Source organism: Apaloderma vittatum, unplaced genomic scaffold (genome assembly GCF_000703405.1).
Source record: "Apaloderma vittatum isolate BGI_N311 unplaced genomic scaffold, ASM70340v1 scaffold18201, whole genome shotgun sequence".
Classification (NCBI taxonomy): domain Eukaryota; kingdom Metazoa; phylum Chordata; class Aves; order Trogoniformes; family Trogonidae; genus Apaloderma; species Apaloderma vittatum.
Genome location: NW_009698755.1, coordinates 8,259 through 80,347, shown reverse-complemented (window position 1 = coordinate 80,347; position 72,089 = coordinate 8,259). Strand labels below are relative to the sequence as shown.

Sequence of the window (72,089 nt, the reverse complement as noted above, 5' to 3'; positions counted from 1 at the left end):
TAAGTGTATTGGAAAAGTTGTCTTGAGCAGACTGGGAGTGGGAGGGATCCTTTTTCTTTAAAACGGCAGGAAAACTCTTTTACAAAATATGGTGTGTGTTTTATCGTGGCAGTCAGAGAATCTGATAGGGCATGCCAGGTTGGCTTTAAAGTTTGTTTTTCTTGCTGCCAAAAGCCATGAGTACTTAAGACCAGCAACATAACCCTGGTCTTGGTCAGTAAGGTTTGGGAGAGCACTCTGTTCTGCATGCAAAGGATGTGCTGTTGAACAGACCCTCTTTGAGCATGGCAGTTGGCATATTTTGTGGATAAGTGAGCTTATTAGTGTTACATCAACAGTTCCTAGAACAGAATACAATGATATGTAGCTGTGAAAACTGCTTACTGAGCTGGTCTTGCTTAGTAATAGCAATGGAGCTAATAGAAATTATTTCCATTTCCAGACTTTTGGATAAGCCTATTTCTTTTTGAGATGGGGAATTAAAATGCTGCAAAAAGAAGAAAAGATAAAATGTGAATGTCACAATAAGTTATTTTATCGAAAGGAATTTGACAGTAGGAGATAACTAAAGTTTTAGAAGACTTTGAGTCTCTGTTCTTCTCCCTGGTCTCGCTGAAGGTTGGGTTTCTAGGATGGAGATTGCAGTGCAAAGCATTACAGGGATACCTACAGTCCAAGAACAACCCTTTTCCCTTCCAACTTTTCAGCCTCATGTGCTAGTATTGTACTGGGCTGCTGGGAAACAAAAAGGAGCTTGAGAGAGGCTGGGGGAAGCACAGGCCGACACGATACTGCCTCTGCGTCACGGGAGCTGAGTGGAAGGGTGTGCAATGCTCAGCCTGGGCTGTAGGATCATCTACAGCTGACTGCAAGACTGGAATAAGAGGTGCATAGTAAAGTCACGTGGCCCTTTCCCTTATACTTGTAGATTGAGATGTTTCTGCTATGTTAGTATATTGCTTAATGCATCTTTAAGATGAATCAAAGTCACTGGAATAAATGCTGACAGGACAGTGGTTCATCACATTCTCCTCTCAGGCAAGGTGTGGTTCTTTGCCTTGGCTCTAACCAATCATTCTGTATGTTTGCCTCTGCTTGCAGATGTGTATACTTTTCCTATACAGAAAATTCTAGAACAAGACGCCCTGTTGCATGTGCTTCTTCTGCATGTCTATGAAAGACATTTGTCTTATTGCTCACTACTTCACTGGGAGGCTCACATGTTGTGTTCCTGGGCAATAAATATGACTAGAGGAAACCACCAACTGATAGTGAGGGAAATGAAAGAGGAAGTTCTCTGTAGCTTCTATTTTTTGTTTTGGGGTTTTTTGGGGTTTTTTTTTTTTCCCTCACAACTGTAAAAGGATTTCTCAATTCTTGCAATTCAGTCTATGAAGGTTAATTTGATTTCAGAACACCACTACTATACCTTTTCTTTGTAGCTTGTTTGGAAAGGTGTTGTGGACAAACTGAGAACGTGTTCTTTTTAACATATTTGTAAACACCTTTGGAGGAGCGTATTTGTCCTCTTGTATTCTGAGAATGTGAAATGCTGGAATGTTTTGCAAGTCTTAAAGCTCACCTAGTTTTCTAGTAAGCAGAAGCTTCTCTTCACTTGGGGTTATTAAAGAACCTTGGTGTATGTTCCATTTATTATTTCGTAGCCCACTTACACTATGGAGTTTTTTAATATATTTTTAGTGAAGCTTTCAAAATACTATTTATATAGCAATGCAATTGCAGCTGTTAGGAGCAGTAACATAGAGGTGTAGTCAATAAACTTTTGAATTTCCTATTACATTTTTAATTTGAAAAGATACCGTAGGGTAGTATTCTTTTTCTTGTTTGACTGCCACTGCCTTTCATGTTTTGTTAATAAGACACCAAGTACCCAAACAGTGAAAGTAAAATATAATAAAATTATGCTTTTTAATGTTAAATGCCATAGTAAGTTGCCCAAAGACAAGTTGAACTCTCTACATTTTACATATAGAGTATATTTCTGTGCATTTGCCTGTCTCTGCATATGTATTAACAAACAATTTTTGTAGTCAGCAATCCTGCTTAAAATGTAATATTCTGAATGTGAGCGTTAGTCAAAGATTGTAGTTTCAGGCAAATTTTAGGCCACTGAGCCTTATACAATGAAAGGGGTTCCCTACAAGAGTGGCATGGAGTGGTCTGAAGAGTAAAACTGAGGACCCTTCCCTAAGTTGAGTGTGAGGAAGGATTGTAGAATACCAGGTTGGAAGGGACTTCAAGGATCATCTGATCCAACCTTTCTTGTCAAAAGCATGTTCTAGACAAGATGGCCTAACACCCTGTCCAGCTGAATGTTAAGTGTCCAGTGTTGGCAAATCCAATAAAAAACATAAAAGCATCCAATGCTGACAAATCCAACATCCATCAGAAGCTTGGTAACCATTGGGAGAAACATATATAATTTTCTTTTTCAAAACAGTAATGTCAACAGCTCATATAATCTAATTAAAATAAAGCTTTTAACTATGAGGTTTTAGAAGTTTGATTAACTTAAATTATTTTAATATACTGGCTCTCAGGTATTTCATTTTATATTGCTAAGGGTTATTCTGTAAAGCTGTTGCTGTACTCAGCACTAACTCAGGAAGTTTTTTTCGCTGCCAGTTGAGAATGCTGTATGTGTCTGAACCTGCTGTAGGACCCTGTTCATATTAAATTATGCTCTGGTCATTATAAAAAGTGCCTTACAAAAAGTGACAAGTTATATTGCAAGAAAGTTCCTTAATTTTTCCCTTTTTTTCATGTACACTACTACTGAGAAACTGACTACCCTGATAATATATCCTTGAAAGGTAAGAGCCATTCATGCCATTAAAACATGTGCAGAGTTCCAGTACTGTGCCCTCCAGATAAGCTCCTGTAACTTGAAGCCTCGTCTAGGAATGAACCAAACCTGGAAGCTCCTCCACATATGTGTGCATACACCTTTTTTTAATCTCGTAGTGAACCCCAAGACAGGCTCTTTGTGTAGCTGGTAGAACATATATGTTACCTTGTTGGCTGCACTGGCACTAAGCAAAAGGCCAAGAGCTTTGGTTTTTGATTGCCACTGGAAATTTGATCATTTAAATTGGCAGGGACCTCTAAAGGTCATCTGGTTGTAGTCCTTGCTTAATGTAAGACTAACTTGGATGGGAGTTTTTCCCAGTGGAGGTTTGAGTATCTCCAGGGATGGAGGGTCTACAACTTCTCTGGGTATCCATTTTAGTGTTTGATCAAAACCTTATTGAAAGTTTTATCTGAAAAGAATTATTTGGACCTGCAGCTTGTGTCCATTGCCTCTTGTCCTATCACTGTGCATCTTTGAGAAGAGTCTAGCTCTGCCTTCTTTATAAACTCCCAGCTGGTTTGTTGGTAAAGGCAGTAATAGCTTCCTCTTAAGGCTGAACAAATGCAATTGTCTCAGCTTCTGCTTGTATACCCTGTTCTCCATCCGCTTTTTGTCTTGGTAGTCACTTGCTGGACATCACTCTGTCTCATACAGGCAAGCCCAGAGCTGGACAGAATCATTCAGATGTCCCACAAATGCCAAATGAAGAGGAAGAACCACTCCCTTGGTCTGCTGGCTACACTTTTGCTGCTGAGGCCCAGTGTGTGGTCATCTTTGCTGCAAGAGGCACACTGCTGACACCTGTTCAACTTGTGCCCTAAGCCCTAAGACATTTCTGCAAAGTTGTTTTTATCTGGTTGGCTTCCAGCCTGCATGGGGTTATTCCACCCAAGTTGCAGTATTTTTGGCCTTTGTTGAACTTCATGAGATTTCTGTCGGGCCATTTCTCCAGGAAATAAGTTTTGTGGTAGATTATAGATGGGAATTATTGTGTGCCCCACTGGTTGATGAGCTCTATCTGAAAGTTTTGTCAGCAGTGGTGGTGAAATGAAACACTGGAGTTCCCAGTGGGTTGTTTCATGGAAGAAATAGCTTACCTCGTTTTATGTGCTGGAGTCTCTCAGCTGCTTCACTTTGGGACCAAAAATAGGGATATTGCTAACACACAGTGAGATTTCAGGTATGTGGTTTACTACATTCAGTTTCAAAGGAAGATAGTTCTCAATGGCAACTTTGTGTTCTATGTGGTGTTCATGAAACAGGGAAATGAGCAGAAGGTGGAGCTGGAGAAATTATAGTAAATTACCTTGATTCCTTGGCATTTTTTTTGCAGCTAGTATGCCTCCTGTCTTGCCCGACGTCAGTGATTCTGGTCTGGTTTCTGTGTGTGCTTCATTGAAGTACATCCCAAAAACGTGTCTATAAGGATGTCAGGTTGGTTTTTTTTTTTTTTAAGATTTGTGAAGAGAAGTGGGGAGAAGAAAAGGAATCTTATCTCTATTTTAAGATAACTGGCTTACGTTTCATCTCCACGTGGATTTGTGTGGCAATTGGGCATAAACATGGAGCAAAGTTGTTCGTGAGGAGCTCTGCAAGGAAGTATTTTGAAAAGCAAGGAAAAGGTGCCTGTTCCAATGGTCTCAAAAAAAGAAAACAACAGCTGTGATAATGTTTTGCTGTTTTCCATAGCTGTCATGATTATGAAGTGATGATATAATTAAGTTTCTCAAATCTTCACAAAGGAAAAGCTTTTCAATGATGTGTCTGCATTTATAATCTGAAGAAGAGCTTTTTGTTCCTTTAGTCACTGTCTATCATTTCTGCCTCTTATAGTTTATTGAAATCCCTTTTCTTAAATCTTGCTGGAAACACTTAGACCCTAAATTCTTTGCCAGTCATAAAAAATACAGATTTTCATAAATGTGTTTATGAAAATCCCTTTTTTAAAAAATTTCTTTCTTATTCTTCCTGTTGAGTAAGTTCACTTGGGATCCTCGACAGAATGACTGAAAGACAAATTGGTTGCTTCACAAAGGTAATTAAGACAGTATGTGGTGCAGGGGGTGAACAGTTAGGGGTTCTTTCCTACTAATGATCCGTTAATTAGTGAAGGGAGCTCAGCGAGTGTGTGTGCCTCTTGGGAGTTACCTTTGAATGACATTTAAAACTGCTTTGGTTAAGAACGTATCATTGCAGGGGGTAGAGGCCTTTTTTCTTTTTTTTTTCTTTTAATAGTATTTTTTCTATCAACATAGTCCTGCAGAATTTGCTAAACCATGCACTTATGTGCATATAATTAGTGGGACATAACTATTAAGCATTGTTTTAAAATAAGCTAGTACACAGATACGATACCTTGCTGAAGATTTTGATAACAGTTTTGATTGCAGGAGTCCTCTGTGTTGAGAACACCAAGCTCACTACATGGAGCTGGTTAAGTGCAGGCCCAATGTGTCTGATACTTGCTATCAGTACAAGCACTTCACTGTGTGAGTACGTTAATATTATTTTTAGGACCAGTCTGGAATACTTGCTTGAATATTTTTGTGGGAGTCAGCCTGAAGCTGGCAGGGTTAATATTTCTTGGAGGAGGTAAAGCATCTCTGGGGTATCTCTGTATCAAGTTCTTTTGTGCATTTTAGAGTATCTATGGCATGTGTTCTGTCCTCTGCATTTACTATTCTGCTTTCCAGAGTTATCCAGGATAAATTGACTGCATATGTGCAGGACCTTAGCAGCTATTTAGGGTAGGAAAAAAAAAACCAGCTCATATGTAGTCTGAAATTAGGCACTCATTCTTCAAGCTACATGCAGCTGTGGTCCCAAATGTAGATTTTTCTCTTCAGATTCAGGCAGAATTGCTTTAATCAATGTTCTTCTGTAGAAGTTAGCCAATGGATTAATTGTAAAATGTATCTTTTTTCTTTATTTATATAAATTGCGAGATTTTTCCAGTGGCAACATGTCAATTAGAATGCAGCTGTGGAGTAGTGTTTCTATTACTGCTTATTTGGAAAGATCTTATCCCTTATTCTCTCATGTGTTTTAAGGTAGCAAATAATAAATACTCACCTAGAAATTGAAGTAAAGCATTAGAGAGCGTCTGTCCGTGTTAGAGGCCGGCCCAGCCCTAACCCATGACAGCTAGAGACAAGCTAATGGATTGCTGGTGAGCTTTAACGTGCTATGATTGGTCGTTTGCACGTGTAGAATGAAAAGTTTGTGGAGTGTGCATCACAGATCTGCCAGGAATGAAGAGAAGATGATAAATTAACCTAAATTTTAAATGGATTTATTATAAAATTCAGAGTTCTGATCTTAAGGGAGTGGGAAGTTGAGGCAACAAAACCTCATTGTATTTTAGAAAGTTCATAATTTTGAATTTCTAAGGTGTTCTTCCTCCTTTTGATTCCTCAGAAAAAGGAGGAGCAGCAGCAACACAAGACTGAATCTCAAAAGGTTTTAATGTGTGGACAAACACTTGATACTCTATGAGAGGCTATGTCACAAAGTACTAAATGTGCCTTTTGATAGTTGCACAGAACTAACCTCCTGCTGATTTGGAGGTAATCTGTTGAAATGTGGCGTCTCAATCATGCTGAAAGAAGAAAATCTGTACCGTAAGTAGAGTCTTAGCAATACTGAAAGTATTATTGCTGAAAGCTCTCGATCTGAAGTTAATAAATGGGGGTGGTTACATGCATATTCATGAGTGGGCTGAGATTGCAGGGCATGGCATGACTCTGTAATGCTATAACTGGAAGAGAATAAGAATTTAACTTGAACTACTAATTGTAATTGTACATTTGCTGCTCTGCCTTGGGAGTGTTGCTCCATTGTTAAGTTCTAGTTGCCATTGCCTTCAGCATCAAATAAGGATGAGCCACATCAAGCTTACTGTGCTTTCAAACCAATTTTGTTATTCAGAAGTACAAATAGGTGGAAGAACTAATATGAACAGTAGAGTGGAAACTGTTATCAGAGACAGGTTTGTCTGCTTGTCTTAGGTTGTATTTAAAGTAGCATTTAAATCAGTATTGCTTTCCTTTGGGTGGACTGGGTGAGGAGAATGACCCTAGCTGTATTTTTCACTTAAGTATTTTATTTGTCACTTTTGCTGCCCTTTTTTTTTTTTAAAAAAAAAAACAACCACAGTGCTTCAGCTGCATAGTTGAAAGCAGTGTGGATCCTGCACCTCTGGAGCCACGGCACAGAGTTGTGGTACTTCATCTTTAACTGCAGATACTTCATCTTTAACTGCTGATAAGAATATGTGAAATGCAGATTTCTCGAAGGCTGCACTTTCTAGTTTATCTAAATTGCTTCTTAGGTATTTCTTTCATGGAGGGCTAGTTTATACGTGTTTATGATAGCCCTTATTCTTCCATTTGAGCAGTTGGGTTTTTTTTAATTCATACCTACTTTCAAAGCAAGTTCCAGCCTGAAAGATAAAACTGAACAGGCTTGGTTTTGTTAAAAGTTCCTGCCTTTCTTGATACTGCAAAGAGGTAACTTGATGTTTTGGAGCAGAAGAGTGAAAAATGTATTCAATGTTGCAAAAAGATTATATAGTTAATAAAAAGGTAAGCAGCTAAAGTGACTAAGTGTTGAAGTTGAGCATTTCTCTCGAAATGAGTTGGTTTTTGTCTTGTTGGACGGTAATCTCAATGTGTATTAAAATTTACCAAAATATAAATTCTGTATTATTTTTAAAGCAATATAATGTATGTAGACAGCAGGTATGGAAAATTGTTATCTACATATATGTTCAATCCTTCACATTATTGCAAGGTAAGAAATGTTCACATGACCTAGGAAATACTGATTTTTTTTGTTAAAACGCTAAGTTTCCTTTTTGTTTCTTCCTCTAAGACTGTCCTTTAAAGAAGTTTTGTCACTCCTTCCACAGAATACCGTAAAAGTTTTTATTTCATTTTAATATCCATTTTCATTGCTACTGCAAGAATGAACAAACCATAAATATATATATATTAGTTTAAAAAATTATTCTGATTTCTCATTTGGTTGTGTGTAAAGACTAGAAAAAAAGGCACAGGAAAGATTTTGGAAGTTAGTAATGAGTAACAGGATCGTATGTTGCTTTCTGTAAGGGTCCAGGTAGCTCTCAGAATATTTTGGAAATTATTTTTATACCTAGCAATAAAGAAGAAATTGAGTCATTTATTATAAACACTTGAGTCTAAATAGAAGGCTTATTAGGAACTGTGTTTTAAGTTCAAAAATGACTTTGACTTATCTTCAAATGCAGAAAGGCAAGTATAGAGAAATGATTTGCATTTCAAGGTTACATGTCTGATCTGTGACATGAGAAATGGAGTTAAGAGTACACAATCTCCAAGGTTTAAACTCTCTACAATGATTGCCTTTGGTACTGGGGTTTATGTTTAATAGCAGTGGCCACACATAACAATCCTACAACTCCTTTTCTTGTGTGGTAAGTTGAGCTGTAGGAACCACTAGCTGTGAGGTGTTTTTTTCCTGATTTGCAGTGTGAAATCAATATAATTTGGAATTTCAAAGATATAGTTATAAATTGTAAATGTTGGGGGGTTTGTTTCTGACATTTTCATTGGCAACAAGTTCTTCCATATTAATAGTGCATATACCTACACCAAGTATTCCTGTCAGACACTTGGAATGGGAGATGACAACATGTGTGGAGAGAAAAAAATTGCGCTACCTCTTTTTAATATGGTGGTCTCTCTGCCTGGCTTTGTGTAGCTACAGCACTGTTTGGCTAAATCGTTGCAAAGTTGAACTGTCTATCAAAGCTAAAGAAACTGGTTTACTTTTCTGATATCTATATTATCTGTATTTCAGTTTAGTCAGGCTTTCTCTCTGTTCTCATGGAAGTTACTAACTGTAGTTCTTAAATTTATTTTCAATAACTTCCTTTAAGTGTTTCAAGTTTCACTGATTAAATTTAAGATGCAGTGCTTGACAGAAAAATAATAGGAGAAGGGGTTTTGGGTACCAATTTAAAAATTGCTTCAAAAACTTAAATATAGTTCAGAATGAAAGTAGCTTACGTTAGTAATAAAAGCCACGCTTAAACATCAGGGAAGGCAGCAGTTAGTCTAAATTATGAAAATGTTCAGGCACTGTCTGGAATCAAGTGGTGACAATTAAGAGTTGAACTGTCCTCACTGAGAGGGCGAATAATGTTCTTTTTCTATTATTTTTCCCCACCATTCTCTATTTACTCTCTCCTCTCTGAACCTTGTGGTTCATTATAGGGCTTCTGGGAACGCTGCCAGTGAGATGCTCCTGATTGATGGTTCTGAAGCCAGACTTCAGGGGTGCTTACAGTGTCTGTCAGCTTCGGCGTTGCAGTCTCCTGGGATTGCTTTCAATTTGTATCATCCTACAGCAGGCTGTAAACGCTGTTGTCCAGGAGTTTAATGCAGACCTCAGAGCAGCAGCAGATTAGCAGCGTGCATAAAGAAACAGGTACTCGGGGACTGAAAGTCAGCCACAAAGTCCTGTGGGGCTAAGGACTTCGGGTAGTAACTTCGACATGTCAATCTGGATTAGATGCAGGCTAGAGCTAGCTGCCAAACATAAAATGATTTTGTGGTAGAGGAGAAAGATGGTTTCATGTGCCTGTAGGATTTCCCAGCAGGAGGAAAAGGTAACTGGGAAATTTAGCAAGTGAAAATGAGGGCTGTTCATGTTGACTGCCTTGAAGGTGTAATACTAATTAGAAATCATAATGCTCCAAAACTAGATTTTCTGTATACTTCAGATAGTTTGCTCTGGAAATGAGGACCTCTGTTTCATTATGTGAATTAAAAAATAAAGACCTGAAGAACTAACATGGAACAGATCTGTTTGGATTGTTGGTTTTTCCTTTTCTGGTAGTTTTAAGTTTGGGCACAGTTAAACCATTAAACACTTCTGCAAGGAAGTGGCGTGTAAATTATTAGAAACTTGGAAAAGAAATACCACCAAACCTATAGGCCTATTTCTCTTCTGACCAGTTAGCAGTTAGAGTACTAAGAGCACTAAATGGTACAAGTAAAATGTTAATAAAAGGTTGACCTAAATCTCCTGATACTCAATAGGCTTCATTAATTGGGTGGGTGGAGTGGCAATTGGGCAGCAACACTGTGAGCAGTGGCAGTGCCGAAATTGGGTGCACTTTCATTTTCTCTTTGGAAAAGGAATATGAAGCCTGGCAGAGGTCTGCTGTCGGGAGTGAATAGAACGGGTTTTGCCCAAGCATTTTGTTTTGTGTGAGGCTGCTTGCATAGGCTTGCGCCATGTGTCAGAGGAGGGTAATGTCTTTCAGGCAGCACTTTGAGTTCTTTCATTAGGAAAAATCACAACAAATGTCAGCTAATTTGTAGTTACTCCTCTGAAATTACTAGTACTGGCTCCTGGTAGAAGTGGCTAAATCAGTTGCTAACTTCAAGTGAGGATCAAAACTGGATCAGAAATACTAAGATTTCTGTATTGATTAAACTTCTCTGGAAAAACATGAGCAGTATTATCTTCAGAAACTTCCAGGAACCTGAGCTGATATATTCTGCTTTATTTGACAGTGTTTCTGAGGACTAGAAAAGTAAAAGTACATGTGCTGTCTCCTTCCCTCCTCCCCTATGGGCTAACTTTTATCTTTGTGAATGTCTTATTCAGTTCCTGACTTCTTCCCCTCAGCAACACATTCTGCAAGTGTATAAAGCTTTCTGGATTTATTTGTTTTAGTCTATAGTTTGTTTTGTCTTTTTCTAGTGTTAAACAATTGAATAGATTATAAACACTCTTATCTAACTTGCACAGTTTCACACTCAACTGTTCAGTATTTTGATATTCTACTATGTCTTTTTTTGAAATATTTTTCTTTTATTATCTTCATATTTTAGTCATTTAAGCATTTAAAAAATACAAATATAAAAATATGGTTAATTTTATCCAATATAAAGGCAGTGACCTAAGTCATTTTCAGGTGTGCTTATGTAGCCAACTTTTCATTTGAATTATGAATAATCATCCATGTTTCCTTACGATGTATACCGGTGGAATGCAAAGTTTGCATTTAAAAGTAAAAAATTCTGAACACTATTTTTAGACAGTATGTTCTTCAGGACATATGCTCAATACCTGTTTTATTAAATGTGTAGCTGGCATTCAGAAATTACTTCCTCAAAAATACCTTGTTTTCTGCCCGTGGGTATCAAGCACAGGCCGCATCAGAGGTCAGGAAATATTCTCAAAAGAGAGTAGCTTCTTAGCAATCTAAATAAAAACTTATATTCCTTCATACTGAACATTAATACTAGTAATATCATACACCCTCTTCTGTCTCGTGGGACAGCAAGCTTACTGGGTCAGAAGGATATGTGCTCTTCCTTAGAGGCATTATACTTTTGTGAAAGCTTCAGCTGAAGTGAGTCTTGTGTATCTATTGATATTTCTTCAAGGAGTGCTTTCTTTTTCCCCCAAGTATATCTACTTATTTGGAAGGTTTTGGCAGCCACAACTATTTAGTCAGTATAAAATGTTAAAGGACATGATTATGAATGTAGTTAGGCAACACAGAGATTTTCATTCTTCCAGTGGAAGAAGTACTTCAGATATGTCATGTGCAACTTTTGGGTGAAGTCCTTCTTAGTCTCAGTATTTTTCCACTACTGTTTTGATATAAAGGGGCAGTAAGATATACAGCTTAATTTCATTTTTACCTTCAATATATGAGGATATTTGAGATCTTTGTTTCAGTACGTACAGCTCACACCACATTTTTGCACAATGAGAGTTAAGAAAGCAATCAAAAATTTTATTCATGCTATAAAAAGCTATTAGTTTTAATTTGCTTTTCTACACATAGCACTAGTGGAGGATTTTATCAGTTACTAAGCTCTGTGCTTTAATTTTGCAGTAAAATATTTGCATTGCAAGTTAAGGTGTATTGTAGCGATCTACAAATGCAACTACAGTTCTTGATCTATTTAAGTATATCTACTGAATAACACAGCCTATTTCCTGATTGCAAACAATGTGCTTATCTATGTTATGTTTAATTTATATGTCATTTATTCTGTTATATATGATTTGTGTTGCTGCTGTAAAAATGTATTAGAAAAAACCATGTGAAGAAACTGCTATCTTACCCATTTGGTATGTTTGGACAATACAAACTGCTGGGCTCCTATGAAAATAGTTTCACCAGGATGTATTGTGGAAATTCTTTCTGAGTGTGAAGGCTGATGTAGAGCTGCATGCAGCAGCTAAAAAGTTCTTGCTTTCCAGAGCCTTGTATGGATTTTCTATGTAAACAGGCATTGCCCAAGCTTGTAAGCAGGGTAAGTCACTCTTGTGGTCTTCAAGGGTACCCTCGGAGGTTCTTGAGACCTTTCAGTGCAGCTGAAGCCTTGGAACTTAGAGTTTACAGCCACCTGTGGTAAGATTGGATGACAGCCAATTAGATTAATGTCCTTTATTGCCTAGAGCAATATTCTGACTGTTGTTCATCGTAGTTATTGCTTCAGTTGTACACAAATTATGTCTCACCTAACACTTGAAACAAAACAGCATGTGCTTACAGACAAAGATTGTGCCAGCTCATTTGCACACTTAACTGACCCATCACTACAATGTAACTTGTACTAGGAGCACCATGAAAGTTGTCATCCCATGTGTCACCAAGGGAGGGATAGGGAGGTATCTGCACTGAGGGTTGCCATCAGCTCTCACTCATGGGGGGCAATCTGACCAGTGTGGACCAGGGGTGTAGCTTCTCTCTGCAAAAACTGAGGGCAGAGTGCTCCCTTCTTGCTGCTCAGCAGTCAGCAACACCAGCAGCTTCAAAGGAACTTCCCCAATACTGGCCTGCTGCAAACTGCATTACATAGCTTGCGGAATCAGCTGGGTTTTTTGGCAGACCATGTCATTATGCTCTTAGTTTCAGCTATGGACCTTGCAGCTCAACCTTTATTTTTGTTCTCTACAGTCATTTTAAAGCCACAGTTTGGACATTTGTCACAGGAGGGCTGTGCAAACTGCATATAAGATTAGTATTAGTCTTGTCAAATTACCAAGCGAGAAACACTTGTACATATTTTGTATTGCAACAGCTGGTGCGTTTTCGGCCTGTAATGTAAGATGGGGTATATATGCTACACGATGGCCTCCATCTGAGAAATATGAAGGGATCAGTATCTTCACTGACAAATGTTCAGTGATCAATAAATCAGAGTGAAAATGATTGCTGCAGATCTCAGCCACATGCCATTTACGGGCATAGTTTGAGAGCTATTGACAGCATCTTGCTGCAGAAGTCTTCCACAATTTTCAAAGCTGATTTTAATGAAAGCAGGCATCTAGTTTGGCTGTTTATTTTGAGGCCAATATTTGATATACAGTTGCAACAAATTTTAGAAAACTTTATGTTTGACATTGAATTAGTTTTTTTGATAAATTGTAAGCAGTGTCAAAGGCAGGTGTGCCCTGGAAGCTTGCAGTTTGTAGTCGTGGTTCTAGGATAGGATCAGGGTAGGTCTCAGACTCTTCCATAAATACAGAGACCCTTGTATCACTGGATCCTTGTATCCACTTGATCTATATGGCATTATTTGGGTGCTTTTTATGCTTCCAGAGAAGTTTTTCCTTCATGTCTTTTGTCAGCTGTGTCTCTAGCCATAAGCAAATTTTATTTGCAGCTGCATGAAGTAAACTAAGTGTCCAGGAACACTGATAGCATCTATGTCATGTGCCACCACATCTCAGTGTAAGCACTAATTCTTCAGGTATCATCGTGAATCTTAAGTCTCTGCCTGGCTCCTTGACCTGTGCATTCCTGTCAGCTCTTTACTGGAAATCTTCCTCTCCTGCCATCTCTGTCAGCTGAGGAACCACAGATTAATTGAAAACATGAGTCTGGAAGGCATCCCAGCAGATAGTGCTTCTGCCTGGTGTAAGCCCTGGCTCTGCTTAGAGAAGTGCTGACTTTCTGACCAGGTTGCTCACAATGGAAACATTCGTGTCCCATACCAGGATCAAAAACTTGCACGCTTAAAGCAAAACTAAATTGTAACTCATGGATATTTCTATCACCTGGGATAGAGCAGCAACTCTACCTCCCTTTTCCCTGCTGCATTTTGGGATAAAAGCACTGGACCTGTTGCAGTGAGCGTGAGAGTGCCCATCCATAAAACTGTGTATTGCTGTGAGAGTTGCCTTAAGAGCAGTACATGTCTTGCTTTTTAATTAAATGATCTGGGTGATGTGGTCTCTCAGTATTTATAGTCTGATATGCCAGTCGCATGCTGGGGCTGAAGCAGTGTCAATAAAAAATAAAAATACAGGAGGAAATAAAAGACTGTAGCTAGTTGAGGTAGATGTACTGAAACTGTTTTAGGAAACAGCAATAAAAAGGGAGGCAATTGCAAGCTTTACCTGATGAGAAACTTTTTAGCCAGACAAGCCCCGTGACAGAAGGAATTACAGGTGCAAACATCTGTGCTAGCAGGTTTCTGGGCTGTGTGAGATTGTTAGGTGGCTAAAATGGGGTTTCATTTCTTCAGAGGGAATTTATGAATATAAGTTATTCTTAAAGGTGCAAAAATTACTTGTAACATTTCTGCCAATGTAATAGAGAATCATATGAGGAGATAGCCAATTTTGCTACAAATATGAAAGTATGTTGCATCTGCAAATGTTGTTTATATTTGTAGTAATGCTGTCATCTGAAACATGCTGACTGAATTACAATTCTTTTAGTGTTCTTTTCCAGCTTTTGAACTGCAACATTAAAATCATAGTTATGTTGCTAAAAATCATACTTTATTGCTAAAACTTTACATACCTTAATGGTTTGCTTTCTCTTTTTAGGTGTCTTGGCTTTTTAATCCAACAAGAAGTGAAATAACAAGTCTAGATAGTGGAAATATAGATGACATTTTAAGTGAGTACTTCGAAGATTATTATTTTTTTTTCTTTCTATGTCTGCAGTCACTTATTTGTGTGAATCTTGCAGTGTTATTAAATGAACATGCATACCCTAGCTTTGAATATATGAATTGCAATCAGCGTGGAAGTTTAAATTGCATGCCTGTGGTCAAGATTAGGTGTCTGAGCTATTGTATCACCTAACAAATTCCTTTGTCGTAAACTCTTCCGAGGATTTGAAGCATCTAAAAAGCCTGGTATCTTGTTTGCAGATACAGATGCTTGATTACATAACCAAAACCTGTCAGCAGAGCTTTTTAAATGGTCTCAAAAAAGTAACAGCTACTGAAACCTATGGTGATGCACCTTAAGTGTCTTCCTTGTTAAGCCATGCTTTTCCTCAGGTTAAGCATTGTCCTCATTCTGGTGGCTCATAGAAAGGAGACTCATAAACTAAACAGATGTGTATTTCTTGTCTGAAAAGTATGCAATTTGCCAGTATCTGGTTGTCTTCAGAGGAAAAAAAGTTATGACATTGTTTCAAATATATTGAGGAGGGGGGAAATCTTATATTTACATCTGTACTAAAATCTTCCTACTGTTGCAAGATTGGTTTGTGGAGGAAATGTATGATTAGGTGATATGAGATGTTTGTAAAGACCTTCTATACAATGGAAAACAAAATCCTTTTGTAAAACCTGATTCATAAAAGGAAATATATGTCAAGTGTAAGTACTTTTTAAACTTATCCAATTATTTCCAATAAAAACTTGATGCCTTGGAGGTAACTCTAAATTTCTCTGTGCTTGTTGATTTTCTGTTCGCTACTTGAATTCCTTGCCGATAATGAAAATCTTAATGCCATTATTTTAATCAAAACCGTAGATTTCTCAGCCTTCTCAAGAGCCATCTTTTCCATCTTGCTGTCTTTTCCCAGCTTCCAACATCTTAATCTTTGCTTGTAACTGCTTTGTAACTTTGTCAATAGTGCAAATTCACCTGGCAACACTTCTGCTTTTATAAAGCTGTGGCTGATATTCTGTATTTTCAGTAATTATTTCAAGGAGTTTTACATGTCTAGACAACTACTACTGACACAAATCAATTTACATCATGGTTGTTATGTAAAGATCATTATTTTGGGGCAGGAGACTTATCCTTCTAGTTTTCATACGTTTTCCTTTTTTTGGTATATGTAAAATAATGTATAGGAGCATGATTTCACTACCACGTCACATATATATCCCCATAGTATTGCTTTTTTTTTTTTGAGTGTCTCTTAGCATTTGGGGGGCGGGAGGGAGGACGAGACTGAAGATTTCTGTGCTACCTTTTGCTTTAGCATCCAGCTTCTTAGCAAATAAGGCAGGTAAGTACTGACTACAGCAAGTTGTACAGGCAGGCCACATGTTAGTCATTCTTCTAACCCAAATAATTGACATTTTAGCTTGTAACTTTTTTTTTTTACACTAAGGATTAGTCTGTATAATGCTTAAAAAATATACTAGAGCACAACTTCTGTCTCTAAGTGTCTTAATTTTAAATCCAGAATTACTACTTGTCTCACATGTCAATTAATAGATTTGTGACTTAATACCTTAAGTATTGACATTTTTAATGTCTGATATATAAAATCAATAAAATACTTGACTGAAGGCCTCTTACATCAGTTTCCCATTTGATATAGATTATATTTCAGATAAGACTTATTCTAGCAGTTTTCTAGCAATCAGACTGAGCTGTGTGCTGAATTATCTAGGAATATTACTTAGTTTTTTGTGCATGTTTTATAATCTCGGGTAAAAGCATTAAGCACTTTGCCTCACAATGTGACATTGGGTTTTCTTCTTTTTCCTCTTAGACAATGCAGATGTTGCTTTAGTTAATTTTTATGCTGATTGGTAAGTAATACACGTGATTTTTCTATACTTAAACTTCTGTCTTTTGAAAACTGTCGTGTTGGCTGTAATTTTCTAATTGAAAATACAGTGCGATGTTGCTTTCAACAGTTCTTTCTTGTTTATATGCTGATCACTTCACTTCTATTCTGCCATCTTTTGTTTCATTCAGGACGCCTATCAGAGGAAAAAGACTTCTGTAGTAGTATGTAATAACATACCATGTAATTGATTTTTAAAGTTATTTATTTTTAATTTATTTTATTTTTATTCTTAGGAAGACAAATTTCATTAACTTTTTTCTCCTTAACATAGGATAGTCCCAGATATTCTGTTTTGTTTGTTTGTTTGTTTCGCCTGTGGTGGTCCCATGCATGTGTGCTGGGAAAAAAAAGGTTTGAAATTACACTAAAAATCACTTCCTTCTCTAATCTAGAATACCTTCCAAGTGGAGAACTAGAAAAATTGTAGTTGGAGAGTATAATCTGAGCAACTGGAAAAGGAAAGAATTTGGGGCCCTATTAGTGAGACATTGTGAAAAATTTAGAGGGAACTGTTTACTTGAAATTATAATTTTTAAAAAAATACAAAAACATTATTAGAATTAATTTAAGCACCATACCCTTTTTATTGTGAAAAAAAATGATTTTAAATGCTTTTATCTGCTCCACCATTTTCAAAAAAACATTTAGCAAGAAAGAAACCAAAAAAGTGTCCAGAAGAAATAAAATTTAACATGCAAATTAATATAGAAAATGAGGTTAGAAAAGCAAATAATTTTCTTCCTCAATTAAAGTAATCTTGGATGTAAAAAGCCTTATAATGTAAAGCAATATATAAACATGTAAAAATATAAACTACACCTTAAATATTCCTCTCCCTGCTGTTTTGCTTTGTGAACATAAAGTGTTGGCCTTCGAAATCAAAGGTCATGTGGGTGATTTGGCTTCTCATTCCTTTCACCGCTTTCACATCCCATTTTATGTCTAAGTCTGTGGGCTTGTACGGTGTAGGAATAGCAAGCACACAGAGCTTTACATGAAAAATTTATGCTTTGCCTTTCCTGATAATTCATTCAACTACTAGTAGGCTAATTTTAACTGTTTTTCGAAAGTTAGTTTGGAAAATTCATACTCAGTCTTTTCATATAGAAAAGTCCTTCATTTAAACTTCGCATATAGATATTATACTGATCTACATCAGATGAATAATGTTTGTATACACCTCTGTCATTTTATAGACAATTTTTATGTTCAGTTAGCTTGCCTCGTTTGCTACCATGGACTAAATTGATACTAGGCACACTTAAACAGATAAAATTTTTCTTTAGACAGATTACGTTAGTTTACTGAGTAAATTATTTGCTTGAAATGTCTATCTTTATAATGATAGTACGACTAAATATCTAGTTAAGCAAGAAACTAGGTGTAATCTCTTACCTGTTCCATATAGAAATATGTTATAAAGGCTGGCTTTTAAAAAACTAAGATGGTTCTTTTCAGTTTGTGATCTGCAGATGTCTTGTGGATCATGGACTATTTCAAAAGGCTTTGTTAAAGAAAACCAAAGAAAGTAGACCTATGGAGGGTAAATTTAATACACTGAAATTTGGAGTCTGTATTGCTATTGAAAAATCATTTTTAGATTTTACTAAAGTTTGACAAAGACAAACTGCAGGAGGCTAAAAATCCATGTTCAGATACTTCTGTGATAAAGGGGAGATAGCAGTATTTTAAAACTTGATATAGCAAGGTAATGTGTCCTGTTCTAGGACCTTGTTATCACAGCTCTTTCTGCAAATCCCCACTGTTACCAGATCCTCTGTAGAACAGATTTACTTTGCATTTGAAGATTTGCGTATGCTTGCAAGATGGTTCACGTTCTAGTAGGCTGTAATTTTGAAACATTGCAGCCTTAAGTATGATCATTACGTGCATGCCATCAGTAATAACCCCTCAAAATAGTGTCCTGCCAGCCTTTGGGTAGGGACAGATCAGTTTCGCTGGTGTAAGTGCTCTGCTGTAAGGGCAGAGAAGAGTGAGGGACAAGGAGGCCGTGTGTAACACACACACACACACACACACACACACACACTACATACATGTGTAGCGTATGGTTCTGCTGCCCAAAGTCAGTTTCCTGTCAGAAAGTGGCCTTAAGCCCTGAATGTATTTTGAGAGCAAATCTTGCCTCCTCACTTGACACTGTTGTAGGCATAACAGCCTGCCCAGGCTATGGCTGCTAAGGTTAAGCAGGGCTTCAGTGCAGCTGTTTTGTTGCAAGTCTGCTCCATGAGGTCTTACTCTGACAGCTTCTACAGTGCCGTTAGGCGTCTTCGATTTGTAATTCTGCCATGTGTTTAGAAGAACAGAATATAAAATAATTTTAGTGATATATTAATAATGGGCTCATGCACTAGTGTTATCTTAAACTCCTCAAAGCCACCAAAGTACCTTTACAATCCTATGGGCTTTTCCATGGGCAGAAAGAAAGGATTTGCTTCAAAATATGACATGAAGAAGAGACCCATGGGATTCTCTTTGTTTGTAGTGCTGTAATAGCAGTCTGTTCAGATTCTACCAAATGAGCAATAGCATAATAAGCAATACTTTTAAGTGTCAACAACAGAAGTTATAAGTTATCTCTGTGATATTTATTGAAGATGATGGTAACTATTTGAATCTCAACAATCCAAGTAAACTTCTTTTACTGTATTTTCAGAATTACTTCCCCGGGGGTTATTCTGACAGAGAAAATGAAGAATAGAATTTCTGCATAGAATATATTTCCTAAAATCTTATAATTGATTAACAGTGTTTCTTAAACAGATAAAGCAGGGATGCACATCTTAAACTAAATCTTCTTTTAGTGTGATGATTTATTTCTTTTTCCACTGGAATTATTCAAGTTACTTTTGAGCCTACTTTTATGCAGTCAGTTACTGGAATGATTACAAGTAGATGTGCTTTTCCAGTAGCTCTTCTTTATTTTTTTTTCTTTTCTTTTTCCCTCAAATATTGAAATATTCCCTGAATCATCAATTAAAATATTTCAGATTAATATTTTGAACTTAGGATTTTGTGTTCTGTCTACAGGTGCCGCTTCAGCCAAATGCTGCATCCTATTTTTGAGGAAGCTTCTAACGTAATTAAGGAAGAATATCCGGATAAGAATCAAGTGGTGTTTGCTAGAGTAGACTGTGATCAACATTGTAAGTAAATCGTAATTTAGGTTTTTCTGTGCTCTCCTGCCAGTAACTTCCTCACTGTATTGAAGGGCCGGTTAGCTCAGTGGTTTGAGCATGGTGCTGGCAACAAGGATCAACACCGAGGTCGCGGGTTCGATTCCCGCTCGGTCCCCATGTGTTGCCAGGTCTAGTCGAGAGGTGGCATCCCTGCCCAAAACAGGGAGGTTGGACTAGATGATCTCTAAGGTCCCTTCCAGCCTAGGCCATTCTATGAACTTCTATGAAGAGTACACTAGACAGCAGTCTAAAGTGTACCTGTACCTGCCTCATCGTTTACCCCAGGGTTGCTTGTATACATCGGTTTCTTAGGGCAATCTCCAGTGTTGCTTTCTCATTGCATCCGTAGGCTGAACTGATATAGATGCGTGTTTATCTCATTTAATGGGGAAAAAAGGACTGGGACTGTAAACTGATTTGGCTTGTTGAGGTGTCAGAGAAGCACTAGTGCAACAAATGGTGCAGATCTTCACAAGCAAGAAGACAGAGGGGTAGCCTTCCATTGTCAGCATCAGGAATACATTCTGCTCAGGTCTTCCTGCCAACTCGGAGTCATGATGGACTGTAACTTGCCTTTCACACAGCCAGGGGGGGATCAAAGCTTTTCTGCTTTGCTGTTTGTACACACCTCAACCGGTGGTTGCCTATCTGGGTTTACCCCACACCTAGTAGTATGTGAAAATGATATGAATACCAGCATAAAACTTACTCGTTTTATGCTGGTATTAGTTCTTTAAGTTGTTTATTAATCCCATGATAAATAAAATATAAGGAACATCTGCTGCACATTGAAAGACAAAGGGTAGCACCAAGACTTTTATTTTGGTACTGTTTTTAGTAATAGGATTAGCTGTATTGTTTTATGCTTCTGGAAGAACAGAATTTGCAGGCATAATTTCTTCACAGTGGCTTGTGGTTCCCAAAGAGTATTAACAGCAGTAATTCACTTCTCATCAATAATTCTCATATATGGGCTTTACAAAACTGTTGAGTTGTAAGAAGAGTCACAGTTGGAAGTGTGAAGAATCACTGTGCAGAGTTAGTTTGTTATCTGCAGCATGTCTTAAAGACTTACCATTGACTTAATAGTTGTGGTTTAGTGCTCTGTTACAAAAAATCTAAAGAGAGACACTTACAGGAGAGGGGAAAAAAGGCAGTTGCATATCTATGAAAAGTAACTGATTTATGTTCTTTCCCATTTTGACAATCTAACTTTTGTTGGTATTAGAGCGGATTTGTCACTATAATGAGAATTCTTGGCCTGAAGTGTCTCGATTCTTGCAGATCTGAAAGTCAGTAAGTCTGCTTGAGCATCTCCCACTGGCACCATTTTGCGCTGTGTTTTGTGTGCGTGCATTTAGTTGCCCAGCAATAAGAGTACCTGTCTTGTGATCTTCAAAGGGATGTTGAGCATTAACAAGAAAAAAACTTTTCAGGGAGCAAACAGTATCAGTTCAGTATCTGAAATGTAAAATAAGCTGATTCTTCAACATATCAGGGGTGGCCAACAAGAGATTTTGTTTTATTCCTTCCCAAAGATCAGCAAGATCGATTCATGACCACAGGAAATTTAAGTGACTCTGGGATTAACTCTTTGAATCAATCCCTGGGTTATAATATCCCCTTTATAGCCTCAGTTGGGGAAAAAAAAGTATTACAATATTCACCGAGGGTATGCTAGCGCCGTTGAAGCATTCAGCTTGGAGTGGTAGGGATGTGTTGGGGAACTGATAAAAAAGTTTGAACGTAGACGTTCTTGAGGAGCAGTCACGTTAGACACACAGCTGTAAAGTCTCCTGCTCCGAGCAGACCTGGTGCCTTGAACACTGTATGCAACAGTGCGCTGCTGTGACTGCCTGGAGCATTTCCAGAGCAGCAGCAGAACGCTGAGGCGTGGCTGTGCTTAAATGTGCTTCACAAGGTGTACTTTAGTCTCCTTGACTTATAAATCCAATAGGACATTTGTTTTTCTCATCATAGTGTCGCCTCTATTAAATTCCTGAACAACCATTTGGGGGTTGTTGGGCATTTTTGGTTTGGGGTTTTTATTTTGCTGTGTTTTGGTAGGGTTTTGTGGTTGTGGTTTTTTATTTATTTTATTTTTGGAGCTGAAATACTGTCACCAATCTTAAATATTTAGATACATTTTCAGCTCCTTTATTTTTTTTTTCACACTTGATGTTCTCTTCTGCTTCCAATCATCTGTCTGTATGGTGTGTGTATTTGGGAAATCTTAACCAAAAGCATAGCATTAAGTATTCAAATATCCCTAAAAGTCAATTTTCAGGTAAGGCAGTGAAATCCTTTGGAGGAATACATTGAAGGCAAAGCCTGATACACAATCTTTGCTGAAGTTTTCATGCTGATTTTTTTTGTCTGTCTTGGTTCTGAGATCTGCTGCATAAATAAACTGCCCCTGATCTTTACAATTGTGGAAAATAAATTTTATTGTGGAAAATAAATTGCAGTTGTCACAAGTGTTCTGACTGGGTTTGTATCAGCTTATTAAATCAGTCACTCTACATAATTGAATATACTTTTGTATATATTCTATCACTATCATCAGTGATGATTTCTCAAATTAACTTGAATCAGTTGGGGGAGAGGGGGGAATTAAGGACTTGTTTTCATGGTTGTCCTTAATAAATAAGTCTTATCTCAGTGTAGGTGCAGTGAGCTAAGTAGTCAACCAAGAGTTTTGGTCTTTCTTTTTATCACTGCAGTACCACGAGTTCTCTGTATTTACTCTTCGTGTCTTTATTAAAGTAGATGAACATGACTTCTGCTGCAGAAGCTGTAAAACGTGAGAATTAAAAATAAAATCTAATAATGACAGGCCATTTTTTTCCCCCCAATTTGTATTGTGGTTTTGAATTAAAATAGCACAGATGTACATGTCATTCCTGGTTTCTAGGTTTTATTTGCTGCATTGTAAGCAATGGTACCTTTCATGGCACGCAGTTACTGGGTATGTCCTAAAGTTTTAAGTATTATAACTTTGATTTTAAGGTATATAATAGCAGCTTTTTAGTAAGAGGGTGAATATTACTGTATTATCCAGCTTGAGCATGCTGAAGTAGTTTGCTAAATGTTGGAGTCAAGATTATGACTGTCTTTTTTTTCACCCCTGTTTTACCTTTTATGTTTTTGTATGTGCTTACATATTTTAGTAATGCCAGAAGGTTTATGCCAATATTTTGGGGTTTGTTATCCCTGCAGACTTCGTACCACTAGTAGTTCCTTGTTAGGATGTTGTTCTAGAGATGGTGGATTATTTGCATTACAAATGATGTGTTTCTTTTTGAAGTCAAGACTCTGTAGGGAATCCAAATAGCTGATTTCAGGCTGCTCAAAAAAAAAGCTTTCAGAATGGTCAGCCAGGCATAGATACTTTCCATTTAATGCACTATTATTGAAGCACACTGCAGGGCCCAACAGCTCACACCAGCTTCTGAGGGTAAAGCAAATTAAAGAGAATTATTGATGCGCTGCCAAACGTTTGATGCTTAATGACAAAACCATCATTCTGTCTGCTCTTATAGCCAATGTAAAGATGGTTTTATGGAAAGTGATAGGCTCCAGTGTGATTAAATACAAAATCTAAATATTAACACTATATTAAGCCTCTGCATGTGTTATATTCTACACCAGTTTATAATATTATGGAAGATAATTAGAATTGAAATGTGTAACTTAAGTCATCAATCTGTTTTTAAACTGGGGTGGAACATACGTTAAAGGTAAATCTGATGAAGCAGACAGTTGAAGCAGGTACTTTCTCAGTTTCCAAGTCCTCATCCTTTTATAACTTAGAAATATGTAAGTCCCACTGCACTATTTGCTGTTAAAATCTTTGGTGGTTTTGGTGAGTTCGATTTAGTAATTCACTTACCTTAAAAATTATGTACGTCTGTTCCAAGTGTAATAACTAGTAAAAGTGATCTTCCATATAAAATTACAGGTCTTTCTGCATGTACGTTATCTGGAAGGTTTTGTTTTGGTGGTTTAGGGTTTTTTGCTTGCATATGTGTGTGGTTTTGTTTTCTTTTTAACCTCTGTGTTAAGCAGCAATGTTGGAAACTGGCTTGGTGCTAGATTTCATGTTTCTGTTGTCTGTGAATGAATACTGCAAGATAAAGAATACGTGTTTCTAGGGGAGAGTTTGTACTTTGAATAGTTTCTATGAATTCAATCTTAGGAGTTGTGGTGCAGAATTCTTATAAATTTAGTTATCTATTGGAGGGTTAACTCTACCGCGCTGTTAATTTAATTAATTTAATTATCTTCCACTGTTCTACTGCACTTTGGCTTCTGAGTTAAAAAATAACAGCTGGTTTGAATAAATCCTTGTGCTTCCAAACAGAAGACAACTCCCCAGGGGGGTGTTGAGAGGTGTTTTGCTAGACGGACTGTTCAGGGAACTGTGGTTCGTTCTTTCAAAATGTCCATGGCTGGTGCTCCCATTCGCTACTCTGTGAGCTGCTGTGCTCTCTGGGTTTGGCCATTCCTGTAACATGTGCTAAGGTTGGTCTTCAGAGAGTTACTTAGATTGTATTGCTGCTGTGCCTTTGATAGGCAAAATAGTATGATAAATGTGGAGGTTCGTAAATGAACTATGAATGAACCTTTGAACAAGCATGAGGATTTCATTGTGTTCCTGCCACTTTACATGGAAAAAAATATCGGTCCGGAAGAGCTATCTTCGGATAAAATAAAAAGTCAAAGCGATTTGGAGAGGTTGTTGATGGCTCTCCTTGGGAAAGCTATTTTGTTAGCCTGTCAGAAAAGGTTATGGGATGCCTACCGGTATGGCTCTGCTAACAGCAGGCGTGGCTGTTGTGAATGCTCCTTTGCAATGGAAGGTGGGTTAGATTTGCAGTTACCCGGCGTCCTGGTTTTAGCTAAAATCCCCAGTTCTGTTTAGTGATTTTTACTTTCCAGTTTAGTCTTTTCTTAGAGGCTGCACGTTCTGAAGTTTGCAGCGTGTTTCTGCAGACAGTGTGTGCTACTGGCAGTGATAACACCTGATGTTTGCAGTTACTGCCTGGGACTGGGATGCAGAAAGGCTCTTGCTGATACTTATTCCTACAGTGACCAAGGCCACTGCTGGCTCTTGTGTGCCACACTGGGGGTGCTGAGAAGTAAGAGGGGTCACAAGGATTCTCTCCCGTTGTGGCGATATGATATCGTCATTTTAAAGGTCTTCCCTGGCATGGGTGCCAAGCTGTGACTATGCCGTCCCATATACGTCATATTTAGTATAAAGTGAGTGATCACGAGAGTTTCGTCCCCTTTTCTGCAATGGCCGGTGTCCAGGGAGGACTCCATCTGATCTCCTGGTTTTGATCCGGATCCTGAGTTCCCGAATCCAGCTCCCTGTATCCATTCCCCCCGCCGCCGCTGAGCCTGGGGCTTCCCCAGTGCCTCCTGCTCTGCAGCACCAGTGGGGATTGCTATAGGGGAAAGGAGTGGGGTTTGATATCAGGCTACTATCTATAGCTGTATATAGTTCTTTACTTCTATCATTTCACTATTATCTCCATTATTTCCTTAAAGCTATTCTAGTTTTTTCTCCTGTACCTCATAACTCTCTCTGCCTCATTCTCTTTTCCTTCCCTTTTTGGGGTGGGGAGAGGGGAAGAGGGGGTTAGAGGGCGTCTGTCCATGTTAGTGGCCAGCCCAGCCCTAACCCGCGACAGATTTATTGGCGCCCAGTGTAGTCCAGTTTGATGCAGAACATTGATTGGTTTTCTTGTACCTGTTTTGGTCCAGTATATGAGTCACTAAGATGCCTGGTTTAGATGGCCTCCCAACTCCCTTTCTAATTCTGCTTCCTGTGAATATTCCCAGGTCTTATGATTGTGTGCAAGTGTCACAAGGGCGTAGTTTAACTGGGGAGAATTAATGCTGTATTATGAAACATGTAACAGTAAGGTGAAAATAGTGCTATGTGTAGGAAAGCAGGAGGCAAAGGGGCCTTTTTAAGTGAACTTCAGAGAAGAAAGCTTATGCAGTGCTCTCCTATAACTATCATGTAAAAAGAAAATTAGGAAATGCAGTAGCTTGGGTTTGTGCTAGCTCTTCCTCAGACAGTATTGAGGAGGGGACGCTTCGAGGGACACTGCGAGTATTTTCAGAGATTATTTTTATGGGATTTGAGTTTTGCAACCTAGTTTTTCTTCCAGATAATTTTTCAGGCTGTTGTAATCATCTGATGCCTGCTTCAGGGTGGTGCCTTATGTTATGAGGTGAGTATTTAGAATAATTATCAGTATTGTTGTTTAAATCCTAGCAGACATGGTTTTTTGAGAGCCGGTCCTGTAGACTTAAAATCTAAATACTTGTTTGGTGGTGATGTGAATTATGTCCCTGGAAGACTAAGACAGAGGACTGAATTAATGGTGGGGGGATACCCTGACCCTTCTAAATATTGCTGGTCCTTCAGTGGGAAGGACATTCTTTACTACATTGTAGCCGGGAGCCTACTTAGGGTCATAGAACCATTTAGGTCAGAAAAGACTTCTAAGGTCATCAAGTCCAACTCAACCCCACCATGACCACTAAGCCATGTCCCAAAATGCCACATCTGCATTTTTTTAACACCTCTAGGGATGGTGACTCCACCACTTCCCTGGAAAGTGTGATACACTGCCACATAGTGTGTTTTGGTGCAGTTTTTCAACATGTTCTTGGGTGTACATTTCATTTTAATTTGGTCACAATGAACTTGAGGTTCTTGGTGATGTGGTGTGATGTACTAGCTGAGCTCTTTGGACAATGTGTTGTGGTGTTAACATGGAACAGTAGAGTCTAAAACATTCTGGGAGTCAAGTCACAGCTGGGTGCTTGCTTGAAGCTGTAGCTTGGGTAACGTGTACACACCATCTGAAAAGCCTCCAAAATGTGGCTTTGGGGATTTAGACAACAGAGAAATGGGTGACAGTGCAAAAGGTATGATAAAGATATGGGTCACAAATAGTAGCTCACAAAGCATGATTTCATGGAGGATCTTGCTCAGAAGACCGTGTTGGAGACCGTCATAGAAAGCATGGGTGTAAATGTCAGGCTTCATGTAAAAGTTTCTTTCAAAACAACAAATAAGGGGGCCGGTTAGCTCAATCAGTTTAGCGTGGTGTTAACAACGCCAAGGTCGCAGGTTCAATTCCTGCTCGGTCCCCATGTGTTGCCTGATCTAGTCGAGAGGTGGCGTCCCTGGCAACAGGGAGGCTGGATTAAAATGATCTCTAAGGTCCCTTCCAGCCTAGGCCATTCTGTGACTCTATGAATAAAAGTTGCTATCTCATCTCTATTGTAAGAAGCAGCTTTGCTTCCTCTTCAGGTAGTTCAGGAGAATATCAGTACAGTGCATCTGTGAAGAGAACTGAGTGACTGTGAAGACATTCCCGTTGGAGTTTGTAGAATGAATAGTAGAAAACAGTCTGGGCAGTTTGAAAATGGTTGTTTGCCAGCAGATGCGCATGCCGTACAGGGAGGAGAGAGTCGCCTGAATTGTACAATCATGGCTCTGCTTGAGATTTCTGATTTGCAGAAGATGAAAAGGTCAAGTATGTTGGTAGCTTCCTATCATAACTGGTGTGAAATTGTTCTGGTAGAATAGACACCGGGCTTGTGATTTAATGATTAGATGGGCTAAATGGAAAGTCAAGATTTGTTCCTTTTAGATGCCTTAGTACCTGAAGAAAATCTAAAGTTGTAGCTAGGAGACTTTTTTTTTTTTTTTCCATTTAGGTAGGTTGCCCTTATCTGTTTCAAATACCTCATTTCATCAGAAAATGGGCAATGAGAATGTCTGGAGATATTTTTAAATTTAATTTAGGATTTACTATAACTAATGTGATCTATGAATGAGTTCAAACAATATTCCATGTATTTGCATTGTGTATTTCTAATTTTAAAAGGAATATAATTTTGTAGTTGCTCTGCTTATGCTAACTCTACCTGTATCAAATGCCAGAGCTTAATGAAGCATTTAAGGTTTACTCTGTTTGACTTTTGAATGAATTCAAACAACTTTTCATGTACTTGCATTTTATATTTTGTAAAAAGATGGTTTTCAAATACTTACTTGTGTAGGACTGTCATCTCTCTTTGATTTAGTTCAAATACCAGTGTTCATGGGATCTCAACGTAATTTGTAAAGAGCATGCAAGCTCCAACTTGTGAAATAATGTTTGAATTCAGTCTTGACACTGGGCATTTTATTGCCATTAATATTTTCATGCAACTTCAGCACCTGATGAAGATTCACATCGTAGAGGCTCCAGCCTTCATCCTGGAGAGCCGTGAAGACCCTCTGAATACCCACGCTGCAACACATGTGTCCTCCTATAACCGTGGAGATAACCTGAAGGAAAAAAACATGTTGAGCCTAAAAAGTAGAGTCTTGGTGTTCTCTTGCTGTGGTGTTCTGTAACAGTAACTGAGTTCAACCTCAACATGTTTCTGGAAACCTTGATATGTAGTGCTCCTTGTTTCTTATCAGAGCCTGATCAAGTTTTGACAGACCAAAGGTCCTCCTATCAAGAGGAGAGAAAGGCAGCAAACACCTGCCTTGCTGACATCCTTTGTCTTCCACTGAGCAAGTATGAAGTGATTCCTCTGCCGCTATTCTTGCCACCTTCTTGCTGGCAGCTCTTAGGTGCTTTAACTAAAAAGTGAAGGAATTTAAAGGAGGAAGTATTGATATAATAATTGTTAACATTGAATATATTAGCATCTTCCCTTGAGGCATTTGTATTAATCTGAAATAAAAGGACTCTGAATTGAGGGCATAAAATGTCCTAATTTTTACTGTAATTAGAATATTAAGAAACTCTTTTGGGAAATGAAGGAAACGAGTCAAGTCCTTTCTTAGTCAAATTTGATAGGCTGAATTCTGTGATATTTTGTGGTGCTGCAAGGCTTGTTAGGAATTGGGCCTAGCTAGTAAAGCTTTTAAGCTTGCTGTTTTGGGAGATGTTAAAGAGCATTTTTGTGGAGTAGACCTGGTTCTTTATTCTTTTGCTGTGCCTGTTTTGATTTTGATTCTCAAAGTTGTTTAAGTTGTGCAGCTGGCACAGAGATATTTTTTTTTTTCAGTTACTAAAGCTGCAAGAGATTAGTAGTGCTATAGCAGCAATTAAAGTGACTGTTGGTTTCACTGAGAGTTTTCCAGACAGCAGGGAATTTGGAATTTTTGTTACCTCTTAGAAGTCCAAAAGAGAGGGAGAGCTTTATGTGGTGGAGGAGCTCCATAGGGGAAATGACTTACTTCCAGTTTCACAGGGGTTTGGGTTTGATTTTCAGCTGAGAGGTGTATGTAAGCCGCCTGATATCAGCAGTTTGCTTGTGACAACTACCTCTAAATAATAGTTTTCACAGGATTTGTGTCTCTGTTCTCTTTCAAAAAAGAGTAAATGTGCTGTAGAAGGCAAATCTGCTTCATGGCAAATATGTAATTGAGAAGAAAGGATATTCTTGTCAGCAGGGATTAGTTTTCCTGTCATTCAGTACTGCACCAGGTACCCTGATGTACCCTCATTTGGTTGCCTTCCTGGTGTGGTCCGATCCAGGTCGGTGCACCTCGAGTGTACCCTTTTATTTCTAACGAGTCAGTGAAAAACAACATTACTTTTCTTGAGAGAGAAAGGAAGAAGGGTAACTGGGGTGGCTGTGACTGGCTGGAATGAGTCACCTCAAAGGATTAACCAGCTCTGAAAAGAGAGCAGACTGCTCATATTTTGGGATTTAGTTGGATTTGGGAATAAGCATGATTGAGTTTTAGGTAAACCGCATCTCACTCTGTAGTCAGAGTGCACCCAGTTTTCACAGAGTCTGTGAGATTTTTTTTGTTTGCTTCTAGATATGCTTCCAGGAGAGGAGTGAACAGGAGGACTTAATTAAACAAAGCAAAAGCAAAGTGCTTGTGGAAATCTGCTTGGCCCTATATGCATTGTCTCTATTGTTTGGTTTTAATCTCATTTTCCTAAGAATCCAAAGTGTATCTGGTTGCCTTTGTTTCTCCAGTCCTTCCTCATAAAAACTTGTTGAAGCTTTTTGCTGAACTTCAAGCACATCTGAAAGGTGAAAGAACGTTGAAAACTAAATACTTGTGAACTTCGATTAAAGCGGTTGCGGGATATTAGAGGTGCTCAAAACCAATTTCTGCTCAGTAGCAAAGATTGCTGTAAAAACTCAAGGCTGCTGGAGCCTGCTCGGTGTGCCAGGAACCACGAGCTGGTTACGTTTCAGTTTCCCAGTTGGTGTGTAGCTGGGAACTAGCTGCAGTACCCGTTGGCAGCTTACTGTGTCCCGTTGATTAGACAAAGTGGGAGGGAGACAGAGGGACATTCAAAGTGCTCTGATGGGGCGTAGTGAAGAGCTGGATTATTGCCTTAGTGTATGGCTGAAGGTAAGGGGCACAGGACACACAGTCATGGGAAACTTGGGTTTATTGTTTCTGCTCAGCTTTCTTCTTTGCCGTTCTTCTAATTTTACTGTAAAACATCTTTCCACTTTCTTTTTATTCTTTTACCTTTGTAAGTCTCGTGAATAAATAGCTTAGAGTTAAATAACTGACCTGTTATATAAAGGTGAAAAAGCCTATGCTCTTACGCTAGATGGACACAAATACGTGTTACTTTGCTGTGTGAAGCTCTGTGCACTCCAAGTCTAGAAGAAAGCTGGGGGCTGCATGTGTAGATATGAATGAAGAACTGTCTTGAAGGGAAGGAATGCTGACAGTGGTTGATCAGAGGCATGTTTGCCTTAATTTAGAAACCTGGTATTTTGTGTTCATTCAAAACCTGAACAGCTCAGAACTGTAACATTAGCAGTCTTCTGGTCTTCATAGGCTTTGAGAAACATTTTGCACAGGATTCAAATTCTCTAAAATATAAGACATTGAGATAAAAATCATAGTGAATTTCAAGAAAATTAGGGAGTGATTTTTTCATGTGGATTAATTTGCTAAGATTTGGCAAGCTTTTAAGATTTCCATGTTCTTGTTATACTCCTAAATTGACCTTCACAGTTGTTTGTAGGAAATGTACTAAATGAGTACAGCTGACCAAGTCAAATCTTTACTTACCCCAGATTTCAGTCATGATTTTTTTATGAAGATCAATACATGTGGGAAATACTGGAGCTGCTATCTGCTCTCTACCCTATGAGGGTGCTTGGGTGTCTTGGTTTTTTTTGTTTCTTCTAGTTTAATGGTGTGCAACTACTGGTTCAGACATTCCACTTACATGCACACGTATACGTGTGTGAGATCCCACATTCAATGTATTTCTGTATTTGTAAGATTTTGATTTTATTTTTTATCTTCTTTTTAGCGGATATAGCCCAGAGATACAGGATAAGCAAATATCCGACTCTGAAACTCTTCCGGAATGGAATGATGATGAAGAGAGAATACAGAGGCCAGAGATCTGTGACAGCAATAGCAGATTATATCAGGCAGCAGAAGAGTAACCCTATTCGGGAGGTCCAGGATTTGGAAGAAATTAGTTCTCTTGATGTAAGCCTTTCAAATTAATTCTTTCTGAATATATTCTTTTTTTTTTTTCTTTTAAATGTTGAGCTGGTGAAATATAATGTAATTGAAGTATATATTTACTTCTCTTTTTCCCTTCATAAATGTTGTGAGTGTGGGTTTTTTTGTTTTGTTTTGTTTTTTAAACCAAGTAGAAAACTGGATCATTTTTGGTATTACAAATTATTCCAATATAATCACTTTCAACTTCATTCATTCATTTTGTTACAATAACTCCAGTAGAAAATCACTTATTTTACTTTTAATCTTTTGAAAAGAATCGTATGTTGCATTTGACAAGATACTTCTAGTATACTTCTGGTATTCACTGGAAAAATATTCACAAGGATGCTTCTGAATAGTGAAAAGGCAGCAAAGGATTACAGAGGAATAACTTCTGTGCAGCTATTGACTGTTGAATGAATGGCATCTCTGTATTTAATTTCCTTAGGGAGTAATGGCAGTTTCTGATAATTTGAGGTAAGTTCTAATTTAACCTTTGTTTTTACAGCGCAGCAGAAGAAATATTGTTGGATACTTTGAGCAAAAGGACTCTGACAATTACAGAACCTTTGAGAGAGTAGCAAATATTTTGCATGATGATTGTGTATTCCTGTCTGCCTTTGGGTAAGTTTTAAAATTTGTTGATTGCATGACTTCATTATTGAAAAGATGTAAATGAGTTGTAAATAGTTTAATTGAATGGATTTCTTTAATAATTTCAGTGTGGCATAACTGGAAAGACTAGACGTTAACAGACCAGATGTTAACAGACAAATGCACAGAGAGGGGACAGGAGGAAAAAGTTCCTCTTAGCCCTAATGTTTGCTATGAAATCTGACTTTCATTTTTTGCCTCCTTTTGTGGTGTTGGTTTTTTATTATTTTTTTTATTGTTATTCTTAGTCAGTATAGTTTCAGTGTAATTGGGGAAATTTTAAGGGGGGATGCTAGACAGTTGTGCCCCAAAAATCCTGCTTCCTGGGGGAAGAGGGGAAAAAGAATCTAGAAGAACAACCTACAGAAATTCGGGTTATACAGATTTACAGCAATATTTTTAAATACTGAAAGATCTTCATTAGGAGAAGCATAAATTTGGAGTGAGTGATTCCCTTTTTAAGTAGAATAATAAAATGGAATTATAGATTCTTTCTATAGTGTTTAATGTGCTACCACCACCCAACTTAAAGTGATCGAGCATTAATGTGAATGCAATCAGTTTCAATTTACTCACAGTTGCTAGATCAGGAATTTGCGTGGGTTATACTAGATTTATACTGTATAGAGTATGCTCTTTAAGAGGTTTTTTTAATTCGGTATATGGAAGAATAGCAGAGAAATTGAAAGGATGCATCAGGATAGAAAATATTTCATCAGTTTGAACAAATTTTGTGGTCAATCAACTGATGCCTTTTCCAGTATGTTTCCCAAAAATGCTTGGGGATCTGTTTAGTATTTGTAACGTGCGGGGAGTACAGGTCACTTTTTTTTTCCCCTTGAGTTCCCAATTAAGTGTCCCATGTAAGCAGCCTTGGCTATGAGAGAATAGTCAAATCTTGTAAATCTGTGCTCTCAAGGTCTGTCAGTCTTATCCCTAAAGAATTATCTGAAGTGTTTTCTGATGAGTGCATCCATGCTCGTTCTCAGGGCAGCCAATCTAAGTTGTTAGATTATTAAAGTATTTTTTGCCCCTTCATAAGACTTTTCAGGAATGTTTTTTTTTAAAAAAAATATTAAGATAGCAATACTTTTAAGATTCTCTCTCCTTTGATTGAGTCTGCTAATGTTTGGTCTATTTCTTGATTTCATATAATGAAAAATAGACTCTCACCACTCGTGTGGTTGTTGGACACTGTGGGATTTTTATTTTTTCTTTTTTTTTTCCTCTGTAGATATAAGCAATAAGGAAATCTAATGGAACATATCAGGGTTTGATTATTTGTAACCTGCCTATGTTACTACAGATTGCATAGACGGCTTGTCATTACTCTCTTCTCCAGACTCCCATTCCCTTTCTAGCCTGGAGCTGTTCATGTTTTAAAGTGGAGCCTTCCAGACAGCAACCTTGAGAGCTAAATGTTTTCATCTCTGAATGACTGTGGCTCTCAAGCTTCCTAAAATATTATGTGTGAAAAGACTTCCAAGGGAGATACTGGCTATATAACAGTGTTTTCTATTCAGATTATATGTAGCAAAATGGTTCATGGGGAGCAGGCACTGATCAAACTCCTCTGACGGAGCAGCCTAACAGCCCCTAGGAGGGATTTTTGGTTTTCCTACAGACAGGTATATGGTTTGGGAGATATATGGTAATGTGAGTTGTCATGTTCAAACTTCTAGGAAGCTAAAATAAACTCAAAACATTCAATTGGTCAGGAAAAAAAATAATGATTTCACTAACTTCTGTCAAGGCAGAACTGTTCCTTACTGTGTCAAAATTATTCTGGCTTTAGGTAGCTATAATATTTTATTTTTGAACTGTATTAATGGCAACTATTTGGAGATCATCTTGATGCTCAAAACTATTGTTAAATCAACCGGTCTTTACAATTCTGTTAAGATCTGAGGTGACCGCTGAGCAAGATTTATGAGAGAAGACTTGTAAGCAAGAGGAGGGCTACTGATGAAGAGATTTAGAGGTAGATTTTGGAAGTAAAACTAGAGAGGGATAAATTTGATACGTTTGTAGATGTAGGAGAGAGTGGCTTTGTGCTGTTGAGCCATAGCATAGGAAGCCAAATGCAGAAAACCAAAATAAACAGCCAAAAAATTCTTTTGTGTTAAAAGGCTATAATGAACTGTAGGTAACTCATGGGAGAGAGTGACCAATCTAGGAACTGTTTTAATTTTATACTAGCAAGCAGGTACGGGTGCAGGGAGGTTGATGTGTATGTGTGTGTGGTTCCAAGCAGTTCACCTATATTACTGCTTCAGCGAGAGACAAAATGCAAAGCGAAGTGTTTCCATTTTGGTAGTTGTTTTAAAAAGGTATGTCGTCAGGCATTTTGGATTTTCACATCATGTCCCCACTTTGAGTTATTTGAAACAAATCAGTCACAACTGCAGCTGCTGAAGTGGAAGAACACAGAAGACGACCTTTTGGGTTCCACTGCAGGCTTACCCTAGAGCATATATTTCGTGATAGATTATTATCATCCTCCCAAGCAGGGATTGGGCAGGTGACTTCCATGGCTCCGCTTTCTTCTTATTCAGCAAAGGATGGTCTGGGATGTGAATGGTTTACCTCAGTGATGATCGTCAACAAAGCAGCTTAGTTTCACATTACGGGAGCCATCATCATGTCCAGAATACAAAAATACAGTTTAAACTACACATCTCTAAACTGGTGCAAATACTGGTAGGTGTAACATACCACACAAGATGTATTTTGTATTTGACAAGAAAAGGATAATTGGATCACATTAAACAAATAAAACGTAGGTACTTTGAGTTAAGCCTCGTGTTGTCTTTTTATTATTTTATTTTTGCTTGGCCCTCTAAACTCTTCAGATTGCTGTCAGATTTACCTCATCTTGCAGTGAAATAAATTGAGATACTTATACTTCTCTTTTTTTCCCTCCCCCTTACATCAGTCTTCGCCAATACTTATATTGAGTCCACAGAAGAGATACTATAACTGGAGAAGCTGGAACACACACTTAGCTAACATTTCCCAGAGGCTGGCACTTTTCCTTTTAGCCTATGCTAAAAAGAAAAGCAATAGGTAGTTCGTTTTACTCGTTTGTGGCATATGCAGCCAGTCAGCTCTGTCTTGCCAGCATCAGTTATGTTGGAACAGCGAGGCATGGAGGAGAGGAGGCTTCTTTGACATCTGAAGGTGGTGAAAGGGTTTATTTTTGTTGGGAGCTTTCTTTCCTCATTTCTTTTCTCTCCTATGTTGGATGCATAACTGTCCCCATGTGTTTGAATGAGAGATGATCATTTAGGGGGAGCGGGTATGGTTGTTGGTACAAACTAGCAACTCCATCGTGACTGGGATTAAGGAACCACAAAATATTCCGGAGGCAGAGGAGGATCTGATCTCACTGAGGTGCCAAAGTCAGGTGGCTGCCAAGGAGGAATTGTGTGTGTTCTCCAGGCACACGCATACCATATCGCCAGGGGTCAGAAGCTATAAAGGCAAACCAGAATTCCCCTTTCTCTCCTTTCTTAAGAATAGATATTTATTTTTTTTTAATGTACATAATCATATAAATTCATGGACTTTTTCTTTGATGGTTTCTTATCTGAAATCGTAGTAGCATTCATCACTTGCACTTCTGTGCCTTTAGTCCACACTCCTCATCTTAGGGATACGTCTCACTGACTCCCTTAATGTCCCCGCATCTAGCCAGGCCAAGTTTCTGTGAAGTCAGGGATTTGAATTCTCCAATTTTGAAGGAAAAATAGAAGTAAAGGGGGATAGCAAATTAAACTATGATTTTTGGTATCTCAGTTATTTCATTTATCTGCACCAAGACATGCTTACTGGTTGGTTTGTTGTAGGGCTATTTCAAAAGCAGAGAGATTTAGCGGAGACAATGTAATCTACAAGCCACCAGGGGTAAGTGTAACTATGTATTTTATTCTGCTTATTGTCATTATATGTGAATATGAACTAATGGAGACTATGTTCAGATCGTGCAATATGTTACTGCATCTCAGATCTTAATTTTATTTCATTACTTAAGTAGTGCGAGAAATAGGTTTACAGGAACTAGTGTTTCTGAGTCGGAGAAAAGATTCCAGTCTCATTTGTTGCCAATTAAGTGCACAAAACCGAAATCTGTCATTTTAAATGTCAGTGTCCAGATACATGGTGGTTTTGTGGTTTTTTTTTTGTTTAAGAAATACAGTCAACTCATCGTGTGCGTGCATACTTTGTGTTCTATAGAAGTCTTAAAAATCTGTGCAGTTCAACAGCTGGTGCACTGGTGTTTTTCAAAGCAAGTGACAATTGCTAAGTATTTTTCTGACTGCCACTTGCCTGCCTTGTGTGTCTCAGCCCACAAGCATTGAAGACCTGTTCTCCCCATTTAAAAAAAAAAAGGAATTAGTAAAATTAACTGTATACTAACGAACACTCATAAACATAGTTTTGCTTGAGGGAAAAAAATCAGTACAAAAAAACCCCAAACCTGCAGAACTGCTTTTTAGAAACATAAGTAACTTAATCTGAAAATCTGCTCTTTCTTTAAATTTGATGTATGAAAGGAGTTACTTATAAAAGAGAATTAAAACCAAGGTGGGAGAGCATTTCAAACCTTTTTCTGCAAAACCTGAATTTATTAGGTTCACTAATTTATATGGCATTTCTGAATTTAGGTGGCCACAGCTTGTGAAGTCATGGTTCATTTCATGTTAACCAAAATCGTAATTAGATCAAAAGATAACAGCACTGAATTCTGAGTTAAAACTACTAGCAAATAAAGGAAAACTATTATTTATTCATCTCTCTTTGGCAAAGCAAATGCAAAACACCGGTTTCAAGTCCTTTAGGACATTAGGAGGGATTTTTGGCAAGACTTCGTAACTATCAGCATGAAAAAGCTTAATATCTGCATTAAGTATATTATCTAAATGAGTGTTTTAGGTAAGGAGGTACCGTTTCTCAGGAGTCTAAATACCTTTGTTTTGAAGCATCCCTAATTTGGAAACAAAGCATCTTTTTCAATTCTTAAGTTGTCTTAAAAGTGGAGTTGACTGCATAAAAGGTCATCTATAATGCTTCTTTTCCTGTTGTGCTTTTGTAACCTAGTTAATAGAAATGTTGCATGCACAAGGGCTAAATATTGTACGATTGGCTTTCAATATTTATATGGATACTGTGACTTTTACGTCGGGTAGGTAATCTTTGTAGGGTAGCAATGTAATTTTTACTGTTTCTTGATGAGTTTATTTGTCTTTTCAACAGGAAAATGCTCCAGATATGGTGTATTTAGGCTCACTAACGAATTTTGATTTGATTTATGCATGGACACAAGATAAATGTGTACCACTGGTTCGAGAAATCACATTTGAAAATGGGGAGGTAAGAATTTTTTCTACTATTCTCCTTCTGGGGTTTCTTTCTCAAAACCAAAATGTCTCTCTCAAAGTGTTTAATTCATGCCAGAGAACTTTCAGGTAATGCCTTCGCATTCTTTTGGAGCTTTTTGGTTAGACTTGAAGTTCACAGGAGGGAGTTTTGTAGTAGCTTCCTACACTACCAGTGTAAGAAGTCGTAAACAAGCATATAGATCACGCAAGACGTTTCTGGTGTTTTGAGGAGTGTGGACACTTGAATGCTAAGAATGTACATTTTTACATGTGTAAAAATGTGTGGGTGTAGGTTGTATTATTCATCCAAAGTAAGTACATATTATTTATACAAATGTTATGACTGAATGCTGATTTAATATTCAGACACAAATATGACTTAAGAACTTTTTGGATCTATTATGACCTTGAAAAATGCTTCTAGTTGGAGTAGGAAATATCCATGTCAGTATGTCCATAACAGTTTAAAAGAGTAAAATAGTTCTGAACTATCCTTCAGTTATAATCAACTTTTAAAATTTAATGTTAAAGTTAGTAGTAGAAAAACATTACTTTCTTAATCCCTTTCAAAGCACTGTCTAATAAATAAGCACATTAAATGGTGGCTGACCATCTACGGAACTGGCAGTCTTCTAGGAACTGGAATAGAACCCATGTGATTTTTATTTTTATATTTATTTTTGTCAGTCTGTGTTTAAGCAGTGCTACCTTCTTAATCTTTTTAGCTTCCAATGCTCTTTGCCTCTTTTAGCTGTAATTTCTAAGATGGAATTGGGGGTTTGCTTTTAAACATCTCGTTATCATTACTTTCAGTGCTGTTCTTTTTTCTTTTGTAACTTACTCTTGGACCTATTTCCAACTCTATGTTTTAAATCTTTTTTGTAAAATAACCAACAGGAAAAAAGCCTTTAGAAAATTAGCAGGTTCGTATTAGCAGGTTCGGAGTATCTCAGAAGGAGTATTTGTACATAACCACAGCATCTGCTAGAAACTGAGGTTTCTAACAATTTGCAGTATGTTGTCTGTACTGGATCAGAAACCAGAGAATCGGTCGTATGAATCATTCTCAGTTTGGATACTTTTGTTTGTTTGTTTGCTTTGTTTCATTTTTGTTTTTAATCCTGAATCTGCAGTGTATGCACCTGCTGCGCTGGGCACTCACAGGTTATATAGCAGAGGGAGGGGCAGGGTGGGATGCACAGTACAGTCTTCTAGTCCCCCCTTCCAAATTTGATGGGAAAGTTCTGTTAGTTAAACATTTTCATTCTTTATTTGCAACTCCATATGTAAAAGATGATGGGTGTTAATGTCTTTAGAGATGTGTGGTGCACTTCCAGTGTAACCGTCCCATGGCCAAATGGGATTCTGAGCCTTAGAAGCCAAGGTTCATCGCTGTCAGCTTGTACTACGTTGTGTCGTGGTCTTTCTGGTTGGTCTCTCAACCTTTGATTCCTGTTTACCTAGGCAGATACTTACAATTACAATGTGATGTTTTGCCCAGCAACATTTGTTTAAAAATTTCAGTGCTGCCAGTACCCAAACAAATTTAAACATGCCAAAACTTAGATAATTCTGCCTGCTGAAGTCACACAGTATTTAAATGGGCTCTTAGTGCATACTGCACAATATTACAGGGTAAAAATATAAAGTGCTGTGTCTGTTAAGACGTGTTTATGGTACTAGAATACCATATAAGTAAGATAAAGACAAAAATTTCTAGTACAGGCTTGAAATTCAATTTTAAAATTACAGTTGAACTCTGTAAAGTGCTAGTAGGTATTTTCCCCTCATTTTCTTTCTTAATGTTTTCTTTATCTGGTGTCACATGCAGGCTAGTCAGGAAGTTGCCCAGAGATGAGAAATATTTTTTATTTTTATATTTATTTTTTTATATATTTTTATATTCTCAGTGCAAAATGAGACAGTAGCTTTTGAGGGAGCAGTCCAAAGCAAATGAAATAGCTATTGCACTTGTCTTGTCCTGATCAGAAAGACGTACTGTGAAAACTAGAATAGAAAAGTAACCAAAGGAAGGTACTTACAGAAACCAGTTAGGGCCATAAATAGCAAAACTTTTGAGCCAGATGTCGTAACAACGTGTTCAGAGGTGAACTGATCTTGTGAGCCCAACTTTCCATGTTTTAACTGTGTGGATATCAAAACTGTGGTTGTCCTTTTAGTTCCTTGTAAGCAAGAGGGGAGTCTGGAGCCACAATACCAAACTCCATTTGGGAGTTCTGCCTCTGGAAATGTACCTACTGAAGTGAGTGAGGAAATGGAGCCACAACCATAGCGCTGCAAGATTTTATTCTGATAGAATGATAGAATCATTACGGTTAGAAAAGATCATCTAGTCCAACCGCCTACCCAGCACTACCATGACCACTAAACCATGTTCCGAAGTGCCGCATCTATATGGTTTTTGAACACTTCCAGGGATGGCAACTCCACCACCTCCCTGGGCAGCCCATTCCAATGACTCACCACTCTTTCAGCAAAGAAATTTGGCCTAGTGTATAATCTTGGACCTCCCCTGGACAACCTGAGCCCATTTCTTCTCGTCCTATCATTAGTAACTTAGGAGAAGAGACCAACACCTCCCAACCTCCTTTCAGGTAGTTGTAGAGAGCAATGAGATCTCCCCTCAGCCTCCTCTTCTCCAGACTAAACAATCCCAGCTCCCTCAGCTGCTCTTCACAAAGTATGTTCTCTACACCCCTCACCTGCTTGAATACAGGCTGGGATCGAAGAAAGATGGACAAAACTGTAGGCTTTTGTTAAGTGGGAAGTTATTATTCTTTCAGTCAGGTTCTAGCAAGTTGAAGTGATGTTTAAAAGTGCCTAAAAATCACTTTTGAAGTAAGCAAATGCATGTTGCTTGGGTTTGGGATTTTGAGAAAAACCATGAATAAATTATTCAAGGATCCCCTACATGTATATGTCTCTGGACAGAGACCTTTAAAAGGCACTTGGGCTGCAAGAACACATACTGATGAGCAATTAAAGCTCTCCTGTCCAACAGAGGTTTTATTTTTTTTCCATCAATTTTGGTAATACACTAGCCTGTGAAATTAATAATTGTGTTATACAGATGACCAGTCAGGACACACTTCCTGGCAAAAGAGCAGTAGTTGGTGGTAAGTGATAGAGCCAGTTCATTAGGTTTTGCGTTTTTTTTTTTTTCCCCCCTTAAGGATAGAGCTATTTAAAGATACTCATTCTGTTATGCTGAGAAAACACCAACTTACTACATGAACCAATCTAGGATTTGGTCTAGAATTCACCCTCAGCTTTTCATAGCATTTAATATGCCATTCAGGTCTTATTTCTGTTTCTGTGAGGATGTCATTTTCTCAGAATTGGGCTGTTTCTTTTGAGTGAGTATTGCAGTGCACGTGTATCCTTTCCTGAAATGGAAGGAAACATAGTTAGCTGAACAACTTGGGTATTAGTTGAATGGTCAGCAGCTACCATCTTTGGTCCTGTTCTTCCAGCTGCTTTTTAAGTGGACATGTCCCTGAATTTGAAAATTGCTGGAATCACTTACTAAAGTAGCCTTAAGAAGTGGAATGAATGAGATTTGTCATTTCTTTTCTGTGCAGGAACTAACAGAAGAAGGCCTTCCTTTTCTCATACTTTTCCACATGAAAGATGACTTGGAGAGTTTAGAGAAATTCCAGCAGGAGGTTGCACGACAGTTAATAAGTGAAAAAGGTTTGGTTTAACTCTTACTAGCTCTTGTTTTTACTTCAGGCAAACTAGTAGAGTGGAAATAAAGGTGGAACAGAATCCTGGCTTTAAAGCTCTTGAGACTGAAGAGTTTTATGTACTTTTGACAATGAGGACTAACTCCTGGAAATTTTTAAAATAGATACGCAATTGATTAGCAAATAACTAATTCGGAAATCCTTCTTGTCTAAATGACTTAATGCAATTTGAGGGGGCATTAAGCAAAATTTCAGTTTGTATTGTGGCCAAAACCACTTTAAGATAATCCATTATTTTGATGGTGTTAGTTGAGAAACCTCAAGTTTTGCATGTTGCATCTATTATCTCCACCTTTCTAATAGTTGTGAAAGTGGTTAGGGTTTCAAGGTAACAAAAAAACCCACAAACTTAACGTGGACTTTTGTCTGCTCATAATTTTAAGGTACAATCAACTTCCTCCATGCTGACTGTGATAAATTCAGGCACCCACTCCTCCACATTCAGAAGACTCCAGCAGACTGCCCTGTTATTGCCATTGATAGCTTTAGGCACATGTACGTCTTTCCAGACTTCGGTGACTTGTCGTAAGTATTTTTTTGTTGCGTTTTAGTTTGATAAGAACAAAGGAAAAGACGTATTTTAATCAGTACTGTGGTAGGAAGGTGAATAAACCTGGGATAGGTAAGGCTGCTTAGGTATGACTCAATGTCAGAGCCTTAAAGCAATACAGATGGGTGTGAAGTCGTCGTTTAAATGGAGCTGCATTGCTTTAGGCAGGAAGAGAATCTTGCATTAAGTTTTGAAATGCTGCTTTTCTTTCATTACAGTTTTGCTACTTTCTGTAGTAGTCAGGTGTTTGGAGTCTGGTACTTTTAGTGCTGATCTAGTCATATGGATTAACTTTTAATGGTTTAAGATAATACATGGAATGTTTAAGTGCTGTGGTATGGAATGATTACTGTAAAATGAAGCATGTAAAAATTCCCAGCCTGCTGGTTTGGTTTTTCCTGCTGTGCAATTCCAGCCTTCCTGCATTAGTCTAAACCTGGAAAGCTGGCAGAGAAATCCTTGTGTGGATTTCTGAAATTTTGCACGTGTAACTTGGAAAACAGCTGATCATTGGCATGTTATCTGGATAAAACATATGAGAGAGAAGTATCAGGGTGCTTAGGCAAAATACCACTGGGATAATCCTCTTTACATCAGCCTGTTGCCTTATGTTGAACTGCCTTGGAAGTGGATGTTCTGTCTCGTGCGGTACAGTCGAGGAGTGAGGATGTGTAAACGTGATCCTCAGGGGCTTTCAGCATGAGACAGGCACTCGGCCTTTGTCTTCAGGTTGTGTGTTAAACTCCAGTTTCTGTCTCAAGGGAGGTACCTGCATACACACTGCTCTTTAGGTTCTCATTAGGTGCCTAGGCTTTGAGATTTGAATTTTTGCCCATTCATACTTTTAAAAGCTCGGCGTGTTTCGTTTTTGTCAGAGCCAAGGAGTCAAAGCTCAGGCTGGGCATGCAATTTGGATGTAACCTCGTGTCTAATTCCGCCATTCCACGAGGCTTTTCTTTTTCCCTGAAATGTTGACGTTTGGAGGGAAAGTTCAAACCTCGCTTCTCTCCATAATTCTCTGCAGGCTTATTCTTAAGATGTAGTCTCTGTTTGATGTATCTCAAATAATGCTTTTCAAATACCTAAAGCTGTGTGTGTTGAAACTCTGATAGTGACTATTTTTCTGCCTGTGTTTCGGCTGCTTTGGAAGATCGTGTCCACTGCACATGCCAATACTTGGGGGAAAAAAAATAAAAAGTGGGATATTTGCATTTTGAAAATTCTTTGTTGTCACTTTTGAAACAGCCCTAAAATTAATAAATCTCTCTTATAGGGGTAATAGAGATGCTTAGTTTCGACTTCAATGTTATGTTTATTACACATTCTGTTTGGGTGAAACACGTCAGAATAATAACAGCTGGTTGCTTGTTTGTATGCCAGTGGTTACATACAAATGAAGGTGAGAAAGAGTTGTTAGGATTGTAGACAGTTGCTTAATGATAAATAATTATTCAACCTTACTCTAGGAGATTGAGATGATACTTAGAAATACCTAACAGTTTGGAAACAAGGAGAGCTTGAAGCTTCTGCGGTGATATTCTTTTGTGTGTGTATGTATGTGTGTGTGGTTTGGATTCTGGTTTTGGTTCTGTTTTGTTTGGGATCTTTTTTAGTATAGGTAAAATCTTAATTCTGACACTTTCATCTACCTGCAAGAATTTCTGCCACTTTGGTAGATTTTCCGGACACTTTTTACAAATTGGCCTCAGACTGTCTTTTATAATCTCAGTGCAGCCACCAGCCAACAGGGTTTGGATATGCCGCTTTCAGAATTGGCCCACTAAAATATCACTTCTCTCTCTAAGTAGTCGTCTTTTAGGAGAATAGCCACTTCATAGGCAGATCAGACCACCACCCAATATTTCTACTCTTGTACTTTGGCATCGTGCTGCTCCAGGTCAGAAATGAGAGCCAGGGGAGTGCTCAACAGATCGGTTGTAGCTTCTTAGCAACAACTGGCTGAGCTACAAGGGGTAGTAGGCACCAGATGCCCTTGCTACATTAGGACAGGAGGAGAAGAGGTTGGAGGATAATGTCCCCAGCAGTGTGCCTGACCTCCCAAGGTAAAGCAGGGAGCAGTGATTCTGCTGTCCCTGCAGCCAGGCATCTCTCCACCAGTGCTAATTACTGTTCTTAGCTGAGAAGGGAAGAGATGCCCTCGAAGTACCCCTGTAATACTGATTAGTTACAGCCATTGCTGTAGTGATACCCTCTGGCTCTATATTATACTGTGTTTTATAGAATTTTCTGATGATCTGAAATACTGCTGATGGCCCATCTGACCATGTGTCCCTCTTCCTTAAATGTAATAATTGCTCTGATGAAAGACTCCCTGCAAAACCTGTCTCCATTCATACAGTACCTTGTGATTGCATGCGGAGTGCTCACGTCATATTTTTTTCTTACCTCACCTTTAATACTTATTAGCCCAACCCTTCGTTTTAAGCTTTTTAGCCTATTTGACGTTTTGGAAGTAAAATTGGATGCTGTAGTTGAGCACGTTTGCTGTGGGTGACAGTAGATGATCTCAGATTAGATTTACATTGATACCCTCTTAGTGCTTTAGTTTATCTACCGTTGCTCAGGCACTCGAGAGCCTTTCAGAGCTGTTTTGTCAATACCGCTGCCCAACTGTCATTTGTAGCCGTAAACTGCATTTGGAACCTGCTGTTCCCTCTTACATTACGGTTAGTGGGGAGCTGAAGTGAGTGTGCAATGAAGTTATTGGCTAGTGCGACTCTGTGGGAGTTATTGAAAAGATGAAATACTTGCTGTGTTCTCAAGAGATGGTGGAAAGAAAAAGGAGCCGGTAGGATACCTTAACAAACCATTTGGCTTCCTCTGTTAATCGCCAAAAAGCAGACATAGCGTGCTAGGTAAACAGAAGTTGGCTGCTCTACTCATTGCACTTTAAATGTTCTGTCTTTGGACTTCACTTGTAATAAACATGTGGGTGTTTCTGTTGGATTTGTTTCAGAATTCCAGGTAAACTGAAGCAATTTGTACTAGACTTGCATTCTGGAAAATTGCATAGAGAGTTTCATCATGGCCCTGATCCAACTGATGTAGCACCTGGACAGGTAAGGTTACAACAAATACATTTAATTTGGCCACTTTAATAAACACTCTGAGCTTATAGAGCTGCACTCATGTTCTCGTGTGATTTCAGTGCAAAAACTGGTGATGCATCATAGATGGCTTTTTCCCCACACGACACACTATGCGAGGGTGCTTCTAAGAGGAAGCATGAATTGATAGAATGTTTTGGATATTTACTCATGGACACCAGTCCAAGCAGCAGGCGGATTATTAGAGCAACAACAAAAGTTTGATAAGCCATAATAGGGCTTATTACTCTTATTAATGCAGTTAACAAGCGGCATTAATAACAAGTGGTGCCAGGCTGCCTTTGTCAGTTTGGATTCCTCACTGTTCTGCTCAAAGGTTGTCATGCTGTATAATTACATGCCTGGAAGTCACTCCTGGGATCTCTTCAGGAACACAGCTACTAGATCCTTCTCCAGGCAAAACTCAGGAGCACCTCAGTGTTTGGTTTAATTCAAGAGGAAGAAAAGAAAGGGCATTACCAGCCCCAGCTCCCTCTGCACAGCCCAGTCTTCCGTGCCTTGATCAGCTATTTATCTTCTTGATAGACCACTCAGCTCATATGTTTGCTGTCATGCTGAAAAGTGCAAATGTAACAGCCTGTCAGGCAACCTTCTCATTACCTCAGGCACTCTCTAAAGAAATAACTGATTTTAAACACTTGTTTTAAGTCGTATATTGCACTGTCAAGGGCTTGAAGAGCCTCATAGGTCCCAGAGGAGATGTGGTGCCCTTGTGTCCAGGTGCCTTGGGCCACCACCCATGGGTGAGGGACAGAAACCCTTTATGGCTACAGACTCATTTTCCTGCTCATCTGTGGGATACAAGGGTGGCACCGCACTAAACCATGTCAGTGCTGCTTCCTCTTGTGCTGCTCAAATTTAAAAAGATTGAAAAGTGTGAAAGCCCTGGAAGACTTGCCTTGGGCCAGGAGAATGACTGCTTCTGAACATTGTCATGACTGGCCGTGAAAGCACATGGGCTGAATTGTCTGAGCAGCGATTCATTCAACTCCCTGGATTCCTCAGGAATGCACTGAGGAACCAGAATTCAGGTCAACAGAAGGAAATGCAGAAAATGGGGCTGGAGGCTGAGGCGTGGGCCAGGCCGTCGGTCACCTCGGAGCAAGGCAGGCGTGTGTGTGAGGGAGAGACACTGAGGCAGAGACTCGGCCAGGGAGGGAGGAAGCTTGTGGAGTCCCTGGCTCTTGCTGCCTGTTCCGGCACGGGCTGGTTGCCTCAAGCTGCTGGCTTGCTCACCTGCATTCTGTCTTGAGAAATGCACAGCAAATCTGGGATGCTGACCTCCTCATCTCCATATGGCATCCTGCCATCTCATGGAAGATGGGTGTGCAGGTGCGGTGGAGATCTGGGCCTTAACTAAACTGGAGGCTGCTGTTTCAAGTCACGTATGTCCCTTGATTCACATGCATGTTTGAGGTTTTTTAAATTTCCAGAGAAAACCAATTCTAAAATAGTTTGACAGTGACATCACTTCTGCCCTGGTATAAAAACCACACAAACTAGAATACCTTCAAAGCAAGTGGCAGACAGACTCAAACACAGCGGGGTGCACTTGAGGTACTTTTATGTCACTTGTACAGAAGTTTGTGTGACGGCTGTTACCTTTGAGATGTCCAACAAGAAGAATATCCTTAACTGATGGTGCTTAATTATTAAATGTATTTGTGCATGTGTATTCCACCCACTTGGGACTTACAATGTGCCTTTCAAAAAAAGAAAAGAAAAAAAAAAACACCAAAACCCCAAACCTCAATTTGTGGCCATTCACACATTCCCATAATTAATGTTAGAAGTTCATTTAATGGAAGTGATTGTTTAATAAAGCGAGTATAACAAGCAATTTACTGTTTGTTCTGTTTTTCAGCCAATTCAGGATTTAGCAAGCAGCCCACCAGAGAGCTCCTTCCAGAAACTGGCACCCAGTGAACATAGGTACACCTTATTGAGGGAAAAAGATGAACTTTAAAAACTTGAAATAATCTTGCAAGCCTTTCAGACAGCAGCATTGACTTCTGTGTGGTGAAAATAGTAAACCTATATTTTCATAATTCTATGTGTATTTTTATTTTGAATAAACTGAAAAATAATTTTTTTTCTCCCCAGGCTTGTAAATACATTTGTTTGGTGGGTCATTCTGTACAGCATCTTCCAAACAGTATGTTCCTAATGCTATAGTAAAATACCAGAGACCCATCCAAACTCTTGATCTAACTCTATTCTGTAAAACTTTTATAATCCAAATGAAGGTATCCTTGCCAGAGACATGCTGTTAACTTGCACTATCCCATTAAATAGGACTTTTGGGTTGTTTTCTGTGTAACCTTGGTAGTATGTGCTTTTTCTTCTTCTTCATGTGAACAGCTATCCTGGTAATCTGTTTCTTTGTCACATTTTTCTCCAACTTAAGAGGGTCTTCTACTCTGGATACTTGGGAGGGGAATAAATTAAAGTTTTACAGAATCTCGTGTAGTGCTTTACTGGGTGTAAATGTCGAAGCAATTAAGCAATTCTGACTACTGAAATACCATTATAGGAAAGGAAAAGTTTAATGCTAGTGGCTGTACTTTGAAAGAAAGGGCTGTTACTACCTGCTCTGATTTCTTGTAATTTATTAATATTGTTTTATTGTCCATACAGTTGTGTTAAAAGAACATGAATGTTGGAAAGCCTTGAAAGTAGGAAAGGACTAGGGGTAGACTGTCATCTTAGCTTTGTCACTCTTAAATTAATCTCTGTATGTATGTGTCACAACTAGCCTTTTTTTTTTGAGTCCCTGGCAGATACTTACTTTCTGAACAACCATTGCACATTTTCTATTAGTCTTTTTGTCTGGCTTCTGCCTTATTTATTGCACATTATTTGCATTCTGCTCTGAGGAGGGAATTACTGCTTTCCTTGGGGGCTTTTCTTTGTGTGCAACACCAGAATATGGGCTTTTAGCAGTGAATCTTCAAGCTGCTTGATGAGATGAACATACAGAAATTCCAAGATGGAAAAATACCTGTTTCTTAACTTGGGGCGCGTTGCTGGAGATGAATTAGTATTCTATTTATACAGTGCACTTACTACACAGAATCTAGGCCCATGACTTGGGGCCTCTCCAAGGCTTAGTGTCCTTAGAAGCAAGCTTGTTCTCTAGATGGATGGAGCACTGCGTTCCTCTCTGCTTCCACGAGTGCCCCAGCTCCTGCGGCTGACAGCTCAGGATTCCTTTTGCCCCTTGGCCAGATGCCACCGACTCAGTTTCTGACAGACGACTGACGTGGCCCTGTGCAGCTCTGGCAAAGCTGATTCCAAGAGTGCACTGCTGAACTCAACGCCTGCAGCACCAGCAGCCACATGAGTTTTCTGGGGTGACGAATCTGAGGAGAGAGGTGCTAGTACTGACCAAGGCCAAGCTACAGCTCACTTGGCAGGTGCAGAATTGGTAGCTGGAAGAGTATTGCCAGATTTTGTGTGCAGGCATACTTGATTGTCAGGTTTGTGAATCTGTAGTTCTGGAGTGCACGTTAAGTGCTTGAAAGCCAGGTCTTCTCCTGTCCCATTCTCCATCTCATGACAAGCGTTTTTGGCAGCTGAGCCATCAGATACCACTTTCCAGTTGGAATCTAAAGATGTGAGCACAGTCTGGTTTTAAGGCTGCCACTTGGTATCTGCAGGTGGTGCCACAGAACTCCTGGAGTTCTTCAGGCACCTGAAATTTTAGTTAATTCCTGCATGGGGCCTACAAGTACTCATCTTACTCCTCTGAGGTTCCTATTTTCCCTTGGGCGTTCTTATTTCTAAATGTTGTTCTAGAGAGAGATGCTGCCTCGTCATACACACAACAGTCCAATGGCTGGTTGTGGTGAGTTAACTTTAGCTGGATGCCTCTATCACTCCCCTTCCTCAGCAGGACAGGGCCAGGAGAGAGAAAATAAGATGGAAAAAAAACTCATGGGTCAAGATAAAGGCAGTTTTATTAAACAAAAGCAAAGAGCATATGCAGAAGCAAAGGAAAACAAAATATTTATTCTCTCCTTCCCATCAGCAGGCAATGTCCAGCTACTTCCTGGGAAGCAAGGGCTTCAGTACGCACAGCAGTTGCTCTGGAAGACAAATGTAGTAATGAGTGCCCTTCTCCTCCTCCTTTCTTCTGGCTTTCACAGCTGAGCAGATGTCTCTTGCTCTAAAATGTCCGCTTGGTCAGGTGGGATCAGCTGTCCTGCCTGTGTCCCCTCCCAAGATCTTGCCCAGCCCCAGCCTCGTCGTGAGCGGGGATGCTGGAGAGGCAGCCTTGGTGCTAGGCCAGCAGCAGCTAAACCACTGGGGTGTTGCCAACACCTTTCTGGCCCCCGCTACAGAGCACAACACTGTGCTGAGGGCAGCTCTTGGGAATATGAGCCCCATCATCTCAGCCAGACCCAATACACTCGTGCCTTCAACTGGAAAGTGAAAGAGATGAACCCCCTCTGCTATTTCTTAATCCACGTTTGCTTTGCTGGGGTTCCCAGAGCTTTGGGATCCCAGCACGAGGTAGACAAGCAGATGTAACAATTTTATGAGTCACACATTTAAGTAATTTCATTATGTATTCACTGGAGCTGGACCTGATTGTCCTGGGTTCTTGATGACCATTGGTCTGACTGATTGAACAGCTAAAAGTCCAGGTATGGTTGTGTAACATGATGCTGAGTATCAGCGGAGCTTTTAAGTATCTTATGATACAGAGGGTGTGCCTGGAAAGAGCAAGTGTTGGACAAAGTGCGAGATGTGTTTCTGGTTGAGCCCTTCGGCTCTGATCATCTACATCAGTGGTTTCAACCATCTGGTGCTCAGCTACCTGCTCCTCTCAGCACCTCTGAGGGTTCATGGGAAGCTGTCAAACAAGATTAGTGTTGTTATCCCCCCATGGAACAAAACCATTCCACACTGTCTTGGTAACTGAAATTAAGGAGTCCACTTCTGAGCTAGCACATGTGTATGACTTACTGGATGCATGCAGCATTTTAGGAACTTTTGTTAACTTCAGTCAGTGTGAACATTTCAATAGCTGAAGCACGTGTTTGGTAACTTAATATAGGATTCTTAAATCTTGGTAATGCGGTCATTTTAATAATACAAAATTTGTGAGGGATTAAACTTTTAGATGCTGAAAGGAAATAAACCCCAATGTTCTCAGTAAATGCTACAACCAGTCTCATAGATGAAAACTTTTATTTGGTTTGAAAGATTTAGTCACATCTTGCATTTCTTCTGACTAACATGCCTAGCAATTTAAGTGCCAGTTTGGTAACTCAGATGCCCTTGTTTCTTCACGTATGTAAATAACCCATCTATTTTTAAAAAATCATAGTTTAAATTATATTCTCCCACATCTAGTGTGTACACAATGTTTTGAAATTGCTTCCCTAAAGATGCAAGAAGGCAGAATAGTTTTTGCGTTGGACATTTCATAAAACGAGTGCATATCAAGCTGAATGTGTATAAGCTGTGGCAGGAATTCGGTTTTATAATTTAGATTGTCATGGCATTAGTCCACCTTGAGGGGAGAGGATGGAGTCCACAGTGCCTCTGATGTGGCTGCTCTTATTTCAACAGACAAACAGAGCGGGAAGGCAGAGCTAGCTTTCTAAAATCATACAAGAAATTGACCAGAGTTTCTGATTAAGAACTTTTTTCTTGGTTTCTTCCTTTAAGTGTAGAGGAGAGGATGGAGTCCACAGTGCCTCTGATGTGGCTGCTCTTATTTCAACAGACAAACAGAGCGGGAAGGCAGAGCTAGCTTTCTAAAATCATACACGAAATTGACCAGAGTTTCTGATAAAGGAAGAAACCAAGAAAAAAGTTCTTAAAGTGTAGAAATTGCATACCAAAGGAATGAACAGTTGTAGTATGAAGGTGTTACAAGTCTTGGTGTTGTATTTGCATCCCAAGTAGATGCATTTAAAGAAAATGGGGTTTTGCCTGATAGGAGCAAATGAACTGAATTACTTGGGTTACGCTTTCCACTCCAGATGATTTTACAGATGTAGGCACTGTGGCTTTAACACATGCAGTTCTGACAATATTCACAATTACTCAAGAAAACTACTCTTATATGCGTTGCTTCCCTGAGCCTCAGACCTACTTAAAATAGACCCACTGCTCTGATAGCAATTTCAGTCATACTTTCAAAGTAGTAAGGAAGAACAGTTTGGAAAAAGCTATTTGTGCTGTAACGAACAGTTGCTTACAATGTCTCTAGGCACAAAAGCCCACCCCTTGCCATTAGTAGACAGTTACTTCCGATGATGATATCAAAGTAGTGGTTAAGAAAAGGGACCTCTTTCTATAGTATACTTCCTTATACAATGTTCCCTGCTAGGGAGCCTTATCACTAAACACTGACTTCAGTGTTCATCTAATAAAACTGGACTCTAAGCAGAGTTCAGGATGAATTGAACAATCTAAAAATTTTAAAAAACAGCTTCCCAACCTCAATTTCTGTCCCTGCAAACAGTAGCAGCAATACTGGGGGAACCGTCCTGGAAGCACGGAGAGGTAGGACCATGTGCTGATTACTGACAATAAAAAACCCACGTTAACACTTCCATATTGAACAATGGAAGTTTCAGAAGCAAAAGTTTTCTTAAGCAGCAAAGTAAGAATGGTAAGAGTAACTGCTGCTGGTGAAGGAGAGGAGAAGCAAGGGCAGCAGCCAGCACTAAGTGCTCAGAGTGCTGGAGCTCAGAACGTCATCCCGTGCAGCGCTCTCAGGACAAGCCAAGTTGCTGACCAGCCATGGAAAACTATTATCCTCTGGTAGCAGTCTGGCAGGGTTGTGCTCACACTGTTTAATTCTTAACTACACTTTGAACAAGATGAGGAGTTTAAAACTTATTTTTTTTTTTTTTTAAAAAGTACCTGAAAAATGGGGAAAGCTGCTTATGATGCTCATCTGATTTGGCTGATGGAAGCACATGTGGGATATAGAGGTTTTGGGGTTTTTTTTTCCACATTGCTCACCCAACTTTTTCACCTTTTCTTATGGCAGCTAACGCTTCCCTGGGTGTTACTGAACAAGCGTAGTCAGACAGACCCTGGGAGGTATATCCAAGAGGAGTTTGGGAATCCAGATAAATGAAAGCAAATTTCAAGTACTATGACCATGAAAGACACATGGAGCTTATTTCCTTTTCTTTGTTGCACTATAATATAATCTGCAGCATCTGGGTGGCTTTCATGGGAGAGCACTAGGATTTTCCAAATATTTCTCTTTGTATTGTCTGCAAGACACTGTGCAAATTTGGCATGAAGCACCTGTCACCCATAGAGCATAGAGCTCACCTAAGAATTTTGTAATTATAAGTTAGCCATAGAATTTTCAAAGGACTGATGTCACCACATCTGAAAAAGACAAATTCTGACATTACTGTTTCGCCCCTCCCAAGTAACAGTACCCTTGTCAAAATTCACACAACTCAGCCTTGTATTTAAAGCGTAAGGCTGCAGGTCTGTCGTTAGCGCGGCTACTACACTTCTGTTCCTAGTTGTGATGAATCTATACTTCAGCTGGATTTTTTGGCACTTTGGCAAGAAAGCTCTGGACAGCTGGAAGAGACCTGCTCCATCATTTTTTGTTTCCTTCTTTGTATCAATTTTCCACCTGTGAAACCCAAAATCCCACCACCAAGTGCAGCTGCAATTCCTGCCACTTTGAAGCCTGCGAGGAGACCAATAGGACCCCCCACGACTCCACCAATGACTGCACCTGCCACAGGCAGAGCTGCCAGCTTGTATTTTGCAGCCTGTAAAGGGGAGAAAAGAAAAAGAAGAAAAAACAGAACTGTTAGAATACTTGTCTGTGGTGATGTGCATTTTTCCCTCGTTTCTCTTGGCACTAACTTGAATGCTCAGTGATAAATAAACTTTACAAATTAGTATTTAAAAAAAAAAGATCTACTATCCCACATGTATGACAGAATGTACTAAAAGCAATTCAGAATTGAGGTCTCCAATGTATGCAGCTGTGAACAGTCCTTTTAGATGGCTCTGGCTGATGATGCATGCTGTTTCTTACCTGGTCTCCATCACTAAATCAACTGAGAAACTGAGAAAATGCTCAGACTTCTCAGCAACACGCCTCAATCTGGGTTTGTGGCTTATAAGCAACTGTCACCAACATCTACATAGAATGGGATTGAAATTATATGTAATCATCAACCTGTTTTACGCTTATTTGATTCCCGTGAGCCCATCACTGAAGGCATTTGTCTTTGCAGGCAAACCAAAGTAGCATCAGAATAGCATTTCCAAAAAAAAAAAAAAAAGTACAAAAAACCCCCAAACAAATTGTATTTCCTAGTAGCCTGGATATGACAGAAAATTACAAGAGAGATTGATTATTTTTTTCCCCCTGCTACCTGTGGGTCATTTCTTCCTTATTTCCTTAATTGCTGGCTCCCTCGGCATTAAAGACGGGAGATCAATGGGGTTAATACAGAGGATTGCTGGGAGGCAGAGTACCATTGATTCAGCAGCAGGAGCAGATCCCTACCTTCCCCAAGTTTTTGGTTCCCTCTTCAACATTCACAGCAGCACTGTTGACATGTTCTTCAATCCTGTCAATCTTCTCCTGCTGGGCCTAGATGCAAAGGAATTATGAGTGCGGTAACCTGCGGGGAAGCAGCAGTGAGCCAATACACACCATTTTAATGCCTGTAATCAGGGCCCCGCAGCAGCTTTCATCTACTGCACACTGCAGCCGGGCAGCCTTAATGGTGGTTCATTAATAGCAGCTGATAAACTGTGCTGAAACTCCAAACTTACTTTAAAAAAAAGAAAAATCTGAACTATTAAGTAATAATACGGTGCGGGTATTATATTGCTGCAGTTAGAGAAAACAAGCCAAAACCTATGATTTCTAAATCTTTCATGTGAATAGATGAATTCGCATTCCAAAGGGAAAAATAATCCAAACTAGCCTTTTTGCTGAGTTTCACATTCAAAAAAATAAAAAAGTCCTATAATGAGCATTTATAAGATCAGTACCAGCCCTAACATACAAAGCAACACCAAGAAGTCTACATAGAAGTGTTTTGTTGTGACATTATAAAACACTGACTTCTTAACTTTACAAATAGAGCAGTGACAGTACTGAAAGTACACTTGACGTTGCTCTGTGTTTTACTGCTTGAGTTTACAGAAATGTTCCATCCTTTCTCCACACGCAGTCAGCCTCCCCTGCAGCCTCTCGCAGAGAACACTGGAGCAGAAGATCAAGGGGGATTGTGGTTGGTTTGTTCTGATTTTAATTTCAGCATTACCCAGGCTGGTTCATGTCACAAAATAATGGGACGGCTAATGCTCAGCTTAAAATAAAAGGCATCCTGAACATTTTTCCTTTCTAATTCCGAAACTGCTGAATCCATTAGCTCTTGCATCTTCACCCATTATGTACTCCACACGCTTCAGATGCTTGCTGTTTTATCTAATGATGGTTTTGTGTAAAATCCAGAAAGTCCTGGGAACAGGAACTTCTCCTCTTTAGCTAAAGCTCCTAATATTGAGGCTACTGAAGAAAAAAATTTTGCAGTCCCTCTGCAGCCTGATGAATCTTCCTTTGAGGTGTGGGTTGTTGGGGATTTTTTTGAATACGTGAAGTAGCAAACATGCAGCAGAACACATTAAAGGTAGCTTATCTATCCCAACTAACTCAAAAGCAAGGAAATTAAACAACTCTCCTAAGAGATGAGAAGTGTGGATTTAAATTCCCTGCCACCAAGGAAAAGATTGGGAACTGATTGTGCAAGACAAAGACCTTTTGGCAGCCTTATGAGAGCACAAAAAGGGCATGATAAAGGAGAAGGCAACTTCAGACTTTTCTAGTACTCCTGAATAAGCTAGAAGAAGTACCTGAGAAACATCCACCCTGTGCAGTGATGGCTGTCGTCACCATTATGATTAGAAATCATAAAAATGAACAGGTCCTGGGTAGCAGTCTGCGCTCCACACGGCAGAGCTTCTGCCAAGGACACGGGCTAGAACATCAGTAGCTGCTCTGGCAACAAGACCTTAGGGGCAATTACCAGCACTAGTGCTGAAAAAGAAGACTGCTGCCTCCTGAAAAAATTACCTTGACAGAGCCTGAATGAACAGGAAAGCAAGAAAGATACTTGTAGCAATGAGTCACTGATGGACCGAAGGAAGAGTCATCAAGTTTACTAACCTGATGGGGCAGCTGAGTAATTAAACTAATGCTTCTGAACATGCCTTTTTCTTTTGATTTTTCAAGTGCCAAGAGAAAACTGTCACCTTACTGCGAGACAATTTGATTTAAACATTAGATGCATCACCTGCAACTTTGGAAAGTATCTAATGTATGGGCTTTGACACTATAGGTGTATTATCCATAGGCCCCAAGCAGCAAAGACAGCACCTTCATGCAGGCATCTCAGCACACTGTGGGGAAACTACTCTGCCTCTACAGGCATTTTCCTAAAGTTCCAAACAGTGACTAGGATTTTGTAGTCTTGAATATTGGACTGAATAAATGCCATTACAGTTATTCTGCTATTCTGTCACTTTGATCACGTGATACTAGCTCAGTCTTAGCTCAGAATATGGGCAAGACGTATTGTTCATCCTCTTTTTCCCCCAACTAGGAGTCGCCCATTTGCCCTTTTTGTGTATAAGACTCTAGGATAGAATGCAGAATTCATACTTACGCTGACTAAGAGGGCAAAATCAGTCACCAACTGGCTAAGCTGAATCAAGTCCTACAAATAAAACACAAATGTTATTTTGTAACAGTTGCTAAGAACAAGAGCATCAATGCGGCAGTAAGGGAGTTCCAACATACCTCTTCCAAAGTTTCCCAGGACTCAGCTGCGTTTTCTTCCTGAGGTATTTCGGGAAGGCGAGAGTAAATCTGGATTAAACTTTGGGAGCCGTCCTTTGCTTCCGTGTTATATAAAGTTTCTGAATGAGAAACATGATGCTTATAAAAAAATGCACTGAAGCAGAATGCAAGTGATGTGCAAAGTTAGCTCTTAAAATTTTCTCAAGGATAAAATGGTATTTAACATAATTCAAGCCAAGGAACAGCCTGGAAAATTACCATATAGGGAAAAGACAGTCTTACTCACAGCACTAAACAGTTTCTTAAAAGGAAGTTACTGCCAGAGAAATGGATTCATTTCGATCACCATACTTTCACAATCAGTTCTGAAAATTATATTAAATTATACTCCTGAACTCAAGGTCAGTTAATTAATTTTCTATCAACGAAGCTAACAGAAATGAGCTTGGGACAAAAACTTTTTGTTTACATACGATGCAAAAAACACTGCGCTTCCAAAACTGAACAGAGAGTTTCTTATTTTATGATTTATTATTATGCTACCAGTTTGCTTTTCAGCCATTCAGGACTAAAAGAAGCTGGAAGAAAAAGCTTCCAAAGTAAAAGTAGTTAAAACCACATAACGCGCTGGGGCCACTTGGGTAATGGTACTGTGAGGCTGACAAAACATTTGCAGGTCAGAGGTGTGAAGGAAATGTTCTCAGGTATCTTTCTAAGTCGCCTGGGCTGAATGCAGACGACTTTAGGACAAAGTAAGGTGGGAAAAACGGGGGCCGAGAGGCAGCCAAGTGGCACAGGGGAGAGCAGACACGACCAGACACACAGGTACCTCCTCCTGCCAGTGAGCCCCCTTGTCGGCCGCTATGGGTGTAACAGGCCTGCGCGTAATTATGGACAAGTTATTAAGCGGTAATAAAGAATAACAAGTTTGGCTTGTTGTAGCAAGGATTAAAGAATAGCCTGAGAGTACGACAGGCAGACTGGAGAATGTATGTGTGTACACGCAGTGCAAAGATCACGTCAGTTTAGACAGCTTCAGTTTCTGAAGGAAGAGAACGTGTCAGCAGGACATTCTTTCTTTGAGAGGGCAGTATCGGGAGAAAGTTTAATATGGGGACTACTGGTCTAACAACACTAAAGTGTAAACGATGCATTAAAACCTTCAGAAGCAATGAATGTGCCACGGTACTACAATAATATATAAATGTTACTAAAATAGATATGAAGAATGGAAAACAAGTAATTATATTCATAAAAATATCGCTAATAGTGCATGCTTATTCATGGAAATAATTTGAGTTAAAATAAAAAATGATACATTTTCATAACATTTGTCCATTTCTCAACTTTTCTATCCTAGTATCTTGTAATACATTAAGGACCTAATCTTCCTACTCTCAGATCAGTGGAAGTCTAACATCATGAAGCTGATGATATTCATCCCTAATTACTAAGTAAGCAGAGTAACAATGATGGAATAAGCAATCTGGAGTTGTATTTTGGGCTTGTTTTTCCATCTAATTATTTCTACCCTTTTTCCTTCAAGAATCCAGGCAGGGAAAGCACTCCACCTTCTACAATCAGCACCTGTTCTTCCAGAACGCATTTGTGATTTGTAACATCAGATTAATGAAGGTTACATTCTCAGTTCTAAAACACTGCTTTTTCGTTTTCAGCGAAAATGTGTGCATTTTTAGAGAAACCAATTCTGCTACGTATTCTGACATTTAACGCTGATTTTGAGTATTTTATTCCATTGCAATCCTTCACAATCTTATTTAAAAATCAAGTTTTCTCTGCCAAGAAAAGCATACTCTTCCCTAATCAGCCACATACACACTACATTGGTTGAAATTAAAATATTCATCATTCAAAAGCAAAAAAAAAAAAAAAAAAAAGGTCACTAAGCAAAACTGCCTCCACACAAGTTATGTTCCCTACTCTGGTCTGTCCTTAACAATCTATGCTGAGCTATTGTAGAAAAGCACATCTTTCAAAGTACATGAGTGATACTGAAGTTTTGCATGACACATGTTCAAGAGAACTTAAAATAGCAACTAGCTTTATGCTGTTTTCTAATAACTAAAAATCAGTGGGGAAAAAAATCCTCAAGAAAATTCTTTACTTCAAAAAACTAAGATGGAGAACAAGAAGGGTAAGAGAATGTGAAGTCCTATTTGGGCTGAAATTATGATTATGAAATTTATATTCGCTAGTTCACATTTTATCAAGTCTAACCAATTTTAATGGAACTGAGAATGGAAGTTCACTTACAGCATCTCCATGGAAATGCAATAATACAAACCACCTCTGCAGAATTCACAGAGCAGCCTCGCACCTCATCACACAGAAGATAAAAATCTAATGCGGTAGAAGATTCAATACGTTGCTTAAAAGATTTTAGTAGTTTTAAGAACAGAGTCTCACCTTTTGTTAATATTTGTTTAAAATGCAATTAAATTCCATTTCTGAGGATGGGGAAGGGGGAGAAGGGACTACATCATATCACTGACATGCCTCCTAAATGGGCAATTTGAATTTGTAAACTCGTTCCGTCTCTACCAGGCGGGAAGCAACATGCTACAAAGAACGGGTGCACCAAAGCTCTTTTGATTAAGATCAGCAGCCAAGATTTGCTTTCAGGACTACAGCCTCCAAGCACAAAAGAACAGGCAATATATTGCACCTGTGTTAGCAATTCAACAGAGATGCTTTCACAGGCAGGCAAACTTGAAGAAAAAAAAAATCAAAAAATCTATTTAAGTGTATTTAGTTGTCTGCCTGTCTCTATGTTTCTTTTTAAATGGGGTGAATTATTTCCATATTCTTGAGCAGACTTGCAGGAGCATGTCATTCCAGTAATATTTTTCTTTCCTTCTCATCCCAATCTTTCTGATCAATTTCTTGTCTCTCTGAAGTGCTACTATGCTCAATGTCCTCCACACTTTAAAGGTATTTCAGATTAAAAAGGCAGTCCTGTTCTTTGAAATTAAACTCAAGTTCCCATTTACCACCTATGTAAGTGTTAGAAAAGCAGTAAGTCAGGACAAGGCCTTTCCAGTGAAATACCAGAATGTATTGAGGACAACTGCAGAAAGTTAGCAAAAGAAGAGATATTTTAAATTTAGTTCTGATTGCAACAGAGAAGAGCTCACAAAGAGCCTGAAAGTAATGGCTAAAACGGATGAAGGGGATCAGTGAATACCACAGTTCACTATTCTAGAACTTTGAGTAAAAGATTGAAGACGATGAACTCCTCGCAAAAGAGATATTCTGCAAACTGATTAACAGGAACTATGGGGAAGAAGCTTCTAAAGGATAAAGGACTGCACAAGAACTGGCAGCCACTTATAAAACAGACTATGCCGGAGATGACAGCAAATTTTCCTACTGCAGTGGAAAACGTTTATGGCTTCAGCAAGAGCTCTTCAGTGCCCTGGATAATCAAGAATTTGACACACAATTAAGATGAGTACAAGCAATAATGTAAGCATGTAAAGTTAATAGCACAAACACTAGGACATGAGTAAACTGCAACTACCAAGGGGCATAAATGGTAAAAAGAAAGTTTCTACAAATGCTTCTGAAGTTCGAGGACGACAAAGGAAGTGTAAGTGGATTGCCAGGCAAAGAAATAAAATGACAGATGACCCAGGGAAAAATTAAGTCAATCTTTATATAAAAAGGTAGCTGTAATCAGGTATTTGATGCAATTAATTTAAACAAGAAAGGAAAAAAAGGATAGGCTGAAACATAAAGAGAACAGGTTAAAAATAATGTGATAAGCTAGAATCCATTTAAGTCCTGAGGGTCTGATGAAATTCATTCTGAAACTCTAAGCATAATTCTGAGAACTTCAACAAGAGGGTCCAAGAGGGCTGCCAGAGAACAGATTCAGTTATCTTCCTTTTTTGGAGGGGAAGGAGAATGCAGCAAGCAGCCAGAATTTGAAACCCACAAAGATATTGGGACAAACTACTAAACAATCAGCTACAAGACGCCGAAGGTGTTGAAAAAAATCAAGATTCGTGTGTCAGAAGCCAATGCCGTGGGTTTTATTGACCTGGTAAGAAGACAAAAATTTTTGACCATGAGGGTAGTGAGACACAGAAACGTGTTACCCAGAGAGGTTGTGGAAGCCCCCTTCCTGGCAGGGCTCAAGGCCAGGCTGGACAGGGCTTTGAGCAACCTGGTCTAGTTGGGGGTGTCCCAGCCCATGGCAGGGGGGTTGGAACTAGATGATCTTTAAGGTCCCTTCCAACCCCAACCATTCTATGGTTCCACATTTGATGTATCTTAACATTCATATCTTAACAACTTTCTGACAGAACTGCACATGACATTCTCAAAAGCAAGGCCAGTCTCCAGATCTACTTTTCTTTTCTCCTTGTTTGACCACTAGATTTGCTAGCTTGTTAATCATACTTGAAGAGTTCTTGTAGTTCTTTATGTAGCAACATGAAGGGTCATGAAATCAAATCTGATGGTAGTTCTACAGTGCCATTGACTGAAAACACTCCTTCAATTTTAGGACACATGAAATTTTCAAACAATTTTAAGCAGCAATCAAGGTAATTACTACTATGCGGAAGGATTTAGCCCCAATGTAACCAACTTCCTCACTGATCATCAGCAGAGAACAGGAGTGAGTACCGGGGCATAATAAGGGCCTTCCCTGCAGCCTGAACGGCAGAACAAAGAATGAAAGACATTCTGAGCAGAAAGGGGAGAAAACCAGCGAACACATCTGACCTAGAGCATGTTAGAGTAGGTTTTCAAAATCTTTTATTTAAATGCATTTATATTGTTTTCTGCTTTCTTGTCAGTTACCAGCTCAAAATGCTACAGGAAGAGATGTTCTCCTCTATAGAGACTTGCTCCTCTCTTCCATGTATTTCAGCAGTGGCATATTATACTGTCTGCCATATAAAAATGTTTTCTTCTTGATGTTGCAAGCATTAATTCAATGAAAACAGCCTAAATGATTACTCACATACGACTGAGTGATTTGCGGGGGAGCGGGGGAAGAAACACGAGTTCAAATATTCTGCTTTCTCTGAGCAGTCTTCCACTTCAAGACCCAAGACTTCAAGAACTTTCTCACGGAAGGCCACAGCTATTTAATTTGTTAAGGTACTTTAATTAGAGTATTCTCCACCTAAGACTGACTGACCAACTCAGCCACAGGTGATGAGCAAAGCATGGTCTAGGGGGAAAAAAATCCACTTCTTGATTAACAATTGTTATTCAACCGAAATCTCATTTGCTTACTTCATTTATATCTGGCCAGAAAAATTGTGGACTGGATACAATGATATAGATATAACAGGTACAGAAATAAAATTCTACTACCTCCTCCTACAGTTGCAGATCTGGTTAAAGAGGCATCCTCCTGTCCTTCGAGCTGCTTTTTAAGTTCTTCTGCAGATGCAGAATGGAGCTGCAGGAAGTCTTTTATGGCAAACGAAGCTTCCTCTTTAACAGGGTTTATCATTCTCTGCAGAACCGGGATGTCTTCCTGTCGGACTCGCAAACAGAGTTTCTCCATCTCTCTCATATTGGCACGGAGTTGCTGTAACAGTTTTAAGCGTTATTTTGTAGTTTACCACATAAGAGTGCGACACACCTTGGGCAGCTGGAAAGTAACCATCGTCTTGGTTATCCATTAAATAATCCTAGAAAGTGCCATTTCTAAGTTTTAATAAATTAAGACCAAAAAAAACCCTAAAAAATCCCAGGTCCCAAGCAATCCCTGCGTTCCAGGTCACCTCTTCTCTACATCCCCTTTCTTTCCCAGACTGCACTGCTGGACTGCAGCTGGCTCACCTGTCAAAGACGTCCCCAGTTGCTGCAGTTTTACGATGCTCTTGCAGAAGAGTCCCCCCATACAAAACTACAGTGCTCTGCAGGGAAGGGGTTTCTCCTAAAGATGATCCCTTCTGAGTAAATGACCTGCTTCCCCCTCTCCCTAGCTCGGACAAGAGTCCTATAGCTGACAGTGAGACAGCGGTTTGGTCACCTCAGCCAGAGCTGGAGCTATTCCCCTCAATACTTGGATTTTCTTGCTGTTAATTTTATACTTTATCCAGTTCCACGAGTAAAGAAAGTCAGCCTGTTTTATTTTGAGTTTCAATTAAAGTATTGAACTATTACTGGAGTTATTTCGGTGGCTGTGCTCAATTTAGGCCTTTGCCAAAAGATTTACACAAGTTGCAACCAGTTAAAAGAATATCCAAATAAAGCACATTTTGAGAAGGAATCGCTTTTTGTTTTTAATAATAAGCAACTGTGGTGATTACACCACTTCAGGATACGAACATTTGCGACCCCCAACTGCCCCAAAACTATCATTTTCATTTTGTAAAGACAAAGGAGAAGGATCACTTTCTTCTTTAAGAACATTTATATTCTTTTTTCAGAAGAGTGAATATATTTGTTGGATTGAAATATCAAATATAAGGAAACACATTAGTACTTCTTTAGTTTCAAGAGTTTTGAGAAGATGCAAACTATTTACAAATTGCCAGAAGAGTCTGTGTGCAGGCACCTCCTGTGAGATAAATTTCTCAGCAAAAATAGAGGGGTTTTTTTATTGCCTAGGCTTTTAAAATCTAAAAATGCACAACTTTTTTTTTTCCACAAATGAAAAGAATAAATTTATTGTTTAAATTAAACCACTTAGTCGTTTAGGATAGAGTTTTTACCTAATCATAAAAAATATAAGACTGTAATAAAAATAATATTCACTGCATTACATTATAAGATGATACTATAAATTATATTATTTATTGCCTATTTACTAATTCTTTTGAATATTATTCTCACCACAAAACGAGAGTTTATTAATACCAGCGAGCGCTTAGAAAAAGAAAGGTTTTCTTCCGTAATACAAACCAGGTACAGGTAATGCCTTAGAAAAGAAATGTTGCTTACCTGGAAAAGCAGAAACTGGATGGAACTTACTTTACTTACATACACTAGTAGAATTTTTTTTTAAAAAAAAAAGTTTCAAAAAAGACAGTAGAAATAAAATAAGACAGAAATTAATTCAACAACAAATTGAAGTAACACCGCACAAGCTGTATTAGGCAACCAAAGAAAGAACTACTGATTCATAAAAAAATCACTTGTCAAATTACTATGAGTAACTTAAGAGTACTACTAGCCAATCTAGGCTGCATTAATTAAGGCTAATTGGAGGTAAAACCACCTATTAACTAAGAAAAGACAAGCAGAAAAAATAAATTTTGTGAGATAATGAATTGAATTAGAAACATGGTACCCAACAATTTTCCTCATGCATTTCTCATCTTAATCTACCTTGCCCTTCCTTTACCTTCCTCCCACAGTCTGTCTGTAAGTACGGAATAAGGGAGAATGTCACCACTCTCACAGTCCACCACATGCCAAAATTCTCAATTTATTAATCTTGGAATTTCATTTAAAAGACAAAATGGGACTATCTAGACACAACATTTAATTATCAACTTTGCAGGGGTCCAAATCAAGTTGATCCTGCTGTTTTGTTTCAGGAAATACAATTATTATTACCCCGTCTTTGGCTGTAACGGAGACAAAAAAGAACACACCGAACAAAAACACGTTGTGAAACAGTGACAATTGTTAGTTTGGTCTAAGCTAATAATACTTCCAAAGCAGTTTGTTGGGTTTTTTAAATAAAAAATCTCAGTTGAAATTGAGTTAAAATGTAGCTCTGTGAGGGATCTGTAGAGCCGCAGCTGGGGCAAATTACCAGTACGGCCAACGCACGAGTATAATGAAGGCGGTTACTGTGCAGTGAAAGCACAAACACCCACTCGCTGCTGGAGTTTCCAAACACCCTGAAGAGCACTTCAAGAGATATGAAGTACTCACCCTAAGGAATGGCTAAATCAGATCCGCACTTCCATTGTTCATTATCGCCTTGCTGGTCAGAGAGAAATATTTGTCAGGAAGAAGATGGAGGAATCAGAAGATCATACTTGCCTATTTGGTAGAATTTAATTTTAGCACCTCTTTCCTTGTGGTTTTGGAGGGAGGACTCTCGTTCCATTTCCTGTCAGTTAAAACAGAAGCTAAATGGATTCAGCCTAGCGAGAAAGCTGAGCCCTGCTGTGAGGAGACACAGCGCCCAATTTTTCTAAAGTGTGCACAGATCCGGAGGTAAGCCTGGGAGATCACAGAATCACAGAATGCCAGGGGTTGGAAGGGACCTTGAGAGATCATCTAGTCCAATGTCTCCAGAGAAGGAAACTCCACAATCCACCAGGATGCTGGATTCATTGTACTATGCAAATAAACGTAATGGGGTTTTTTTTTCGGAAAATTAAATGAGAAGTGGCATGGTTTTCACAAATGCTGTGAAAAAAATCTATTGACTCTATCAACACATCCAAAATGGAAAGAAATGGCAAAGTCATACATAATGAAGCTGCACTTGATACCATAAAACAATTTCCTGCAGCAATAAGCTCATTTGCGCTGCTTCTTGTGCTCTCCCAGTATACTTGCGTCATATTCCAGAAACTTAATTTGAAGACTTTTAAAGAAGGTAGAGAAGACATGATCCAAACAATTAAGCTTTGAAGATCCATGCAAAAAAAGAGCTGGCTGAACACCATCTTTTACTGGTAAACCTTTTCAGTCAAAATGAAAATCATAAAAGTGGAGGAAAAAAAAGAAAAAATACCCATTTTTTCCGGTAGCTTTCCAGGTTAAAGCAACACAGTGGAGAGACTATGTCCACCTAGGTACACTTTGCAAAACGGTCTTCTGTGGGCTGAATATAGAATAAAGCCACATCATCCACTAAAAGTATTTTTCCTTTTTTTGTTCAATGCCTTATATCCTCGCTAGTAACTGCAGCATTTTTCTCCTCTCACTATGAATACGATCAAAGCAGTCCTCAGGTGTTACAACAAAATACTGCCATTTCACTGAAATTAGCTTACATCTCGCAATAATTAATTAACTGTGTGGTACAGGCAGCATATACATGGGCAAAGCCTAGCAAAACCACATATTTATTCAGTCCCTAAAGTTTTAACAAGTCCACAGACCATTCCTAAAAATGAAAATCTACAAGAGCACATCGTGAAAACTAACATATGGTATACAGGAGATATTTTCTTAGCCTTTTTTTTTTTAAGGGTGTCATCATGCTTTACACAAAGATTTCCCTGGTTTCTTCCCTTCCCTTTTTAGAAGCTTTTAACGTGGCATCCAGCCATCAGAAAGAAGAGCTATACGTTTACGCTCGTCTATACCTCTAGTATAATTTTGACCATCATCAAAAGTACAACAGGAGTAATTATTCTAGGTAAACCAAAAATTCAGAAAAATGGCTAATTATGTGCACATGGATTAAATGTAGAGTGGCCATGCATATATTTGTCTAAAACCTGTGGCGGATGCCTTGGGTCAATATTGACTTAGGGATTCCTAATGTATTTTTACAACATCTAATTTTGAGAGCAAAGTGTGTGCTGCAGAGAACATTTGGTATCACAATAATTAATCTGATGTCTTCGCAAACAAACAGATCACAAGTCCATTGGTAAACATTTAAACAGCTTACAGCAAACACATTCTACATGTCATATAATTTATTATCAAGTACTCCAGACTGCTAACTGTTTAATTAAAACAAAGAGCTAGTCTCCTCTTCTTATGTGGACCCAGATACTTATTCTGCTCTCTGGGTATGAAAACATGAACCACTTTAATGCACAACTTGTACCCGGATCTAAAAGCCATAAGCATTAAATAAAATACAAGTAAATTTAGTCTGGCTGAAAGTGAAAATGACAGGCTTTAGGTTCAAGGCAAATACAAATGTTTGTAGAGACAAATACAAGTTTTTATTACTAAAGGCACTTAATGTATTTAAAAACATAATCTTCAACGTGATTACTTTTTCTGTAATTATCAACAGATTATGTCTTGCTAAACAAACGATGCTGATCATACAGAGCTCCAGGAGAAGCCTTTCCTGTCCCTCAGATGTGACAATACATTAGAGTACAGACATAAACAAACACATGTTTACTACACCACGCCTGTCAAATGCCATTGTTTTAACAGGCCTCCCACCTTTGAAAGACTCTTGTGATATTAAGAATAATCTTATATTCAGATTACAAGAAACACACAAAAAAAACCCCATCCAAACCTCAAAGGAAAAAAATCAAGAAGATTTATGACTTCAAACATCAACACTTAAAAAAAGCTAAGTAATACCCTCCATTCCTCTATTAATAAAGGTACGTAACTCCAGCTCCAGGATTAAATTCTTCAAAGTTGAGGGGGTTTTAGTTTGTTTTGGTTTTCTTTTTTTATTTTTTAGTCAGGTCTAATTTCTGACAGGACTCAGTAAGGCACTGCAACCACCATGGCAATTCCAAGTATTAGAATTCTGAAATCAAGTGGTTTAGGACTGTGCTATCCCTGCTGGCAAAGCCTGCTTGTCTGGATGCAACGGAGGGCACAAAAGGTTTGTTCTAGTGACAATGTCACGCCTCTCCTCTGAACAACATCTCTGACACCAACACTGCATTATCTGTAGGGATAATCTTCTTTCGCTCTGTGCTATTTAGCAGCACGAAGGCTGATGTCTGGCATTAGGTTTTGCATCACCTTCATTAAGGTGCCCATTTTTTTCAGAAACAGATGTGAGATTCCCTGGGTGCTGAGCTACAGGTGACTCGGCACGAAGTCTCCGAGATGACGCCACGCTGAAATTTCTTCTCTGATGATAATATGCATCTAACAAGATTTGTGCACCAAGCTAGCAGTCCAGATGTTCTGTGTTTGGTCTGAAAATTAACAGTATCCCTTACTGCAACTCCTGCCTTGTAACTTGGTAACGTAAGAGGACAGTCTGCAAAAGACCAGAGAGTGTCCAAACTTTTGTTTGTTCAAGAATCCTGGAACATTTCTGGTTGTATTTTCCTCATAAGACAATTAGGAAATCCCCACCTTTTAAATGAAGTAAAGCAATACCATCTACTTGTCAAATCCACCTGTCAAATATATGTCTCTAGGAAGATCCACCCCCAAGTTAGCCAGTACTACACATGTAATTTAATTCCATTTGTATCACAGTCATTTTAATATCCTTACCTGAACCGTTCGTCCTGCATTAATGTGCTCTTCGTGCAATCTGTCCCAGAGCCTGCATCTCTGATACTAAAATAAAGGAAAAATACTCCATATAATTACTATTTTTACCAACCAGCTATGCAGAAAAAAGGGAACCTTCAGTAAATAATCACTTTAATTTTCCCAAATTGACAGTAAAGAAGCTGAGTCATAGGCATTTCCACTGCAAAATTAGAGAAGCAAATGGCAATGTGTTTTATGAATTGTTTTGTACAATTTACATTACTGAACCGCAGATGATAACCAGGGTTTCAGCATCAGTTTTTAACAATAAAGAGATATTACAGCATCCTGATATTACTGCAGCATAAATCACTTGATGGTCACTAAAACTAACGGCAGAAGGAGGAAAAAGGAATGGAATAGCGGATAAGCAGTGCTGGCCATACAGGACAATAAGGCATCCAATATCCCTTAAAAAGGAAACTGCATTCATTGCACAACTCTACTGCCTACATTTATGCTGACCATTTCTATACAGGCTGTCATGAGAACCATCAGGGTAGATTTGGCACGTGCATGAGGCTCCAGTAACTCCAGTGGGACTTTCCATGGGACAGAGACCATTATTTCATTAGCAGAGAGCAAGTTTTACCGAAGAACTGCCCATCATCACATACAAACCTTTTCATCATTAAAATAAATCAATCCCTGCCATTGGCAGTTGACATCAATAATATAGAGACATTATAATGAGAAAGAGTAATCAAATAATAGAAGTAGAAGCTGTGGCTCCTCTAATATGTGCTCAAACCTTAATTTCTTAATATGCTTTGAAATCCAGTAAAAACCTTTATCTACAGCCTACATCTTTCCTTAATTCTTTTCATAATTTTAGAGGCCACAGCAGTAAGGATCACTCAGCTTCCTAAAATACAAGAACAAATCTGAACTTAATTCTTATTTTCAGAGAATAAAGTTCTTTCATGTTAGGGTTTTGCAGTGCTACGGATTGTGTTCAATTAAGTCATATTAAAGTGATTTTTCTAGGAACCTAGCAACTTCTGCATAAATTATTATGCCATTAAAATTATTGCTCTTGTTCTTTAAAATAAAATGGACAAAAAAAATCTGTATCAATAGCAGATCTTCCAATTCAGCCATCCCTGAATGAATACTGAAACTGGAATTTCTAAGGGTGGAATAGAAGGAGTTTGGGGAAAAACTGCAATTTCAATGACTAATATATTGTCCACATACCAAATAATAAGAAAAACTGTTTTCCAGTTAATAACAGGAAGAATTCCTCAAGAAACCTTAATCTTTATAAATTCCTACTAGAAATTCTCAACATGTTTATGAGCTTTATATATTTAGAAGCTTTATTACTTTGCTTCAAAATTCCTGGTGTGTTAGTGACGACCTCAGAGAATCCAGTGACTTACTACACCCAGAGCAATGACATTCATGTGGTCAGAGAATTTCTCCTTGTTGACTTCTCTTTGTCATCCAACCCAATGCAGGCCCTACTCCTGGGCATCTGTTCACTCTAGGAGGACTCAAGGATAGCAAACCTTGAGAAGAGGTGATATTGACATTATTTATCGTGAACAAATACATGTAAAACTAAGGAATGTCCATGAAGTAAAAAAAAACCAAAACACTATCGGATCCTAACCTGTTAGAGCAGCTCCAGAGGAGGGCCACAGAAATAGTCAGAGGGCTGGAACACCTCTCCTGGGAAGACAGGCTGAGTTGGGGTTGTTCAGCTGGAGAAGAAAAGGTTCCAGCGAGACCCAGATGTAGCCTTTTGATACATAAAGAGTGGTTAGAAGAAAGATGGAGACTTTTTACTAGGGCCTGACAGATCAAGGGGCAACACTTTTAAACTGACAGAGAGTAGACTTAGATTGGACATAGAAGGAAATTTTTTTAAAATGGGTAAGGTGAGACACTGGAACAGGTAGCCCAGAGAAGCTGTGGAAGCCCCTCCCTGGCAGTGCTCAAGGCCAGGCTGGCTGGGGCTTTGAGAAACATGGTCTAGTGGGAGAGAGGTGTCCCTGCCCACGGCAGGGGGCTGGAACTAGATGATCTTTAAAGGTCCCTTCAAACCCAAACCAATCTGTGGTTCCATGATTCTGTGATATTTAATCCTAATTGTGCTACAGCCAAATAGTTTGTATTCTACATCCAAAATGCAAAACATAAGGTTACTCTTAGACACTCAATCTCTTTTTCTTTTTGTCTCGTTCTCTTTTGAGAGCTCTCTTTACATAAAAACCTTTATGCTTATGCTTTGTATCCCTTTATTTCTCCTTGAAAGTACTCAGCGGACACAGAGAAAACTCATCAAGCTTTTCATAATAACCTCTGCAATAATTTATTGCAGCAGGTAATGCTCACCAACATTTCTAAGAGCTCTACAATAAATGCCTTGTATAAATGTAGACATTTTGATGAAGACTGCAGATATCTTTTGATGAGGACTCAGATATCTTAATTTCTCATTTGGTGTCACCTTTACGTATCTTCCCACCCCAACAACGGACCCCAACCAAAGGTAAAAACTGTTCCGCACAACATCCTTTATCTTTGGCACAGTCACAGGAAATGAAATTAAAACTGAAAGCAACAGAGGAGAGGATGCCATGTCTTACAGCCCTTTTTTTTGAGGATAGTTGTACATCACCAATAAAGTTGAGGGCAACTTGCCAGAATCTCCACCTTCCTACACCACCAGGACAATTGTCTTCATCTAGCAGAGGCTAACAGAAAGTTCTAACTCTTCTGGGTAAGTATGCATTTTATTCCCTCTTTTGGAGTGAAAAGCCATCCAATCCACAGAATGTGCTTTAGAAGACAAGAACTCTTTGAGGAAAATACGGAAAGAAAAAACAAAACCCACGTATAGAAAACTGATTTTTTAAGGGCATAATTTTTAAGCCTTCAGAAATTGTCATATGGAAAGTCAGACTTTCAAATAGTTGAGCAGCAATGTCGAAGGATTTATCGTCGCCACTTCCTCTGAGAAGATGTATTCAAGGTCAAATTTCATTATATATTGATTTTATAGTTTCTTCAAACAGTGATTTAGTAGATTAATTGTTTGGACTATCTCTGGAACCTAAAGTTTAAATCAATATTCATGAAATGAGGTTAGAGAGATTGGCTTCATCATAAGTAAATAATGTTGCTGCTCTAAGCAATTTGACATAATTAGTGATTTTTGCTTAAAAGTAGCCTGTAAAATAAACAAGATGAGATTTTACAAAATTATCGTTTTACCTCTAGGGATGTTTGGTTTACATGGCTGAAAGTTAATTTTACAAAAAGTATTTCAGAGAGAATCATTTAAGCTGCTGATAGTTCATAAAAGTACTGTAACACATGTATTATGGTTAAAACGTTAAAACGCAGGTTAAAAAATACAAAATGCAAATTATTGTGGAAGATTTTCAACCAAACTATTGCCAGCATTCTGATAACCTAAAACTATTTAGTGACAGATTTCAAATTTCGATTTGCCCTATTTTCTTTCTCACCTCCTCATAAATTTATCAATAGAGTAAATTCTGGAACATTTATAGTTCCTATGGAAAATTTTAAAAAAAAAGGAAACTTTCAAATTTCAAGAAAATTACACCGAGTGTGGACTTTTAAAAGAATCTGGCATTTAGGGACTATTTTATATATATCAATGTGTGTGTCTTATTTTTTGGTCAATACATAAAAGTTCTGAGGCCATCAACAACCTGAAAATTTCAAGAAATGCCAAAACCAGATACTTTTAGAGTGCGTCAGATTTTTACATTCAAAAAATAAAATTCAACCGCTTACTAAAGCATCTTGGTATTTCACAGTGGTCATCGAATGCCGTTACAGAAACACTACAGCCTGTATTGCCTATAATTAAACTCTGGCTAAGCATGAGTTTCTTTTGACAATGCTTTGAAAAGTTTTAGATCAGAACTAAACTAAAGACTTATTTTATCCTGAGTGTTAATATTTTCTGCATTTCCTTCTAGACACAGAAAATATTAGCAGGATGAACCAGCAACTGGCTGCCTCTCCTCACTGACTTGATTCTGCAAAGCACAGCAATTCCCAAGATCGTCTCACACTGCTGATCCCCTCCATCATCTCTTCCTCATTACTACCTTACCCACATCAAAAGCTTAGCTGTACCTTCAAAGTGCAACAAACCCTTTTTGCATACCGCTAATGTGCTCCATCACTTCCCATTCAGTACTGGCAGGTCAGCTACCCCCTCCCATCAAGAGACTACCTTTTTCCAGTGACCACCTAGTCGTTCCTCACAGGTATTTATTAATTGCATCCTCTCAGTCCTGGATACCTTCCTCAAGACTCTGAAGAATGACATACCTCACTGCTCTACACACATTGATGCTCCTGGTGTTAACTGGAGTGCTGCCCTGAATATACAATTTCTAACCTAATTTTAACATAAGCCAACTACAGACCAAAAACTCACCTCGCTGCAACCGAGCAATCCCTCTTGGTGGATTACGGCAAATTCATTTTGCTTCCATGAGCAGCTGTGCAATTTCTGATTCAAGAAAGAAGTGGAACAGCCTAGCTACCAAGACTGTATTTCAACGAAGGAGCTTGCATGGAAAAGCTATTATTATGATGCTTTCCTCTAGTCACCTCTGAATTCAGCCCTAGTGCCTGTTATTCTTCTTCACTAGTTGCCCTCAGCCAGTTCGACAACCACTGCAGCATACGGGCCATGCACACCGAGAGAGAGATGTACACACCGATCCCTGGAGGCTGTACAGCTCTCAATTTAACAGTCGAGGCTTCTTGCACCCCCACTGTCTCACCCAGGAGCCAGCTAATACTGACTCCTCTATACTTTGGCTGCAATGCAAAGTCACTCAGTTCACTGGCTTTTTGTGGGAGAAGCTGCAGAACAGAAAGCTGCTCCTGGCCACTACAGGACGGGGCTGCTGCAAACTGGACAATTCCAAGGGGAAAAAAAAAAAAAAAAAAAAAGAAAAACAAAAGCTGAATCAGCTGGCATCTAAGTAATGTAATGAATCACACAAATACAGAATAACAAAGAGTAATCAACATGCTGTGACTGAAAAAATAGGTTCTCATTCAGAAGTTATTGCTTCAGGCAAATATTATACTAATACACTTCTCAGTTTGTGAATATTGCAGTTCATATCCTTATTACATCCTTACTAGTAAAGAGGCA

The 72,089-nt window shown here is 38.8% G+C and overlaps 2 protein-coding genes across 2 annotated transcripts in view; one reads left to right on the top strand and one right to left on the bottom strand.

Annotated features, from left to right (window-relative positions):
• Positions 1 to 14,725: 14,725 nt before the first annotated feature.
• Positions 14,726 to 47,403, top strand: ERP44 (endoplasmic reticulum protein 44; the record flags this gene model as incomplete). Its single annotated transcript, XM_009878144.1, has 11 exons — positions 14,726 to 14,798; positions 16,644 to 16,683; positions 19,776 to 19,891; positions 31,261 to 31,445; positions 31,972 to 32,087; positions 35,966 to 36,023; positions 37,374 to 37,490; positions 41,101 to 41,212; positions 41,649 to 41,790; positions 44,793 to 44,895; positions 46,808 to 47,403. Coding segments are annotated over 11 exons (1,164 nt in total), but the record flags the coding sequence as incomplete, so codon positions are not given.
• Positions 47,404 to 52,401: 4,998 nt separating this feature from the next.
• The window catches only part of STX17 (syntaxin 17), a 21,877-nt gene continuing 2,189 nt past the window's right edge, over positions 52,402 to 72,089 (bottom strand). Inside the window, exons 2-7 of the mRNA XM_009878143.1 lie at positions 66,887 to 66,952; positions 61,118 to 61,337; positions 55,766 to 55,884; positions 55,632 to 55,682; positions 53,462 to 53,548; positions 52,402 to 52,712 (exon numbers count right to left, since the gene is read on the bottom strand). Coding sequence (XP_009876445.1) covers positions 52,473 to 52,712; positions 53,462 to 53,548; positions 55,632 to 55,682; positions 55,766 to 55,884; positions 61,118 to 61,337; positions 66,887 to 66,952 — 783 coding nt within the window. The 3' untranslated portion in view covers positions 52,402 to 52,472. The remainder of the gene's footprint in view (positions 52,713 to 53,461; positions 53,549 to 55,631; positions 55,683 to 55,765; positions 55,885 to 61,117; positions 61,338 to 66,886; positions 66,953 to 72,089) is intronic.